The sequence below is a fragment of the Pinus tabuliformis genome, chromosome 3_2 (genome assembly GCF_031772625.1).
Source record: "Pinus tabuliformis cultivar Carrire ecotype Pingquan chromosome 3_2, CPIR1, whole genome shotgun sequence".
In the NCBI taxonomy this organism is placed as follows: Eukaryota; Viridiplantae; Streptophyta; class Pinopsida; order Pinales; family Pinaceae; genus Pinus; species Pinus tabuliformis.
In genome coordinates, this window is record NC_142302.1 from 368,296,896 (window position 1) to 368,368,984 (window position 72,089).

The following is a 72,089-nucleotide window of genomic DNA, read 5'->3' on the forward strand; positions in this document are numbered from 1 at the left end:
ATCCATCAAGAGCTATACAAGACAAAGGAACCACTGGAATATGTAGTGTTGATTGAGTTTGTCCCCAGCCCATATGGTGTTACTTATTCTCCCTCGTGCGTATGGGCTCGCACGAGATCATCAAATAAACTGGCCCCCTCAGCCCATTTTTGGAGTCCTATCAATCATCACACCTCAACATGCAACCAATGCATCAGCTATACCATCATAGTATCATAGAAAATAATCCACATGCCAAGTCTTGCATGTCGTCATGTAACATTCATCATTGTTAATCACGACATTATGAATAATAACGAACTGCATGCTCATGCATGTCATAAATTTGTACGCAACTATCACATGCTTCACCTCATGAAATAACATTATAAGTTATAACATCAACATATTTGCATCAAAGACATATCATGACTTCACATAATAAATGAACCACATAACAAGAAACCTCATATTATAGCATCGTAATTCCTATGCCACGTTATGCATATCATATCCATCATGAGTATTCAACATTAAATACCTATCATCACGTAGTAAATGAATATGTCAATATACCTTGACATAACATCATAATGCCTATGCATATCATCATCATCATAAGGATACATCATCACTATCGTAACAATCATATAAATATGAACCACATGTACATGATCACCCTCATACCATCATATCATGGAACATCATCAATATGAGAAACATGTCAATACTTCTCAAATATAGAATAATACTCTATAAACATTCTTATCATGATTCATCAGAAAAATCAATTTCAGTTACTTTACAAACACTCAACTATGAACTAAGATTATTCAACATCCATCTAGGATTTATGTTATCTCATTAGTGTTATTAGTGTTATGTTTTCATCAAAATACCAATTACTTTTTCAATAATCCTTTCCACTTCTTTCACTAGGGAGTTGACCATTTACACCATAGGTATAATCATCTAAGTACATCGTTAAATTTCACATGAGCCTCATCATCTTGAGTCTTAATCTCTCGTCATATATTCTTGCTTCCCCAAGGAAATTCTGGTGAAATTAAGATATTACTAGTTATACAATCATTATTTAAATTATCTATCTCAAAATTAAAATCCCTTGGTTTTACATCCATTTACCCTTTAGCTTACCGATTCTAATACCGCTATAGGCAATTGGATATAAACACTAGGTCATCATGATTTAATTTTATATCATGCTTAATTTACTTGCATGAGGGTTTGTTGATCCATGTTGACTTATACATACATCACTTAACAATTATCATTTTCATCCACAAAAATATTTTCTTATCTCATCAAGTTCCTATCTCAATACCACTTGATTGCTTTATCGTAAATTTACCCTTATTCAAGTTGGACGAGAGACTCTTCCTCATTAAATAGTATCTTTATTTTAGATTTTGAAACAGTTGGAAACACTATTACCATCATTGTCCATGAAAAATTTAAATGTGTGGTGTTATGTCGAAACAACCTCTTTTAACGCTATGGGAACAAAACTTGATAAGTTTCTCTATGTGAAGTCCTACTCATGAATAAATGAGTGCAAATCAGTCAAGTACAACCTGTGTTAATTGACACTCACTTCTCAAAAAGGTTTTAAGATAATAGAGGTTGGTTGCATTAATCCTACGACACCATAAATAGCGTGTAGGAATATTCTACGCATTTTTTTTTACGGATTAATTGTAACTCAGTCGGATTATGTAATGATGGAAGGTGTCCAGCTAACTTGACCTAATATAATACAGAAAAGACGATAATGGTTGGTTGTATTGCTCACTATGTATCTAGAGACAACATCGCTAGTATGAGATATCTCTATCTAGCCACCGTGCAACCAGGTTCCTTCAGTTATCAATCATAAGAGAATTTTCTATTGTGGAATGAGCTGTTCAGTGTATAAAATGTACTCACGGCCAGTAATTTTTTTATTTTTATTTTTTAAAGAAAGAAGCCACAATATCTAGACTCAGAAAAAAAATAAAAAAAATAAATAAATAAATAAATTTTAATACCCATAAGTCTAAAAATTGGGTTTCTATTTTGAAAACAATTAATGCGGTATCCAAACTTGATAATGACCCATTATTTTTAATGCTATGTTTTATGCTTTAGCTAACCTTATGACCCTGGCAATCTGAAGATAAACTGTTCATCCTCATTTCTGATGTTTTCATGTCGATAACTGTAACTTATTGTACTAGTAAAAAAAAATGTCAGTAAGGGCATATAGCTAGATATAGGTCAAGGATCTTTTCTTTCAAGAAAATATGAGTAAAGAATCTGATGGCGTTGATTTTGAGATCGCAAAACTCAGGGATCAAACTCAAAATTTGGCAGACTTGGATTACTCAATGTGCATTCCTTTCGGAGGTATTTTCCCAGTTATTGGTTGTGGTATATTTCTGTTGCAAATATTTCACGGAAGATCTAACCGATTTGAATGGAAGAAAATACATGCAACTTGAGAATGAAATATCAGCAATAAATTCATTCTAATGAAAATCAGACACTTAATCAAAAAAAACTATTCCAAATCTGTATGATTTTGCCACTGAGACTAAAATATACCATCATGTGGTTTATATATATATATTGCAATTTGTTTACTTAATGCATAAAATCACGATCCAGTGCACAAGACCACAGATGAGATATAATAAACCTCCATACCAGGCAAAAATTGCATTACACTCTAAAATTTCATGTCATCATTCATCACAAAAAAATACGTAACAAAATTGGGCCAATATCTCAGTGGAAATAGTATGAAATACACAAACATTGTGCACGTGTAAGGTAGGCATATTGCAGAGGAGCACATGACTAATAACTTGGGGGAACTGCTACAGCAACGAAAATCTTCCATCTCTAGAATTGAAACAAATGTTGCTAATATATTTTAGGATAGTTTAACTACACTGCCATGCGAACATTTAGTGATAATCGACCAAATTGTGAACAAAACATGACCTCTAACAACAAAACTAAACTGTAAATAATGACAACATAGGAAACAAAAATATCCATGCACGTTAAATTCTATCGATACTTGTGTGGAAAGCGTGAATAGAAACCCATCTCATTCATGCCGCGAAATTAAAACCGAAATTATAAAACAACGATGGACTGTACCCTGTATAATAAATCTGAGTAATCATAAAGAAACCGTTGCACAGATTAAAAATCCATCAAGAATTGTGATAAAAAAAACACAGATCGCTTGTACCAGGTAATATTAATTGTCACAGCCCAGCGATATTTTTTTTCGTTAAATCATTTAGATCGAAGTTTCCTACATTAAAATGTCTATAGGCCCTATGAATTGAACCATGCTCTGATACCATATGTAACAGCCCCGAAATAAGAACACATAATTAATTAGATTAATTAGGCGATTTATAATCAACAAGAAATTTATCAACTAGTTCATATCAATTTCAAAAATATATGGGTAGAGAGACAACTTACCTGTGGAACGCTAGTTGAATGCTAGTTGAATTCTACTACCTACAACAAAGTCTTAGGGACGACTCTCCACCCAACCGTAGGCTCAGTTGCACAAAATCTTGCTACAACTCGCCACCCCCGAGCCCTCAATCAACGTACTACTGCTAGAGTATCCTTTGTCTCACAACACTATCCTCCCAAGAGTATGGATGATGGAATCATGGAATGATGGAATGCCTCTCATCTTCCTCCTCATCTATTAAATAGAGAAAACATTGTAAGGGGAACCACATGCACACACTCCTTGTGTCAACATGCAACTTTACTGCTTTCTTGTTTTATTCTTTTGTATTTTCTTTTTTTGATAGCTTTACTAATTTTTACTCCTTTCTTGTTTTATTTTTTTTTGTTTTTAGCTTTACTGATTTTTACTATTTTTCTGTTTATTCTTATTTATATTTATTTAGAGCATGTACTTAATTTATTAATTTAATATTATTTATTATTTATTATTGATTTACTATTACATCTATTTATTTGTTGTTTATTATTTATTTAATATTATATTATATTATCTATTATTTATTATTAAGGGACATTACAATGCTCCACAATGCTACATATTCATTAATCAAGAACACCAAACGCTAAAACAACTCATAAATTATTAAATACAAACATGCCTATCATAATGAAGTAGAATATTATACATGTGTGGGTCTAACAAACACAAAGGAGTAATTTTTTTTTATCACAAGTCAATCTCTTAACATCAAAGCAAGGGCCTTATCTTTTGTTAAGTATCTTAGATATGAAAATCGTATCACACACAAAAATATAGAACAATAGAATAACAAATCCCTTTAGTCGGTTATGTAAAAATACTCTTGAGGTAGGAAAATGCCCTATAATTGATCCTTTTATCTAAGGAATCTACTACCATTAACTTAACTCTTAAGGTTGGATGACCTCTCAATTTGGATACATTAACATCTACATATCCTATAAGTAGGACCTCCTCTTTATTCTTAGATAACAAGCGAACCATAATTGTAATAGCCTCCTACTTACCTAGTAGACTTTCTCTAATGAGGCCCCATGACATTTATTCAATACCAACTAACATAGTGGGATTTATTTAATAATAAAAAATATAGTGGACCTATTCCATCTTATATTGAATGACCTCCACTATTATCATTGTAATTTTCCTTTGGGCCCCCATTACATCCTTATGGAGGACCCAACACTCCACCATCTTAGAGAAGTATTACCCCGAGTTCTTATTGGTAGGAGGTACAACTAAAAGTGAAGTATCCATGGCTGATTTTTGATTGCAATGGAAACAAAAGTCACTGAACTAGGGTTCCATCCACAAGTGCTACACACCATGTTCATGTAGTCAAAATTCATGGCAATAAAATAAATTCCCATATATAGTACCTAAAGCCTTAACAAAATAGAAAACTTCCCATGTGTAATTGAAAAATGAAATACTAAAATAATATAAAAAGGTCATCCATGAACCCTAGTCCCATGTCAAAGAGTCCATATTTTCTTGCCACTAAATATGCTCTAGCTAAGAATGGTTATCTAAATTCCTAACATGAACATATGGATCCAAATATATATAGATGGATCCATACCAAAAATATGTGAACATAAGTGTAAAGGTTGGATATGGATCTAGAATGAACATTGCCACTAAAGAAATAAAAAAACTAAAATGAAATAAAAAAGCTAAAATGTTGTATTCATAACTATTTATATTTTATATTTTCTATATGCGACATGTTATGCTTATTTAATAATAAGCCATATAATAAATCTGAACTCTAATAAATCTATGTAAAAATAAAATAAAAAATTTAACTATAGTTGAATATATATATACGGAAGCAATAAAGGGAATCGGCTTAGAATGCAATATTCGTTTGCTTAGGATAAGGTTTGTCCGATGTCGTCCTGGCTATGCCAACTTAAGTCATTTTGCAACTCGCCTGACCTGGATATGGTATTAGGCAGGTGAGTCGAGATTTGTGCTCAAGAGATGGCATCTTGTGTTTTATCCGTAAACGAAGTGTCGACTTAAAATTGCTTGTTATTGTGAAAGTGATAGCCTGCGGCTGAAAGCTTATATTTTTGCATTGCATTGAACATTTCTGGATTTTATGTATTTTGAATTATACTATATTAAAATTTATGTTTTTTGCGCACACTAGAAACATGTAACATTTTAATCGTTATAATTTATTTATTTTATATGAAGCTGTGAAAATTTATTATAAATTAGCGGTTAGATTTTAGCTTACATATGCTTTTTTATTTTCTGTATATTTAATTATAACAGCCAATCAAAAATACTTTCCAATATTATTTCAAAATGTTTTTCAGTGTTTGAAAAGAAATTTTACCTTTCAATATTAATGCATATGAAACTAATAATTTATTATTTTTCCTTACGACCTATATAATAATAATAGAAAACAGAAGTAATATTACACATACTATAAAAAAACAAAAGTAATATTACACATACTATTTTAGTTACAGTTAAGAATTGTTTTGTGCAATCAGTTACCTAATGTTTAATTGTTAAAATGTTTGATGTTTCATTTTCTCTATACATGGATTGTTGTATCACATAAAATCTAATAGTACTAGTACTGCGTTACAGTTAAAATTTATCTGTTGAAAGTTTAAAGGTTGAAGCTCATTTTCTAAGTACTATAGAAGAGATAAGCTCAATGGAAGAACTACATGATGTCACTTTGCTTTCATGGTAACCTACTACACAGAACAAATTCAAATCCGCGGAACGTACACAGTTAAATTTTTTAAATTAAGTATATTTTTAATTTAATTATCAATTTATAAAAAAATTAATTTAATATTGATTATTTCATTATTAATATTACTTACTTTGTTATTAAATATATATTAATTTATTTTGTTGTAAGTTTTTATTATTTAGTAGTGAGACAATACATAGATATCAAAATGTGAATGCTAACCCAAGTTTATTGACCATTGCTATCACCATATTATTACAAAGAAGTAAAAAAAGAGACAAAATAATAGTTCAAAGTTTAACTCCGGAAAAGCCTTAAAGGCACATAAAGCAAGTAAGAAACTAGTGAACATACTTAGTAGTGAGAGGTAATTAATTGATGCTAGATTCTCGGGCGGAGTCGATGGACAGGGAGGAAGGCCATATGGGCAGTTGGCATGTTGATCAAAGTGAGCTAAATGGGTTTCCAACTTATCAACCTTTTATGTCAGCAAGTTTTGTCCCAGCCAAACCACAATAATTCTTTCTCTGACATAACATTGAAAATAATGCAGATGATGGAGGATAGCTATGAGAATTTCATGTTCCTCCCTTCTCGCCCTGTCATAAGCTTCCACCCTATCCAGCACACATTGGAACATGTCACTAAGGGTTGCAATGCTAATTGACTGGCCAAGAACTGAATAGATCGAGGTACCAACACTCTCTAACCTGCTAAGCACAACATACATGTCCCCTCCTCCGCCCTCGCCCCAAACACCATGACCACTAGGCGAAGAGCGTGTCCCTCCTATTCCACCGCCTCCTTAAGACGACGCCCCGGCCATCCTGCGAGCAGCTCTCCCATCCCACTTGAGTCGTGCAACAAAGTGACCCCTCCGCCAAACCTTCACCAACCTACTAGAGTCACCCCCATTAGTCAAAACTCTAGGCTTTGGAGAATGAGCCCAAGAACTCATAGGAGGATGCATGATGCAACCACAAAAGGACGACCCCATGTTCTAACCCACTACTCCTGGCACACCCTTCCACCACGTTAATCGCGAGCAAAGGTCTGCCTCCACACACTTGATTATTGGAGGTACTACACACCCAGGACCTTAATTACTATCACATGCAGACACTTAGTTAGAGCATTCACTGACATGCAAGGCTTCAACATTCGAATCTTCACTAGATTGGCACCTTCGACTGTCCATGCATGCATGGTACTACATGCAAGATCCTTTCTGCATGATTTACTCCCTAATTTGGTCCTCCTTTCACTCCGCAACTGGCTAGTTCTCTCCAGAACTTGTTGTAGGTGTCAAGTCCTCTCATTATTCACCACTATGGCGCATTACCTTGGGATCTTCACCCAGTGATGCGTATTAGTTGACTCTCATGTAGTATATCATGAGCATTGTAACCTATTTTCTGTTAATCAATAATTTTTTTTGTTCTTTTAATTTTTTTTAGTGTTTTTGCTCTGCAAAGCTATGTGTTCAACCTTTACTAGCTAGATTCATCTGTGCGGGTTTTCTAACACATTTACATGGTATCAAAGCCCATGGGTTGCTAGATAAAAGACACACCAATACTTTATTTTGTAGGTATTACAACTTGGAGATCAAAAATCGATAGAAAAATGGAGTTTCCCAAATCATCAATCCTAACACCGTATAACTATCATGAATGGAAAGACAAAATGGCTCAATACCTTTGTTAGAAAGGGTTGTACAAGATTACCATGGCTGCAGAAGTGGAACCCACTTTGGCTATAGAGAAATCCAAGTACCTCAACCTCATGGATGAGGCCCACGGATCCATATGCATGTGCATCTGCCGAGAGTTGCAGTTTCATCTATCTGCCTGCAATACTCCCAATGAGATTTGGAAAATGGTTGAAGAAATCTATAGGAAACAGGATGAGATGAAAGGACATCTGCTCAAAGTGGAGTTGCTTTCATTAGATCCACGGAACTATGACAGAATTCAAGACTTCTTCACCAAATATAATGATCTATTGCTACAACTCAAGGGTTGTGGAATTGACAAATCCAAGGAGGAGAGTCTCCAAGTTATTTCTATTATGTCAAAGCTCGGACTAGAATACTCCATCCTTGTGTCTACATTTCATTCAGTAAGGCTCACAACATGTAAATACTACACTATGCCTTCTCTCAAAGAGTACATGGAGTCCCTCGCTTTTGAGAAAGATAAACTCATTGGCATGAGGAAAATAAAACCTCCAAAAGCACATGAACTATTTGTGCGTGATGGCAGCGACAATAAAAATCACAGATCTAATTCAAATAAGAAAAATCAGTAGCAAAATGATAAGGGAAAAGCACATTCCCATCCAAAGAAGGAAGGGTACACTAAGCCCTTCAATGACTCCTCTGACTCTAGAAATGAGAAAGGGAAGAAAGGAGACAAATGCACCTACTGTAACCGAGGATTCCATCCGGAATCTTGTTGCATGAAGAAACAAATTGACCAAATGGAAGAAATCTTTCAGAAGCACAACCTTGGGGACCACATCCCTTAGGGTGCCCAGAAGAAAACTAAGGATCTGCCACACGGGAAAGGTAACAATTTTCATGTTTTAGCTGCAATTAACTCTTCCCCTGATGCATGGATTATAGACTCTGGTGCATCACATCATATGGCTACTGCAAAGGTAGTCTATTCCTATTTGGATGCATGCAAAGGACCTCCCATCCTCATGGGAGATGACTCACCTTTGAGGTCACTGGAAAAGGTATAGTGGAACTTTTACACGGAAGCTTTGAAGATGTGCTTCATGTTCCATAACTTTCGGTAAACCTGTTTTCAGTTTATTAGATCACTCATTCTGACCCCAGAAAGAGGGTGGAATTCACTCCAGATGCAGTGAACATATATGACCTACATAGCGGCTCCAAAATTGCAACTAGTGAGGTAAACAATGGAGCTAGACTTTATACATTTTCTGAATTTATTGAATCTGAATCCTCCTTATTGCTTACACATGGTGATGATAGTAGTAGGCTTTGGCACGAGAGGTTTGGTCACTTAAATTATAGGTATATGAAGCAGCTAAGAAAGCATGAGATGATGGAAGGCTTGCCAAATATTAGTTTCTCCAAAGGAGTTTGTGAAGGGTGTGTCCTTGGCAAACATCTTAGAGAAATGTTTGATGCTGACAAGACTCACAGAGCATCCTCTCCTCTAGATCTGATCCATAGTGATCTCATGGGGCCTTTTCCTCATTCTTCCATCAACAAAGAAAATTATGTGCTTACATTTATTGATGATTTCTCATGGTATACTTGGGCGTATCTTCTCAAGGCCAAATCTAAAGTTTTTGCACATTTTGAAGATTTCAAAGCACTATTTGAGACACAATCAGAGAGAAAGATCAAAGCCCTCCGTACAAACAATGGGGGGGAATATGTTAACACAACACTTCAAAAGATTTTTCTTGAGTCCGACATACAGTTGCAGCACACAGTTCCATACACTCCGTAGCAGAGCGGAGTTGTTGAGAGAAGGAAACGATCTCCCAAAGAGATGGCTTCCAGCATGCTGCATGCTAAGTCACTACCTCATAATTTATGGGCTGAAGCACTTAATTGTGCTAACTACATCCAGAACAGATCTCCTCATAGATCTGTCAAGGATCATACCCCCTTTGAGGCTTGGAGCGGTACTAAACTGGAGGTCACCCACTTCCGTGTTTTCGGCTCCTGAGCATGGGCTAGGAACCCCTATGAAAAGAGGAAAGCTCTTGATCCAAAAAATATTGAGTGCATCTTTGTTGGATACCCTGATGGTGTTAAGGGATACCGACTCCTGATTTCCTCTACGGACAAGCTCATCATTGAGCGAAGTGTCCAATTTGAGGAAAGTCTCTCACATGCACCTCAATTGCTGCATGCAAACACCTTTTATGTACTTCATGACCGAGCTGACGACTCAGTACACTCAGATGCATATACAAAGCATGTAGATGCCGAGGTAGAGTATGCAGATGCAGAGACAGAGTCTTCAGATACAAATCCAGTGCATGAATATGATGATCCACATCCAAGCCCAAATCGAGCTTCCAGCAGTGAATCAACTTCTCCTTTCATAAATCAGATAACAAGGAGCTTAAGTGAGATATATGCACAAGACCACCCAGCTGCTAGAAATGGTCTTGTGGGGGATAATTTTGATTCGCGAAGGACTAGCACAGAGTTTATTGAGCCTCCTCCTGCCCTCACTTCCACTGAACCAATGCCATCCCAGCATTGTCATTTGGTTCAGTCTTCTGATCCGTAGTCTTATGTTGAGGTTGCTAGGCATCCCTCTTGGGATTTCGCCATGGAGGATGAGTACAACTCCCTCCTCGATAACCAGACCTGGTATCTGGTCCCCCTTCCTTCAAGAAGGAAACTTGTCTAATGCAAATGGGTCTATAGGACCAAGAGTGCTGCAGATGGGCAAATCACGAGATAGAAAGCCATGCTAGTAGCCAAAGGCTTCCAGCAAGTGCATGGCATTGATTATGATGAGACCTTTGCTCCAGTAGGAAAGATGGATTCCATACACCTTACACTTTTTGTTGCGGCTACCCAGGGGTGGGAAGTAGATCAGATGGATGTGAAGAATGTCTTTCTGCACGGAGACCTATCCAATGTGATCTACATGGAGCAGCGACATGGCTTCATTCAAGATTCATCTTTGGTCTGCAGACTGAAGAAGTCTCTCTACGGCCTTAAGCAGGTCACGAGAGCTTGGTATGCGAAGATGGATTCTTTTCTCTTATCACAAAACTTCAAAAGACGTAAGTCTAATCCGAATGTTTACATGCTCAGGACACATGACTCTCTTCTTATCTTAGTTTTGTATGTGGATGATCTCCTGATTATCGACAACTCGGATTTAGCCATTGCTGTAGTCAAGAGAACATTGCATGATAGGTTCTTGATGATGGACATGGGTCCATTACACTTCTTTCTTGGTCTTAAGATTAGCTAGGATACCACACGCATCAAACTCTCTTAGGCTAAGTACGCATGGGATCTCCTTAAGAGATTTCACATGATTGACTGCAAGCTAGCACGAACTCCCTTTTTGCCTAGGGTCCACCTTGAGGATGGAGGTGACACTCCATTAGTTGACAGTACTCTCTACCGACAGCTAGTGGGGAGCTTATTGTACCTCACCCACTCCAGACCAGATCTCTCATATGCAGTAGGGACAGCTTCCAGATACAAGCAAAGGTTGCATGAGCTACACTGGAAATGTGGCAAGTACATCCTTCGATATGTGCAGGGCACCATCACCTTCGGGATTCACTATGCAATAGGCACTGTACTAAATCTCCTTGGCTTCATAGATTCTGATTGGGTGGGCGACAACATTGATCGCAAGTCCACCTTTGGATATTCACTCAGTCTAGGGTCTCGCCCTATTTGTTGGTCGATCAAGAAGCAGGTTGCTATTGCTCTATGTTTAGCTAAGGCTGAGTACAGAGGAGTAGTCAACATCACCATTCAGGCCCTGTGGCTACAACACTTCCTCACTGAGTTGGGCGTCGAGTTCCACTATCCCACTGTCATCTGCTGTGACAACCAGAGCACTCTAAAATTTTGCAGGGATCTAGTACAGTGGGAGCAGACGAAGCACATAGAGATCCATATGCACTGCATCAGAGACTTAGTACATGATCGGGTCATTGATTTGCAGTTTTGTCCTTCTGCAGAATAGACTACAGACATCTTCACCAAGACATTCATTCAACAGAAGTTTCACTCTCTGCGCAATCGTCTTGGAGTGAAGGACAAAGTTGCTTAGAAACTGTCTTTTCTTTCTCTTTTCTTTTGATTACATTGTATTTTGAGGGGGGGTTTTCCCACGTGGTTTTCCCTCTTTCCTCAATTTTAGTACAAGTTGCACTATATTTTGGGTCACCTTTGGCCTTAGTTGCCAAGGCCCATTTTCTATTTTTCCCCATAGCGATGTTCACGGGGGGTGTTGGAGGTGCTACACACCTAGGACCTTCATTACTAGCACATGCACACACCTAGTTAGAGAATTCACTGATATGCAAGGCTTCAACATTGGAATCTTCACGAGATTGGCGCCTTTGACTGTCCATGCATGCATGGGACTACATGCAAGATCTTTGCTGCATGATTTACTCTATTTGCTCCTCCTTTCACTCCCCAACTGGCTAGTTCCCTCTGAAACTTGTTGTAGGTGTCGAGTCTTCTCATTGATCACCACTATGGCGCATTACATTGACATCTTCACCCAGTGATGCTTATTAGTTGACTCTCATGTAGTATATCATGAAAATTGCAACATATTTTCTGTCAATCAATAATTCTTTTTGTTCTTTCAATTTTCTTTAGTGTTTTTGCTCTGCAAAGCTGTGTGTTCAACCTTTACTAGCTAGATTCATTTGTGCAAGTTTTCTAACACATTTATATTGATACCCAACAAAAACCACCTCTACAAAGTGGGTAGCTAACAACTACAATTGGCTTCCACCCTAGGGAGTTTCCCACATCTACAACTGCATTGACATAGAAAATACAGGAGGTCAGAGTCACAAATCTCATGACAATACCCCAATCAATCCCGAGAACCTTGAGAGCCCAACCTAGACCATGCTTCACTGAGGGCTCAGACCACCAAACCTTTGAGAAAATTCCCGAAACAAAAGAGATGGACCCAATTCAACAGACAATCACCAACGAAATCAACCCCTAAAAAGCGACCAACCCAGATCCCCTCTACCTCCTATGTTACCCAAATTCCACCCCGAAATCCCCAAAAAAAAGGCAAACACCACCCGGAATGAAAAAAAGACGAGAATGAAGAGAATGAACATAAGTCTCACAGCAAATGAATATAAGTCTCACAGCAAATGAATGTCCCCAGCATCAATTCTACCACATAAAACCTTTAAACCTTTAAGCTCCACTCTCAAGAACTTCACTAAACTAAAGACCTAAACCAACCACCCTTTAAAACCATTCCTCAAGCGGGCGACCCGAATACAGAAAAGGACCCGTGAACAAACTTGGAGCGTTTAGATGGGGAACCCGAACAGAGGAAAGGACCCCGTGAACGAACTTGAAGAGTTTAGATGGGGAACCTAGTTGGTGGAGCTGCGGCATCGGAATCCCAACCACTCCAAGAAAACCCCAGAGCCAGAAGATCCAGCCAATATGCAGCCACTTAAACCAAAATCATGCGGCTCCCACACAACTAACCCCTATAAATTTTATTAATCCCTCGGTGCCCCCATTAAACGCTCTACCTTTACCAGCAGGACAGGTCAAACGAAATTTCAGACACTTCAAAGAGTGTTTAGTCTTATCTCTTGTATGCAGGGAGATTGAATGCGTTGTCTTCCCTTTGCCGGCTAAAGATTTTCATTATCAAAGATATATTAATTATTTTAATAATAACCGAACAATTTCTTAAAATATGGTTGACAAAAAAACCTTTAATGATGGGCAAACAAATTTAAACTTCAATTTGAACTTAGAGATGTAGATTAGTATTTATACCCGCTAAAGATGCTAAATGTCTTACAGATCTCAAAACATTATATTTTGGCATTAATGGAATGTTTGATATAAGGCGGTCGATCAAGTAATTTTGAATATTTATGTAAATTCATAGCCCTGCCATAAGTATAAGATCACAATTTGTTATTGCAATCAAACTAAAATATCAGATGATCTTAATAAGATTAAGAAGGAATATGATCTCAGTAGCTGTAGAATAGATGAACTAATCTTTTAAGATATTTAAATCTCTTTAGGACTGGCTACTCAAACTATATTATATGTCTGCTAGTCATCTTGGAATTCATATTACTAAAAAAAAATACCATATCCCGGTATCCAAGCTATCCAAGCTGTGAATAAAAATTAAAACTTGTAAAGAAGCAAAGTTGTTTGCTACACCTAGCGGCCCTTCGTCATTTTCGTCCAATGATGTCGCAGCCACTTTGAAAACGAGCAAATATTTCCTGAGTTGAAACACACAAAAATTAATACACTAGTAAATAACAAATAAACCAAAGAAAAACAAAGAGCTATTCTAAAGTTGTATGCGGAACCCAATCCCTGATATTCGAAGAAATCTAATGGACAAATGGATGAAAGTCTAAGCAAACATTGCATCATACAACCGTAAACCCTACCTAGTTGCTAGAAGGTACAATACCTTCTCCCAGAGCCACTATGTTTGTAATCTATTTTTGTACTATAGACATTTTCAGAAATATTTATTCCAAATACTCGTTGTTTCCGTCGTGGGCATTAAAATTTCTGAATAAATCACGTTATACGATACTGTGCAGTTTTTTTAGCAATCTCCTACGACTGCTAGATTAAAACATACATTATTTTTTGAGATTTGTTCTTAGTGGTATGTCGGAATCCATGAAACAAATCAGATCACCGCCAGTCTCTATATTTGTTCTCTCGTGTTACGCGTGTAGAGTGCAGGATCTACATCTTTTCATGAAAAGTGCACAGCTTATTCATGCTGACAGGAAACAGAACGAATCAGCCGCAGTCAATGCTCTCACTTACAATAACCTCTATTATTTCTCTCGTGCTTCGCCTACATGAAAGTGCTCATGAAAAAAGCGAAATCTTACATGACACAAATCAAATCGACCCCAGTCGACCTCACATACATGTCCCTTACTCCTTATATTTGTTCTCTCGTGCAGCGCGTGCAACTGCATACTCCACTTCTACGCCTGTTCATGAAAAGCGCGTTCTGTAACGAGGACACAGGTTCGGCCGATCATTAAATTTGGAATGAGAAATTTTTTCAAGAAATCCAATTTTAAAAGTAATTTTTTGAATTTTGGGCCACTCAAAAATTCGGTCTAATTTTTCATTGTTTACGAGCAAAATTGTAGTCTTGTTAGTCTACGGCCCTGAGGGTAAAATCTTATTTAAAAACGATACAAAGAATTTCAGGACGGGGAACATAGTCGATACAGCGACCAGAAAGAAAAAGACAAGTAAATATGCATCTTGCCAGTTGAATTAAAATAACTTATATAAATTAAATGGTAAAGAAAAGCAAATACGCATGGCATAGGTTGAATTAAAATGAATAAAGGAAATAGTTGCAAAATACTTAGTTTTATTTATAAAACAAAATTATATAAGTTAAAAGAAAATTATGTTATAATGTATTATATTTTTTCTAGTAGAAAAAAATAGAACACTCGTTTATTAAATAGGAATGTTTTACCTATTCGTAACAATATTTCTTATATATGATGTTTAGAACAAGCATCAAAGATCTATAGGGGGAGTCAAAAAATCTTTTTCCTGTGAGAGAGGAAAATATTGTAAAAATAAGAGACGCGGAACATTGACACCAAAACGGAGAAAAGCCCTAAGCTTATTCAAAATCCGAAAGGCAAAAAATAAGACACCACCAGACAAAGCTTATAGTTGAAACATCCCATGCTTTGAGACCACTCCACAATGGAGAACCTCGAAGAACATATACCCACGAAACATGGGGACCATGCGCATTGAAAGTACATCCTCTTCAGAGTTTTGCTCACATTAGATATGTTGGAGAGACGTCAAAAAAGGTAGACTTCAGCTCTGTGATTAGCAGAGTTGCAAACTAAAGGGACCTCGAAAACATGCCGACTTTGAATCCATCGGATCACCAAGAGGGAATCTCCCGCAATTAGTATATGCTCTAAATCTAGCCATGTGGAGTATTTGAGGGCACCACATAATGCAAGAAGCTCACTCCCACAGTTGTCCCCAACACTAGCGGACCAATAGAATCTATAGAGAACAGAAGGGTCCAGTTTGAGTAACGCACCAGAACCACAATCTCCGCCGCTGGAGGCACCATCAAAGTAGCAGATCCTGAATCTTCCATGCAAATTAACAAACTAAATGGATATGGATGTCGCTTTATGGTACAAGGAACCAATATCCATTAATAATGTCACAATCCAGAGAGAAGCAAACATAGAATAGATGGAATGACTTCAGAAATCAACTTGATCTTTGTTTCGAGATATCCAAATGCCCCACAAGACAGATAAAGGGATCGCTCTATAAACAATAGCTTGGAGAGACCACTAGTCAATGAACGCTAGAATGGAGGATAGGTGAGTATGGTTATTGATACCAACGATGAGAGGGACCTCAGTTCAAATAGCAGCGACAAAGGGGTAATGGATAAATAAATGGAACTTGTCCTGAGAATGAGTCCGGCATAGAATACATCTCCGAGGCCCCACAAACCTTTATTTCAGCAATTGGTCCCAGGTGAGGATACGGTTGTATAAACCCAACTAGGAGAAGCATTTAGTGTTTAAAGGGACTTCCCAGAGCCAAAAATTTGTGGTGCAGCCCGCAAGAGAAGAGTGTGGATACTCGAAGAAATGTAATACACTTCCTTGGCCACAATGTGCCCATTCAGAATCTTCCCACCTCAAACGAACTAATGAGGACAATGAGAGAATGAAATGCTAGCATGTGTGAAAACAATTCAGAAAGATTCCCATTCAGCATCCAAGACATCGCGAATACCGATCTATCTAGCATGAGGCCAAATTGGAGCGGGAAAAGGAGAGGGAATATCCATTCTGAGGCTGGCGAGATTATGAAATACCAGCTGGTTGAGAATATGACTCAAGGGCATTGATAATACATGGCAACCCAACATATCTTTAATGGCATTGGTGCCAACAAGAATTTGTTGTCCATCGCCCACAAACCACTTAAGATTATTGTACAGCCACTTAACAAGATGTTTGTGACTACGCCAGATACATGATGTGTTGAGATTCGATCGTTAACCCGTTCCTCTAGGCTCTGCAAGTGTATATATTTAGTGAATAAAATTGTGTGCCAAATGCCCCTTTTCCTTAAATCCCTCCACACTTTCATAGTCAAGAGTGAAATCATGAATCTTCTGGGATCCAAGATGCGGCAACTGCCCAACTTATAAGGCGTGGAAATTGTACTAAGACCCACAAGGTTATGTTTTTTCTGAGGGCACGGAGTAGACCAAATGAAATTAGCAACAATGGAGTCGAGTTTATGAATAATGGTCTGGGGAATATAAAAGAGATGCATCCAAAAAAACGGATAAGACTTGCAACATCGCCTTGCTTATGATGACCCTGTCCCGGAGGGACAACCATTTATGGTCCCATAGAGTAAGCATGTTCTAGAATTAACAGACAATCTAGGCCTTATGAAGAATTTTTTAGTTTGCGGATTTTAAGAAACATCCCAAGTATTTAAATCCTTCAGTGAGAGAGCGGATGGAAATTTCAAAAAAAATTCGAAAGTTCATTTATCTTGACCATATTTCCATCCTTCTTGATGAGTTCTGTTTTGGAGCTGTTGATATGCGTCCCAAAGGCGTTTCCAAATTTCATAAAAAAACCCAACAATGCCCATTCCGAAATATTTACAGCACCAATACAAAGAATGTTGTCCACAAAATTGATAGGAAAATAAGAAAAGAACAAAAAATAAAAACATACAAACACCACATAACACAATGACGTAGTTAAAATTTGTTATATTTTTTTTTATGGACATCATACACTTAAAAAATGCAAAAATTAACATATCATGTGCATGAAAAATGTAGACTACTAAACCTATATAAGGTGTAAAAAATCATCAAAGAATATAAATATTATACCACAAAATATTTACGCTTAAAGGGGTCCTCCTATTTGAATTGGGGACTTTAATCATTTTGCTAATTAATTATTTTGACCAAATGACCTAAATTGAAAATTGCCACTCAATCAACTAATAAAAATTTAAGTCATAACTTCCTTGCATATCTAAATCATGTGTTTAAACCTTGTTTAAAATTATTTTTTACCAAATTGTGATTAAAATTTATCACACCTCTTATTAATAACCATGTATGATAATTAGTGATACAAATTTGAAAACAAAATTTATAAAACATAAATTAAGTTCTTGGAAGTATGACTCTCCACATTTTGAAATGCATAACTCCATGAACCATTTATATTCAAGACCCCCTAAAATATTTGTAACACTTTTGATGGCCCTCATACCTAAACAAATTTTATAAAACATAAGTTGGATTATTCCATGCATATCTCTTCAAATTCTAAAATGTTTACTTCCATTAACAATTTGTATTCATGGTCTCATCAAATGTTTGTAATGCTCTTTATGACGTGCCCACCTACTCAACAACAAATGACATGCTAATGCACGCACTTGTCGGTTTCTGTTTCCTAGTAATTAAGGCGCCATCAAGCTCATGTGTCACACGCTCAAATACAAACATGGAGACATGCGCTTTTTCTTCTTGGTAATTAAAGTGTCATGGATGTCACATGCTCCTATTCATATCAACTTTAGGAATAGGTATTTAGCTTTCTCATTTTATGTTGTAATAGTCTACTATATTATCTCATTTTGTGACTATTATCATTTGTATTGTGGCCGATGTATAGAATGCCCATGGAAGATTGATGCCAGATTATTATCAAAGGGTCATCTGATTGGACTTTGCTAATTTGTTGACAATATCTTCCTTAGAAGGCACCATCCATCCACTAGGGCGCAAATGAAACTCTACATGCATGGACAGGTAATTAGGGTTTTTTTAGTGTATGCCTCTTGAGATGGTTATAAAACATCACTCCTTCGGTTTACATTTTACAGTTGAAAGAATTTCAGTGGTAATTCCATTTATACCTGTAGATGTTTTTACATGTATCTTTCAACTAGTCTGGTGACTCAGAAGAATGATGTATATAGTTTTGAAGTGTTTTGATTAGAAATCATATGTGAGATAAACGCCTTCGATTCTACCCATTGAGGAAATATTAGTCTCAATGTGGGTAAAGATTTTATTTTTAATATTCATCTAAGATCGATCAAATCTTTGACAAGATGTCGAGAAGTACATGAGATCCTGCACTACTTATGCCATTACCAAACTGACCATCAGGAAGCAAGGCCTCTATACTCCGCTACCTACCCCTAGTTGACCTTTGGAACCCATCTCCATTGATTACATGTGAGGCCTTCCTTCTACTAAGCATGGCAATGAATGTGACTTTGTGGTCATCGACAGATTCTCAAAGATGGGCATTATGGTGGTGTGCAAGAAGAATATCATAGCAAAAGCCACTACTAAACTCTTCTTTGAACGAGTGTGGGTACACTTTGGGATCCCATTGTCTATCATCTCATATCAGGACAATAGGTTCCTAAGTACATTTTGGTCAAGTATCTGGTCGATGCTCGACACCAAGCTCACTAAGTCAACAACTTTCCATCCCCAAACTGATGGCGAGACAAAGGTCGTCAACAGGATGATCATACACATTTTGTCCATGTACAACTCAAAGCATCTACACACATGGGATGAGAGCCTACCCTATGTTCAAAACAACTATAACCACGCTCTCCACAGCTCGACCGACCACAACGCTTTTTAGTGGGGCTTTGGATTCCATCCATTATGTCCCATTAATGTGGCCATACCATTTGCAGCTACTCACGTAGATTCAGCTGATGTCCAGTGAGAAGTCAATAAGGAAAATAGCTTCATTGAGAACATCCAACATATCCAACAGCATGTCCATGACATTATGGAGAAATCAAAAGCCAAGTACAAGAAGTGACATGATCACCATCGGGTGCCACACAAGTTTCAGTTGGGGTACAAAGTCTGGTTGCATTTGCAGAAGGAATGCCTTACCGAAGCCTATCGGAAACTCAGACCACTCCGATATGGTCCTTACAAAATTACCAAGGCTATGGTAGACAATGCATTTGAGCTGTGCATTCCCCCGTTTCTTGGTGTGCACCTAGTGTTCAATGTGGACTACCTTGAATCGTACTCCTCACCATTGCTGGACACATGAGATATTGCATAATAGCTCACACCTACAGAGTTAAATCCAGATTGCATGGAAAAAGCCATAACTGATCAGATCATGGACACGTAGGTCAAGAAAACCCGAAAGCAAAGGATCTAACAATATCGAGTTGTCAAAGTACGCCAACGCCTTCATAAGGGCTAGTGGTGGACCATGGACCAAGTTCAGCAGAAGCTTTCGCATCTCATGGAGGAACTCAACTCGAAGTGGACCATTTCTTCCTAGGGGGGAGGAATGATCTAGGTAGATATTGATGGCCACCCGCTTATTCCGCTTGGAGCCCACCATTGCTTCTTTCAATTTTTTAGTTTCCTTATTTGTAACATAATTTACTATTTTTGGCAGTTTTTCAGCTCCTCAACTTCCACAACAGTTTTGAGGCCCTAAACAACATCTTTTGGGAAAATTCAGACTAACATGGGTCACTGACAAATGTTGGTAATTCAAAAGTTGTAGTCCTCGAATAAATATTTCTAATGAGGTAATGTGTGCATCAAACGGAGATCGTATGCCAAAGTTATGACCCCGTGAAGATGATGTACCAAACGGCCCATAGTTTTGCTGCTTCATGTCCTAGGGTTAGGTTTTTGGATGTTTAGGGTTTTCCATTGTTTCCCAATAATAAATAGGCATTTGAGCCTCATTGTAACACAATTCAGAAGCATGTAGCCACCACATCTGTTCTGAGAGATAAGCTAACATCGCCCAGGCTAGTCTTATTTCCATTTTGTTTGTAAGCATATTTCAGTATTTGATATTAATGAAATGAAGTGTTATTTCTACTCCATCTCTGTATTTATAGTTATATCTGTAATTTGTTGTGTTCATGTTTAAATCCAGATCATTTTTACTAATAATTAAATTTGCAGGTGAGAGATTATGGGGGATCAATGAAAAACCTAGAAATTATAGACAATAAGATGGAAGGAAAATATGATATGAAATAAATAATTGTTATTGCCAAAGTAGCCCTTAGTTTTCTTTTAGTGTAAACCTTTTGAGATTGTTATAAAACATCACTGCTTCAGTTTACATTTACAGTTGAAAAAATTGCAGCAAAAATTCCATTTATACCTGCAGATGTTTTTACAGGTCTCTTTCCACTCGTCTTGTGACTCAAATGAATGATATATATAGTTTTGGAGTGTTTTTATTATAAATAATATATGGGAGAAAAAACTTCGATAGGGATCTACCCATTGAGGAAAGATTATTCTCAATGTAGGTAAAGATTTTACTTTTAATTCATCATCCAAATTATAGACACGAACATGGAAGGAAAGTATCACATGAATTCAATCACTATCATTGCCAAAGTGGCCCTTAGATGTCTTGAGAGTTCATACTTTAGGCCCAACATCAACAAGGTAGTAGGCGAGTTGAAAGAGACTTTCATGTTTCATGATTAAATAAAAAACTTGTAAAATATTTCAGTTTTTTCAATGAACAATTTTGCCAATTTTTTTCAAAATTGCCAATTTTGTTCAAATATGGGTTCAAACATAAATAAATTTAGACGAGGCATAATATAACAGTCTACTAAGTGAGTGGTGGTGAATGTAAGGTTGCATATAAGGAAACCTATGGCATCATTAGAAATGATATTAACCACTATGAAATTTTAAACGTTAGAAATATTCATGGTGTGATACCGAGACCATTGAACTCACTTTGTTGTCCGTGTTCGAGGTCTCGAGCTCGTATATTTTCCATAATACAACACTAGAAAAGAAAAAGCATAGTTTTACACTAACTCTAATAAATAATGTTCTTGTTTTTCAACGAAAAATCGAATTTGTTGTGAGTTTCCATGGTTATAATATGGTGTCGTTCCTCGTCATAATTCAAGTTCAGACAAACTTTATAAATTTTTTTAAAAATTGAGTTTGAATGAGTTGGAAATGTCATAATTTACTGTAATAGTTTCTTATAATAATTTTGCAAATTGAGATTAGTTTTAAGGATTTTTAATTTAATTTATAAATAAGTTATTTTAAATAGATAATAAGATTAACTTTATCTACTAAATGCATCTCTAAGTTTAAAATCTAAATATTATATTATATAGTTGATTTATAAGTCTAATTTAATTTTTTATTTTTGTGATATCTTAATGTTCATTAAAAAACACTAAAACATTTTACAACCTTTTTCATGTTGTTATAAAGCATCAATCCATACATGATAATTTCTAAATCTATAATCAATGGCTATGAGCTATGATAATATGAAATGCCTATGATGAGAAGGCCTAGGATGAGAACAATTTCATTTCTTAATGATGAGAACATAAATAGTCTAACATTTAATCCTCTTCACATGTGTGGTTTTTCTTTGTTTTTTAGTCCTTATTTTTTTTGCTCATGTAAAATCACTAACTTGTATTTGAGTGAAAATCACCCAACCAATATCAAATCTCATCCAACACTTAACGTCACTAACTTGTATTTTAGGAAAAATCACCCAACCAATATTAAACCTCATCCAATGCTAATTGTTAATTCATATAAAACTTTAAACCATAATGAATTGAATCACGGTTGGTTGAACCGATTTGGCACCATGTATTACTAGTTTAAAGTTTTATGTTTTAAGCTTTTAGTTTAAAGTATCCTTTAAGATTTAATGTTTTGGTATTAGTTTTTTTTAGGTTTTGTTTTACATTTTAGCATGGATATTTTAGGTTTACCATTTAATTTAGTTATCTTCTAGATTTTTAGTATTCCTAAACATTATTTAATGTTAAGATTAATATTAATATTAGTATTAATTTTTAATAATTAATATTGAAATTTAATAATAATATTGATATTAATATTATATTTATTTATAAAGTTAATATTAATATTATAAACTCTTCAAAGTCATAATATAACATTCAAATATTAATAATATTTTAACATTAAATATTATTAATATTAATAAGTTAAAACATTAATATTAAAAAATATCATCATAATTAATAACAATAATAAAAATAATATTATTAATAATATTGTTATTATAATATTATTAATAAAGAATAATATTATTGATAATATAATTAATATAATAATATCCATAACTTTCCCATAATAATGTTATTAATGTTAGTTATTTTTCAAAATTATTAAAATAATATTAATATTTAATATTCTTAACACTCCTTGCGATAGGTCACTGGTTCAAATCCTCGTAGGTGCTTACCTACCAAAAAAAAAGAACATAATAATATTAAAATGATTTAATTAATAATATCAAATTATGAAACACGTTAACATTGTAAAATTGACATTAGTTTTAATAAGTAATATTAATAATATTTATTGTGTAATAATTATTAATAAAAATTTAGATCTAAAAAGTACGTACTAATAATGATATTATTAGTCATAACTATATTGTCCAACTAGGATCAACGAAGGTTAGAATGGCCGTCATCAAGCTCTCTATTGGTGAATAATGTTCAACCATGACAAGCCTATGTCAACTATGGTCAACCATAATCATCTTTAAATATTATTAATATTAATATAAATCATTATATAACATAAATATTAATCATTTAAAACATTAATATTGATATCTATCATCATCAACAATTATTATTATTATTATTATTATTAGTATTAGTATTATTATTTTCAAATTAATATTAAGCAAAGTCTTTTGGTCGAAATCACACAAGAGAAATTTTTGGCCGATGTGTTTCGAATCAAAAAGTGTGGTTCATCATGAGGATGAGATGAAGAGGTAGACCATGGCAATGCCTTGAATAGAGAGCAATGTAGAGACATAAATTCAAGTAACGGCTATATTTGAATAATAATCTTTAAATTATGATATTAATTTATTAATATATCAAAAACAAACATTATTAAGTAATAAATGGTTAGTTTTTGAAAAATAATATTTAAATGATGATATTATTTTATTAATTTATTAAAAATATTAATAGGTAACAGCTAGCTAGTTTTTGAAAAATAATATTTAAATTATTATATTAGTTTATTAATTTATTAGAAACAAATATTAATTAGTAGCCACTATACTAAATAGCTAGTGTTTGAGAAATACTATTTAAATTAATTAAAAAAAAAAAAGTCAAACTCTAAAGGAGGATAGTAAAAAATTATAAAAATGAGTCAAGACCTTAATGGAGACAAGATCATTTGATAAATAAAATAATTAATGGAAACAAAATAAACTAAATTAAAAATAATTAATGGAAAAATAAATAAAATAAAGAAAATATATACGCAAGTCAAAAGATATATATATATATATATATATATATATATATATATATATCCAAAGAAAAGAAATCAGTAAATAAATAGGGTTAACAAAAAAAATATGGGGCTTAGGCCCATTAAACAAATAACAAAAATACTAAAAGGAGTTCAGAACGAAAAGGATGATAAAATATATAAAAAAACACGAAGGATCAAGAAAATAAACTCCAATGAAGAATAAATCAACAAAAAATACTATAAAAAGGACGTCAATACCTACATAGATAAACAAACAAACAAAATAAATCCCAAAAAGAAGCCTAAAAAACTGGGAGGACACAAGAGGGACCCAACTTCTACTAATATTCCAAACATCATCTCTATTCAAATTATTGGGTCGTTTTTAAATTTCTAGGACTTCCCTCAATTTACGATGATGGAAATGACTAACCCTAGTAACAAGTTGGGTCTTCTCAATGCAGATGTGATGCTTAGATTTATCTGCATGCTCTGCCAACGTAGAGGAGTGGGTCCTTCCATTCTTGATGTCAGTGGGATGCTCACGAATTCTTTGATTAATTGAGCGATGAGTCCCACCAATGTAGGGAGTCCCACAAGAGCATGGGATAACGCAAACACCCTTCATATTCTTGGGGTCCACTAGGTCTTTTACAGATCTAAGGGAGCTCCGGATGGTATGTAAAGGCCTAAAGGTTGAATCCACCTTATGCTTCCTTAGGATCCTCACAATCTTCTGAGTGGTCCCTTGGATAAAAGGATGATGAACACCGGAAAATCGATCCGTGCTATCTTTCTTAGCACTAGGAACTTTTTCGACTCTGAGGAGAGTCTTAGAACATTGGTGTCTACTGTACCCATTATTAAATAAAACACTTACGAGATGTGCTTTCTCTTCATTGAGATGGTTGTTATAAGAAACTCTTAAAGCTCTAGTCATTGTGGTGTTGTTTCATGCCAAGTATTTGAGCTCGGAATTGATGAGAATTAGCATGAAGATATTGTTCCGTATGGTTTTTCTTATGAAATACCTTATGACAAAAGGAGCCATCATCATAACTTGAGAGGAGGATGTCAAGGAAGGGCAGAACGCCAGTACATTCAAATTCCATGGTGAACTTTATAGAACTATATTGATTGTTAAGATGGAGGAAAAATAGTTCCAACTTTTCTTTACCATGGGACAAGATGACACAAGTGTCATCCACAAACCTCTTCCACATCTTCGGCAGAAGATGAGAAGAAGCTAAGGTTTTAGATTCAAAATCCTCCATGAATATATTAGCTACCACACGGGAGAGGGGGGAAGCCATGGCGACACTACAAGTTTGCTCATGGAATTCCCCATCGAATGAAAAGAAAGTAGAAGTAAGACAAATACCAACTAAATATGCCGTATCAGGATATATGATGTGCTTGATGACTTCAATGGCCTCGTTGATAGGGATATTAGTGTAGAGGGAGACCACATCGAAGCTCACAAGCTTGTCATCTCGATTAAGCTTGAAACTCTTTAAGTCATTAACAAATGATGTAGAGTCCTTGATGAAGGATTTTGTATGGCCAACAAGGGGCTTAAGCTTCTAGCTAAATATTTAGCAAGAAGATAAGTTGGCCCTCCTATCGTGTTGACAATGGGTCTCAGAGGAGCCCGTCCTTATGAATCTTTGGAAAACCATAGATTATGGTGGTAAGAGGGCAAATTACAATAAGATTATGACTGAATGAGTTGGCCGGGCTACTATCCTTTATAGCAAGAGAGACACTTTTGGAAATCTTCTTGAGGGGATCCTTGTTGAGTTTCCTCTAGCTCCCACTATTATGGAGGTGGTCCAACATCTTTGGATGGTAATCATCTTTATCAACAATAACCACAACACCACCTTTGTCGGCTTTGAGAAAAACAATATTATTATTATTGTTTAACTATTTGAAAGCATCAAACTGAGTTGTGTTGATGTTGTTCTTGGGGGGCTTTGCCTTTCTAAGGACAACCGCACAATCTTGGCGAATGATATCTTTAGTGACATCCGGTAAGTCTCTAATACCATATTCAATGTCAGAGATGATATCATTGACTGAGATCTTTCTAGGAGCAAGAGTAAAATTTAAACCTTTCTCCAAATGACTAAAGATAGCGGGATCAAAAGAAAAACTAGAGAGATTGACAACCCTATTACTGAAGAGGAAATAAAATTAGAACAAACAATATTATCCAAACCTAGAGGCTTATCCAAACAATTACTTATTGGTTCGAAAAGCATCAACCAAAAGTTTCTCTTATGTGATTTCTACCAAAAGACTTTGGTTAATTCATTATGGATCATAGAAGCTTGAATATAAAAATAATATTATTAATAATATCATTAATATTGTTTGTCTAGAAAAATAATATTATTAATCATAATAAATTTTTAAAATGGTTAGCATTTAATGTTATTAATTTAATAACATTAATTTTGTTAATAACGTTTAAATTATAATATCAACATTAATAATATTTAATTAACAATATCAATATTATTAAACACATTAACATTGTTGATATAAATAGATTTAATATTAATATTAATAAATAAATAATAAAGTAATTAATAAACATTTAAATATAAAAGTTCTATCCTAATAATTATATTATTCATATTAATTATGATATTTAAAAAAATATTAATGATAGTATTAATGATATTAACATTAACATTTTTAATATCAATATCGCTCATTGTCACCCTTTCTCATCCCTTTCAACCGAGGAAACCTATTTCTCTACCCATCCCTAATGGTCAAATATGGTAAACCAAGTTGTGTATGGTTGAACGTGGTCAACCATTGTAAAAATGGACAACCATATTCTATCATAGAAAATTATGGTCAATCATGCCCAAATATATCAAACGACATCGAATCATGTTCAGCCATGGAAAACCTTGGTCAACCATGGTCATTCATGGTCATCTATGGTCAGCCATAGTCACAACCATAGTCACAATATTGTGTTCATCTTTGGTCAACCATAGTCATAACCATGGTCATCCTTGGTCAACCAAAGCAAGCCTAGAACATTCCAAGGTCTACCTTGGTTGAATATGGTCAACCATGGTTGGATATGGTTAGTCATGGACAAGTATGATTAATCAATGTCAAACATGATCAACCATGTTCAACCATGATCGACCGTCATCAACCATGGGACAAGCAATATCGCAATGTGACAAGCAAGGTTGTCGTGTGAGAAGCATCAAGCAACATGACAATCATTGTCACAATGATACATAACATTGCAATTTATTCAATGTCATATTGCGACATTGAATAAATTATGGTTTAATATTTTCGTTTATAATATTTAGTTTGGGATTTAGGGTTTATAGTCTTAAGGTTTGTAATCATATAGTTTATAATATCAATCCTAGTGTTTATAATCTCTTATAATATTAAATGGTTGGGTTTATTGGTTCCATGGGTTTATAATATTAATAATCCCTTTGGTTTGTTAATCCCTTGAGTTTAAAATATTAATTCTTAGGGTTTATTAATTCAACTATGTTTATTTTAGTATTTTTAATATTTATGTTAGGGTTTTTATACCTTGGGTTTATAATATTAGTGCCTTGGGTTTAATATTATTCCCTTACATTCATGATCCCTTGCGGTTTTAGTATTATTCTCTTGGGTTTATTATTCCTTTGGGTTTATAATATCAATTGCTTGGGTTTGCTATTCCTAGGCCAACCAGGGTCAACCATGGCCCAACATGGAATTGTGATAAGGATTGTCTCAATATGAAAATCAATGATGGTCAATCATATTTATTTTCGTGTTTATAATATTTATATTAGGGTTTATATATGTTGGGTTTAATATTATTCCATTTAGTTTATAATCCCTTGGGGTTTTAGTATTAATCCATTAGGTTTATTATTCCTTTGGATCTATAATATCCATCCCTTAGGTTTATTATTCCCTTGGGTTTATAATATCAATCATGGTCAACCATTGTCAATCATAGCCAACCATCGTTGAATGTCACATTGTGACAAGGATTGTCTCACCATGAAAATAAACCATCTTTATTTTAGTGTTCGTAATATTTATATTTGTGTTTACCAATGTTCGTGTTTATAATATTAGTCCCTTGAGTTGAATATTATTCCCTTGGGTTCATAGTCCCTTGGGGTTTTAGTATTAATGGCTTGGGTTTATGTTTCTCTTGGGTTCATAGTATCAATCCCTTGGGTTTATAATATCAATCATGATCAACCATGGTCAACCATAAGCAACCATGGTCAACTCTAGTCAATCATGGTTCGATCTCGCATTATGACACAAATTGTCTCCACCTAGGGTTTATATACCTTGGGTTTATAATATTAGTCCCTTGGTTTTAATATTATTCGCTTAGGTTCATAATCCCTTGGGATTCTGGTATTAATCCCTTGGGTTTATAATATCAATCGCTTGGGTTTATTATTCCACAGTCAACCATAGTTTATTATGATGTGAACCGTGGTCAACCATGGTCCAATAAGGAATTGTGATAAGCATTGTATAAATATGACAATCAATGAAGGTCAATCATGTTTATTTTAGTGTCTATAATATTTATCTTAGGGTTTATATACGTTGGGTTTATAATATTAGTCGCTTCAGTTTAATATTATTCCCTTGGGGTTTTAGTATTAATCCACTGGGTTTATTATTACTTTGGGTTTATATTATCAATCCCTTGGGTATACTATTCCCTTAGGTATTCCCTTAGGTTTATAATATCAATTAGGGTCAACCATTGTCAATCATAGCCAACCATGGTTGAATGTCACATTGTGACAAGGATTGTCTCACCATGAAAATAAACCATGTTTATTTTAGTGTTTCTAATATTTATATTTGGGTTTACCAATGTTAGGTTTATAATATTAGTCCCTTGGTTTGAATATTATTCCCTTGGGTTCATAGTCCCTTGGGGTTTTAGTATTAATCCCTTCGGTTTATGTTTCCCTTGGGTTCATAATATCAATCCATTGGGTTTATAATATCAATCATGGTCAACCATGGTCAATTGTGGTCAATTATGGTTCGATCTCCCATTATGACAAAAATTGTCTCCAAATAGGGTTTATATACCTTCGTTTTATAATATTAGTCCATTGGGTTTAATATTGTTCCTTTGGGTTTATAATATCAATCGCTTGGGTTTATTATTCCCTAGTCAACCATGGTTCGTTATGATGTCAACCATGGCCCAACATGGAATTGTGATAAGGATTTTCTCAATATGACAATCAATGATGGTCAATCATGTTTATTTTAGTGTTTATAATATTTATCTTATGGTTTATATACATTGGGTTTATAATATTAGTCCCTCGCGTTGGGTTTATAATATCAATTGCTTGGGTTTATTATTCCTTTAGGTTTATAATATCAATCATGGTCAATCATAGCCAACCATGGTCCACCATGGTTGAATGTGGCATTGTGAAAATGATTGTCTCACCATGAAAATAAACCATGTTTATTTTAGTGGTTATAATATTTATATTAGAGTTTACCAATGTTGGGTTTATAATATTAGTCCCTTGGGTCTAATATTATTCCCTTGGGGTTTTAGTATTAATGCCTTGCGTTTATGTTTCCCTTGGGTTCATAATCCCTTGGGGTTTTAGTATTAATGCCTTGGGTTTATGTTTCCCTTAGGTTCATAATATCAATCCCTCAGGTTTATTATTAAATTGGGTTTATAATATCAACCACGGTCAACCATGGTCAACCATAACCAACCATGGTCAATTCTCATCAATCATGGTCCCATCGCGCATTATGACAAAATTTGTCTCCATATAAAAGTCATTCACAATTATGGACTACCATGGTCAAACATGGTGAGCCATGGTAGATGATGGTCAACCATGTTTTATAGAATGAAACATGGTCAACCATTGTCAATCACGAAACATGATTGAGAGTCACCGTGTGACAAAAATTGTCTAGATATGAAAATCAACCATGATCAACCATGGTCCAATGTCGCATTGTGACAAAAATGGTCTTGATATGAAAATTAACAATGGTCAACCATGGTCCAACATGGCATTGTGATAAGTATCGTCTAAATATGAAAATAAACCATGGTCAATCATATTTACTTTAGGGTTTATAAAATTTATGTTAAGGTTTATATAACTTAACTTTATAATATTAATCCCTTAGGTTTAATCTTATTCTCTTGAGCTCATAATCTCTTAGTCGTCAGATATATATTTTAGTTCATCTAATCTCTTAAACATCACATATATATTTTAGTTCATCTAACCAGTAATGCCTTCTATTCATTTTTTCCTTAATTTTCATATTTAAAGGAACTAGCAATGCCCTCTTCCTTTCAAAATCTCTCTCCGTTTGAAAACTCAAATCTATTCCTCATCAAATTTGTCCTCTTTCCGTATTCAAATTATTTCATTTACTGTTTTTCGGACCTTCCAAGCATTCAAAACCAGACATAAATTCAAAGCATTTATTTTTCCAAATTAATACTTATCATCCAATTGATTTCCTTCTGCCTCCATGTGATCCTCACTATCTATTTTGGGTTCACACAAGTATTATCCTCAGCATTGTAACTCGATTAAAACATGAACTACATGATTAATGGTTCAAGCTAGATCGAATTTCCTGGAAATATCCAGCGTACGAATCGAACTCTCTAAGCTCTCTTATTTTTAACCTAGATTCAGGTGAATTTCGTAAATAGACTCATTTTAATAGCTTAGTTTATGCAGTTGTGCTTATCAATGGCAAATGGTTTGTTCTCATCATCTCTCAGAAAAAAAATAATGTTATCTAATAATGAGTTTGTAAGAGAAACTTATATGTTTCTGAAAGAAATATTCGAAAGTTTGTATTCTGGGATCCCTGATAAAGAGCTGGAACAGATTTTGCAAACTTCTTTCAATATAGAACTATGGAGAGGAGATTCTTTATGGTTTAACAAAAAAATTTCCTGCTAGTATAAAAAAAAAGCAGTACATAAGAAAACAAGGGTTGTCGATTTCAGTAAGTTTTTGCTTTGTTTAGTCATAACAGAAATTTCAGTACAACCGAGTTATGAGCGTACAACAACCAGTTAGAACTCCAACAAATTGCTCAATAAGACAAGACCTGCAACTCTTTTTGGAGTTTGCAACATCAGCGTCACCACTCTCATTAAATTCATTATCATGTTCATCTTCTTCATCATAATTGAACGAATTGTTGTTGAAATTGTAATTTCAACTGTAGTGACAGCTGAACAGCAGCGGGATATTTTACTTCAGCAAAAACAGTCAGTTTCTTTTTTCCCTGCGATGCGATCAGATCGCAGATCGCAAGTATCGCCCTGCGCACGTTATGCCCCTGTCTTTTGCATTGCGATATGTTTTTGTGATGCGATAATTATCGCATATCGCAGATCGCACTAATGTGTGTGTGCTCCATTTTTTTTGTGTTCCGCCAAATGCGATTTCGCGATGCGATCAAATCGCAAATCGCAAATCGCACCAACATAATAATGTTCCATTTTTTCCTTCCGCAGTTTGTGATTCTGCGATGCGATCCAATTGAAGTCAATGGTTGAAGTACAGGCCAGCAACAAATGAATTTGACGTGAAGTAAAAGTTTCTTTACCGCCAGTTTTGTCAGTAAAACAGTAAATGTAATTTACTGTGGGTTGGTAAGTTTTGGTAAAGATTTTAATTTTATTTCAGCGGGAGTATGGGCACAAGTAAAAGTTGGTAAAACCATTTAATTTTATTGTTTCTTTTACGGAAGCATGGCAAGTGAAAATGGATGTAAGTTTTTTTTGTTTTGTTGTCATATATATGTAATGTTTTTTTGTTGACTATGTAATTGTAAAGAGAGGCACAACAGTGCATATGTATAGTTCTGAATATGCAAAAAAAAAGGGAACACGCAGCAACGTGAGAAAAATAAATGTATGTAATTCTTCACAGCAGTGTGTTAATTTAAAAAGCTGAGACAGAGTATTTCTCAGGAGAGACAGTGAGTGTTTATTGGAAACTGGAACTGAAGTGTTCCTGGTGTAATCCCTCTGTGAGAGAGGAAGAACCATATTTTGTAACAGCAGTTTTTATTAATGAATAGAAATCTATGGTGTGTGAAATATCTGTCTGCTCAGAATTTTTTTTAAAAGCTTCCGTTGTGTTAAAGATCCTGTGGAGGAAACAGAGCATTTTTCTCTGTTCTGTGATTTTGTTTTTAAAATTTTAGCAGAAAAATTCCCAACAAGTGGTATCAGAGCTGGTCCAGGCTCTTTGAAGGTGTCAAAGAAGCTGAAGGAAGGTTCCTTTTGTTGCAGCAAATTCTCGAGTAGTGTGAAGACTCAGTCAAGAAGGGATCCAATATTTCTCAATTTTTTTTGTGTTGTTGCTGAAGAAACAATGAGTTATTTTAAATACACAATCAGGTATTTGAAGCATAGTTTAGAGTGCAAGAATGGCCAGCACCAGTACCAGCACTAGCATGGGTATTTTTAATACTCAGCTCCCACAGTTTAATGGGAAAAACTATGACTATTGGGCAATAACCATGAGAGCCCTGTTTGCCTCACAAGACTTATGGGAAATAGTTGAAGATGGTTTTAAAGAGCCAGCAGATGAAAATGAGTTTAATAATTTAACTCAGACAGAGAAAGATCTATTGAAAAGCTACAAGAAGAAGGATTCAAAAGCCCTTGTATTTTTGTATCAAGAGGTGGACCAGAGTGTGTTTCCAAGGATAGCAGTAGCCAAGACATCCAAAGAAGCATGGAAAAATCTCAAGACAGCCTATCAAGGCATGGAGAAAGTGAAGACAACAAAACTACAGTTGCTGAGGAGAGATTTTGAGAACCTGTGCATGAAGGAGTCAGATAATATTGACTCATTCTTCACACATTTGATTGGTCTGGTCACACAAATAAGGACTCATGGAGAAGTTCTTGAAGATAGGAGGATTGTGGAGAAACTGTTGAGGATCTTACCCTCAAAGTTTGATGTGATTGTCACCACCATAGCAGAGACAAAGGATATCTCAAACTTTTCAGTTGATGAACTTCATGCATCACTGATAACACATGAGCAAAGGTTGAGTAGAAATGAAAACTCATCTCTAGAGCAAGCCTTCAAGACCCAGATGTCCTTTGGAAGAGGAAGAGGTCAAGGCAGAGGAAACAAGAGAGGAAGAGGCAGAAGCCAAAACAGAGGTGGAAGAAACAGCCCAACAAATGTTCAAGGAAGAGGCAACAATCCAAATCAGAACCAAGGACAAGGCAACAACCAACAAAGTGGACAACATCATGCTCAAGGACAAAGGTATGAAAAATCCAATGTCCAATGTTATTATTGTAAAAAATATGGGCATTATGCCAATGAATGTAGGAAGAAGCAGCATGATGTGAATAATAGATCTAGTGCAAATATCACTAAAGAAAATATCAGCCAAGATAATGTATTGTTAGCTTGTAATTTGGCTAAAACAAACAGTGAAAACATATGGTTTCTAGACTCAGGTTGCAGCAACCATATGACAGGAAACATAGCTTTGTTTTCTGCTTTAGATCAAAGTGTGAAGTCACAAGTCACAATTGGGACTGATAGTAAAGTTTCTGTTATGGGTAAAGGAGAAGTTAAAATATTTACAAAGAAAGGCGAAAAGAAAACCATAGCAGATGTCTATTATGTTCCAAGAATGAGATGTAACCTCTTAAGTATTGGACAACTTTTTCATAAGGGTTACAATGTCTTCTTTCTAAATGATGTATGCACCATCATGGATAGAGCACCCAACAAAAGATGCATTGCTGAAGTGAAGATGACGAGGAACAGGATGTTCCCTCTCAGAATAAGGGCAGATTTGAAAAACAAAGAAGAAATTACAGCAGCTACCCAAGAGGCTTTCCAAAGCCAACCAAAAGATGAAAATTGGTTGTGGCATTTGAGATTTGGACATCTCAACTTTGGAGGTCTTAACTTGCTGAGCTAGAAAAGGAATGGTAAAGGGATTACCATTGATAGAGAAACTGGACAGCCTTTGTGAAGGTTGTATATTGGGAAAACAACATAGAGAAAGTTTTCCATCAGGGAAAAGCATAAGGGCAAAAGCACCCTTAGAGATTGTCCACTCAGACTTATGTGGACCGATGCAAACTCCATCACTTGCAGGCAGCCTCTATATTTTAACATTCATTGATGATATTACAAGAAAGACTTGGGCTTATTTCTTGAAGAACAAAAGTGAAGTGTTTGAAAAATTTCAAAATTTCAAAGCACTTGTAGAAAATCAAAGTGGGCTGCGTATCAAAGTTCTAAGAACTGACAGAGGAGGTGAGTATATCTCCAAGGAATTCCTACGGTTTTGTAGAGAAAATGGAATTCACAAGCAATTTACAGCAAGGTACACCCCGCAGCAAAATGGAGTTGCCGAAAGGAAGAATAGAACAATCATGGATATGGCGAGGAGGATGTTGAAGGCAAAGCATTTGCCAAATGATTATTGGGTTGAAGATGTACATTGTGCAGTGTATATTTTGAATAGGTGTCCTACAAAAGTAGTGAGGAACAAAGTGCTGGAAGAAGCATGGAGTGGGAGAAGGCAAGGAGTCACCCACATGAAAGTTTTTGGATGTGTGGCTTATGCGCACATTCCCGATCAACTAAGGAGGAAGTTGGACAGCAAAGGGGAGAAATGTATCTTCATTGGGTATACAGTGAGGAATCCAAAGCTTACAGGTTGTATATCCCATCCACCAAGAAGTTTTTTGTGAGCAGAGATGTTCAGTTCATTGAGGAGGAAGCTTGGGATGGAAGCATAAAGAAAACAGTTAATGTTAAAAACTATTTGCCTCATGATGAAGATGATGAGGACATGACTGAAATGCATCCCCAAACAGCAGCGCCAACACAAGGACAGCAAGGGACACCCTTGAGGAGAAATGAAAGTGCTTCTCCAAGCACACCACAAGGAGGAAATTCAAGTGCTTCTTCAAGCACTTGCACACCGAGTGAAAGAGGTAAGAAATTCAGAAATTTAAGTGATATTTATGATGAAGGTATGAATTCCTTGTTCGCTTTGTATTGTCATTTTGATGACCCTATTTATTTCGAAGATAAAATTAAAGATAAGAAATGGATAGAAACTATGGATGAGGAGATCAATGCCATAGAAAGAAACAAGACATGGGATTTGGTTGAGCTACCAAAAGGTAAAGAGGTCATTGGAGTTAAGTGGGTTTACAAGACCAAAAACAATGCTTAAGGCAAGATAGAAAGGCACAAGGCAATACTTGTTATCAAGGGATACAAGCAGCAGTATGGGAGAGAGTATGAGGAGACTTTTGCACCGGTTGCAAGAATGGAAACCGTGAGAGCAGTGTTGTCCATAGCAGCACAAAACAAGTGGAAAGTTTACCAAATGGACGTGAAGTCAACATTCCTAAATGGAGTGTTAAAAGAAGAGGTTTACATTGAACAACCTCCAGGCTATGAAAAGAAAGGCCAAGAGCACAAAGTGTGTAGATTGAAGAAAGCTCTTTATGGGCTAAATCAAGCACCAAGAGTGTGGTACAGTAGGATAGATTCCTATCTACTGGAAAATGAATTTGCAAAGTGTGAGGGAGAACCCACTGTTTACATCAAAGAAACGGATGGTAAAATTTTAATTGTAGTGTTATATGTTGATGATGTGATTTTTACAGGTAATGATGATTACCTCATTAAAAATTTCAAATCAGTCATGAAAGAAGAATTTGAGATGACTGACATGGGTTTGCTGAGATACTTCTTAGGCATAGAAGTAGATCAAAATAAAAATGGAATTTTTATTTCGCAGGCAAAATATCTAAATGAAGTGTTGGGTAGATTTAACATGCAGGATAGCAAGGCAGCAATCACTCCCACAGTAATGGGATTAAAACTCAGCAAAGAGGACAGCAGCAAGGATTTTGATCCTAGCGTGTACAAGAGCATAGTTGGCAGCCTTATGTATTTAACTGCAACTAGGCCGGACATAATGTTTGTTGTTAGTTTAATTTCCAGATTCATGGAGAAGCCAAAAGAAGCACATTGGCAAGCAGCAAAAAGAATTCTGAGGTATGTCAAAGGTACAAAAAGATTTGGCATTTTATATACCTTTTTAGAAAGTTCAGATTTAGTTGGATACACCGATAGCAATTGGGCTGGAAGTGTAGATGATCGGAAAAGCACATCCAGTTATCTCTTTCACATGAGTTCAGGAAAAATTTCATGGGCTTCTAAGAAACAACCCATTGTGGTGTTGTCTACAGCAGAGGCAGAATACATGGCAGCTACAGCAGCAGCGTGTCAAGCGGTTTGGATGAGAAGGATGCTAAGAAGTCTATGCCAAGAGCAGGCAACAACAACGGTGATTTTTTACGACAATAGTTCAGCTATTGCGTTGTCCAAGAATTCTGTGTTTCACAAACGAACGAAACACATTGATACAAGGTTCCTTAAAACATTGCAGGACTCAGGAGCAGGTTGCGGATATTCTGACTAAGCCTTTGGACCAGAAATGTTTTGAGTTTTTAAGGAAACGTCTGGGTATGATTGATAACCCAGCAGTTGAAATTAAAGGGGAGTGTTGAAATTGTAATTTCAACTATAGTGACAGCTGAACAGCAGCGGGATATTTTACTTCAGCAAAAACAGTCAGTTTCTTTTTTCCCTGCGATGCGATCAAATCACAGATCAAAGATCGCAAGTATCGCCCTGCGCGCGTTATGCCCTTGTATTTTGCATTGCGATATGTTTTTGTGATGCGATAATTATCGCATATCGCAGATTACACTAATGTGTGTGTGCTCCATTTTTTTTTGTGTTCCGCCAAATGCGATTTTGCGATGCGATCATATCGCAAATCACAAATCACACCAACATAATAATGTTCCATTTTTTCCTTCCGCAGTTTGCGATTCTGCGATGCGATCCAATTGAAGTCAATGGTTGAAGTACAGGCCAACAGCAAATGAATTTGACGTGAAGTAAAAGTTTCTTTACCGCCAGTTTTGTCAGTAAAACAGTAAATGTAATTTACTGTGGGTTGGTAAGTTTTGGTAAAGATTTTAATTTTATTTCAGCGGGAGTATGGGCACAAGTAAAAGTTGGTAAAACCATTTAATTTTATTGTTTCTTTTACGAAAGCATGGAAAGTGAAAACGGATGTAAGTTTTTTTTGTTTTGTTGTCATATATATGTAATGTTTTTTTGTTGACTATGTAATTGTAAAGAGAGGCACAACAGTGCGTATGTATAGTTCTGAATATGCAAAAAAAAAGGGGAACACGCAGCAGCGTGAGAAAAATCAATGTATGTAATTCTTCACAGCAGTGTGTTAATTTAAAAAAGCTGAGACAGAGTATTTCTCAGGAGAGACAGTGAGTGTTTATTGGAAACTGGAACTGAAGTGTTCCTGGTGTAATCCCTCTGTGAGAGAGGAAGAACCATATTTTGTAACAACGGTTTTTATTAATGAATAGAAATCTGTGGTGTGTGGAAACTCTGTCCGCTGCAAAAAAAAATTTAGCCTTCCACTGTGTTAAAGATCCTGTGGAGGAAACAGAGCATTGTTCTCTGTTCTGTGATTTTGTTTTTGGAATTTTAGCAGAAAAATTCCCAACAATTGTTTTCCAAGGAAGTGGGATTCTCTATTGATATGGCTATGATAGTCTCTTCTTTCATAAAAGAAGACAACTTTGCAGGGATAATTACCACAACAGGTTATGAACTTACCATCCTTAAATCAATCAGCCGTTATCACTAAAACAATTACAGATGCAAAATTCATTGCAGTCATGAAACTGGACTCTGTGAAATGTCGACATATTGCCCACAGAGAAGTTTAGAGGATAGGGTATGTCCCACAAAAACAGTGAACACAAACTGTGCAGATAGATGATAAACTCACATTCAATGCAATCTCAACTGAAGATACAATGTCCTACCGAAGGGAGATGAGCTTGACAAGACTTCTATTTGGGTTGTCTAAGACCTTAGAAAAATTAATGTCTCGGACTAAGTATCTGGAATATTTATCCAGATGTGCCTGTATAGCAATTCTAATACCAATCATAACCCAACAGCCGCACCCAAACTATTTTTCAAATGATTCAACCCTTTGCCAGAATTCTAGGTCAACAAAGTTATCTAACCTGCACTGTCGAAGCTGTCCTCCTCCTACTTCTCCTTTCTTCATAATAAGCAAATCCCATTACTTTTTTGATTGCAGTTCGTATGATATATAAAATCTGTAGAAAAAATATCTTACCTCTTACCTCCTGGGCAGGCTCGTGCAAGCTTCTATATTCATTTTTCAGAAAGTCCCTAGTTTTGAAGAGCTGTTGATGCTTAAGAACTCTCATAAAATGTGAATCCCTTTTCTGATGTGAGGTATGTGATTCTGATTCCTTTTCTACAAATCGCCATTGATATGAAGGCACGAATGGCAAACAAACCTGTCCATGTGAACACCTATAATTGCTAGACACTGTTACAACTAGTGGAATGATTATACGCAAAGGCTGAAGATTACTTATGGAATGATGTACCAAAACTGATAATGTCTAGCCTTTGATGCATATATATTGAAGGAAGCCACCCCTGCGCTTGTAGAACTCCTTCAATCGAAATTTTTGGGTGTTTGGTATTCTCGATGTGCCCGCTTGATAAAGAGATACCGCGTCTTATATTTTAAATGTCTGAAGAGAAGACTATATTGCTCTCAGTTTCAAAGAAATCCAAACACTGTTAGTTGCAGCTAATGGCGAAAAAGGTCCACCATATTTGAGGAAGGCAGTATAGAGGTTACCGATGTTGAAATTATAATTTGCAAATGCCGCATTTATTTCCAGCAAAACTGGCAGACTTTCCCGCTCCGCTTTTGTTGATCAGTGGTATTCCTTGGAGGGGCAACGATTACATCCAGCGGCTGACACGTGCCCAGAGGCACTGTTTCAAAACCACCATTTCGCCGACCTCTGGGGGATTGCAGTCAACCGTCCGATTAAATCAACGGGCCTACGACATATGAACCTTGCGTGAAGTAATTTTTTGGTTGACCGTCAGGTTTGTCAGTAAAAGGACAAGAAATTAATTTTTCACCATGCTGAAGTAATAAATGAATTTATTACGATAGGTAAGTGTTGGTAAAGTCTTTAAGTTTTTTTTATTCACGGGTGTATTGTTATGTTTTAGTTTTTAGTTGTTCATTGCATATGTAATGTAGCGCAGCAGAGGGAATGTTTTTTTTGAGTGTTGACTATGTATTGTGAAATGCACAGCAGTGCGAAGTGAAGAAAAATGAACAGGGCAGCGTAAAATCAAAATTTTTGCATGGGTAATTTCTGTTGGTTGAAAATGCAATGAAATGCATATCCGCAGCAACGAATGTAATTTTTTGTTTTATTGTTGAAATGCAATCTCCAGCAGTGAGAATGAATGTAAGGTGTGAAGGAGAATAGTTTTACTGCAGTGAATGTAAAGAAAATATTTACACACACAGTAGTGTAAAATTTTCAGAAAATACAGAGTAATTTGTTTTGTGGAAGTTCTTTGTGAATCCCTCTGTTAGAGGAAGAAATTTGTAACTACAGTGGTTTGATTAATGAATACAGAGTGTTTATTTTGGTGTGTGAAACTCTGATTCTTCATCTCCAGAAAACAATTTTTTTTTTTTTTCGCTTCCCTGTGCTAAAACACAGTATTATTTTCTGGGCAAAAACAGAACATTGTTTCTCTGTTCTTTTGTTTGAAATTACCAGAAATTTCCAACAACCGAGCTGTCTCAACCGACAAACCGATAACCTGAAAACAATCTGGAAACTCCATCGGTACCTCAAGATCAAGACTGGTTGGTTGAAAAAGAATGGAAAAGTTATTCCATCAAAGCACATGTATATCTCATAACAACCTTTTATAGTCGATATGAATTTACATTGCATGAGCTGTCATCTGAAAGAGAGGAGGTAATCTACTCTTCTATGTTTTAGTTTTTTTTTTGTTGGTGGCTGAAATTCAATAATTCATTTGTTCACTTACTAGCTTGGATATCTAAAATAATTTGATTATTGACTTAATTCAAAGAATTTTAATAATCAATACTATTTTAAAATATTGCATTGGCTAGAATTTTAAAATTTGTTGTGCTATTATATTGAAAAGTGATAAAAACGCAATCATATAGTATAATAACGTAAAATAATTATATAGAAGATAACTCTTTTATCTAGTTATATGTGTATTATTACATTTCTAATTCTATATTTAATTAATATTTTAAAAGGTGTTATTATTTTATTTCTAATTATTATAAAATCCATTTTTAATATAGGTTTCAAAGCTTTTTTTAATATCTAATGTCCTTCTTATATTTCTTCCTTTTCTATTATAAAGATGAATATACTCATTGTTGTTATTGAAAACATCATAATGTTTCTTGGTAAATCACTTATAGTTGAAAAATGGAAAGATATGTAAAGTTTTGTGGTGAAAAGCAATATTAGAAGAAAAGAGAGAGTTGAAAAAATCAATCTTTGTGTTGGAAAATTCATAGTTTTCTCCAATCCATATTTGATCTTACAAGAAAATAATTTTGTCTTTCTTTAGAGCACATGTTTCAAGCACATTTTCATATTTTTTTGTCCAATTTTCTTACTTTGAATCCATGGAAATTGTGCATCATAAGCTATTAGTATTGTCCACCTTCACAGTTACTATTAGCTTTTACATTTCTCAAAAATACACAACAAGCATGATTTTCCAAAACCAATTATCTATAAACTACAAAATTTCATCCCTTTCTTAATTATAACTTTATTCCCATAAATGGAAATTTATTGGAGGTTGGATCCATAGAAATTGTTAGGTCACTATAATACTAGTCCATATCCCAAATTATTATTGTTGTGCCCCCTCCAGTCCCCATATTGTTATTTATTTTCCTCATACTAGCCCACTGTTGTTATTGGTGTGCCTTTATATTATTATGTGTTAGCATTATTAGAAATGCGTTGTCCTTGATGGCAACCTACTTGTTGAACATTGCCAACATGATGATTTGACAAGTTAGTACACATGTGACAGAGTTTGGACAAAGGCATAGCATTCAAGAGACACAAGAATGATGAAGTTGATGTTTTAAGAAATACACTCGGATTCTATGATGTAAAGCCACGTACACACGCAAGTATGGAGGAGAGAAAGCACGTACAATTTCTGAACCATGGTAGCCTAAATACTAAGGATATTTAACATGGTATTAGCCCATAGTAATGAGTGTCTCAACATATATTTGATCCCGTCCACGAATACCATCGACATTACTAAGGAATTGACCCGTGGTATTGGATAAGGCCTAAGCTATATACCGAGATGAAGATCAAAATGTTTAGTGTGCAAGTAATGTGCTACTCATGAATTGTTTGATCTCAAATAAGGGAGTACAAGGAATGTGATGTGGGATCAGATGTTTTAGATCTCAAATGATTACATGATTTACTTATGGATTGATTTGTTATATTAATGTTCTAACGTATGTTTGTTACTAGGTTTACCGATATTTTGGTTTGACTAAAGTTTTGTTATGCACCAAATAAATGAGCCAATAATTAGAGATCTATAGGCAAGTTTGTCTCAGAAAACATGTGTAGATACGTGGGTCTGCCTCTAGGTAATTGTGTGTTTATTTTAAAGTATGGACAGATCTGTATGCGAATATTCTTCTTGAAAGGCAGGAACATAGACATAAGTGGCCTATAAGGGTCACGTACATATGCTAGGGTTTTGCTCAATATGATGTTTGATGAGTCTTGTTATGTTTACTACTCTTTGTCGACAAACTCTTTCATAATGATCTGTGTTTGACAATGTTCATTGATGTTGAAGTGATTAAGTTATGAAATGTTGAATAGTAATGATGCTTCTAAGAGATGATCTGCATTTGGTTCAGAGATCTGTGACAAGGTCACTATGTGCTTCATTGATTGGATTTAGTAGTGTAGTGATTTAGTTTCATGATTTACATGGGTTATCTAAAGAGAAAATGTGTATGCCTTATAATAGTAGCATATATATCGTGACATAAGATTGACCAGGGTTTACACTAACATGTTCTGGTTTCTGTGATGAATAGTAAGTGATTTCACATTTTGGTTAAGAGTATACAATGATTTGAGATGATATAGCTCCTTTGGTTGTTTAAGGTTTGGTAATTGGCTTATTTAATGATTTGATGATTAAGTTGGTTAAGTGATTTGATGCACTCATTGGTTTCAGTTTGTTATCTGGGTTAAATGATGGTAGTGGGATGAGTTTGAAAATTTGATGAAAGGTGGCCTACAGGTTGTGATGTTTTATGTCAAGAGGTTTTAGTATGAAGTATTATGAAATATGGTCCACACAAGTGCTAAGGGTTGGAGTCTTTAGTAAGGAATTAAAAACTTTCTTCGAGTGGTAGCCGGTACATCTAATTAGGGGGTTGGAGCTCCCTATTGGGTAATGCAAGGCCTGTGGAATTAGTATGGGGTGTGCAGCCTGGAATTTTGGGTAATATTAGGGTAAAAGACTCCGCAGGAAGTGCGGAGTGCGGAACGCGAACTATAGTAGGTTGAGTTAAGGGGTAGTCTGCCCAAAAATAATGTAAATAAATAGTATTAGAGTTTGCTCACGGAGGGATCGTGGACCAAGGGAGAGCATAGATAGAGCATGGCTCTATGAAGGAAAAGTAGTTCTTCGAAAACATGGAATGTAATGGGTCCTAAAAGGCAATAGCTTGAAAGCGTCTATAAGTCCGAGTCGAGGGAGTAAGGTAGAAGGTAGAGGCTCTGCAGCTGTGTGCACAGAGGCCTGGAAAGTCCACAGCTGTGTGCGTGGACCCCTGTAGCCGAGTGCGCAGGGTGGATCTGGATGTATTGTTGAAGATTGATAATAAAGATAAGTTTCTCCTGAATTCTGTGTTGGGTGCGACTTTACTCTTTTATGATAACTGAACTATTATGATTTCTGCATTTGCTATGGTTGAATACATGTGAACTAGATTAATCTTGACGCGCGAAGTAACCAAAAGTAATAAATGTTTGCTTAAAGACCATTTTAACTATATCAAACTAGTAATAAGTGATTCAATCTGTAATAAACACGATAACGGTATTCCGATCTGCACAGATCTAGCGTAGCACGAGGCTGCAGAACAACGTGCAAGCCACAAACCACATCCAAGACATCCCTAGGGTGTGAAAACCTGGTTCCAGCACCCTCCCTCGCTACCTCGGGTGATACCCCAACCCGCGCTTCACAGGCTATTGCCGAAAGGGCTGGTAGCTGCGGGATTTGTTTGGCTAAATAGTTCTTCAGAACTTGGGTCAAGCCCATATAAGCCAACAAATAGTTCTGTTGCCAGGACTGAGATTTGCCTAAGGGGTGTCTGGTGTGAAAGGCGAGGACGCTAGAGAAAAGAGCGACGAAAGATCAGGATGGCGAGTGCCATCAAGTTACCAGTATTCAAAGGAGCAGGGAGTGAATATCCAGAAAAGTTTTCGTTTGTATTGAATTTAGTATGGAATGTGCAATAGATCACAGATGATAATATCAAGAAAGGCGTCTTAGTCAGCACACTGCAGGACCGAGTGCTAACATGCTATATGAAGTATTCAAGCATCAACCCAACGGTGGGGATAGTGGACATCCACACGAAATTAAAAAAGGAGTTTAGCCAGCCAAAATTGGAATCGTAGTCGGTCGTGGGATTCAAAGAGATGACAATGATGCTTGGTGAGACCCCGTGGGATATGGATCAAAGGTTAAAAAGCACTATTCGTGAGGCCAACATGACCCTGACGGATGCACAACACCGCGCTTGGTTCATCGCATCACTAACGTCATATCTGAAATCGGCTTTGTCATAGCAGAGGATCTCAACCGAAGCAGAGGCGCTGGAGGTAGCAATACGGCTGCACAAAACCCTGGTACAGGGCCCAAGTTTGCAAGTTCAGCAAATCCAAGTGCAGGTCCAAAATTTTTGTTTAGAAATAGAGAAGTTAAAACAAGACCAGGCACTAGAAGTTCAGGAAGAAGTTTGGTGCATCGAGTGTAGGGGCCAAGGACATGATACAGACCATTGTCCAGTCACAGTGAATTTTGTGGTAACAGGGTGGCCAACAACCTTGAAACCAGAGGTATAGATCGGGCCGAGTGTGATTTCCCCACTTTGGTGCGCGATTTGCTAGGTAGGGGGAAAGCATGCGATAGACAACTGCTACCTATTACCAAACGTAGGACAACCTCCTAAACACTTATTTTGTAACTTTTTCAGGTGAATGGGTCACGAGGAAAGAGATTGCCGCATGTTGATGGATTGATCCCCTACGTATAGGATGCGAATAGAAACACACGAACAGGACCCGGCTGCACCATTCATGCATAGGGGATTCCCGATACGCGAACGAGGGCATGGAGGATGGGGGCCCTGATGGGGCCGTGAATAGTTGATCTATTATAATTGTGGTGGATAGGGACATTACGCGAGGGATTGTATGAATCCTACTAGAGCCTGTTGTCCGTCATGCTACCAATTTGATCACAATGCAATTAATTGCCCCACATTTCTCGCGCAATTAAGGGAGAAAGGAGTGCTCCTAGCTAGTCTCGCTCAGAACGTCTATATGATGAAGGCTGAACCCCGCACTGAAGGCCTCAACATAAACATGATGTTCAGAAGTAGTGCAGCTACTGGGGAAGATAAGGGGAAGAAACTAGAAGAGGATACATGGGTTTGTAAGGCTCCCACAAAACAACCAGAATTTTATTTGGCACAAGCAAAGGAAACCTTTTGGAGGTTAAGAAAAATTTTGCAAAAGTATCGACTTCGGGTAGTAAGGAGCAACCGGACCTACAACAGGATAATGCCTTGGTAACTGCCTTTTTAGAAACCTGTATGAAGCTCCTGCAGGATGCCAATGCGGTGAAAGCGGTACAAGAATTAATAGCTAGATGCGCGGGGGTAGACGAACCGTGCATAATCTGGAAATTGGGCAAACACGTCTTACGCACCGGACGGGAGATGCGGCTGACTGCCCAGATTGGCGATTACGAGATGGACCAGGTCATCTTAGATCTGGGTTCTGACGTGAATGTCCTAACAAAATAGAGCTGGGAACACATGGGTAGGCCTACACTATAATGGTCCCCGATCCAATTGCGATTAACAAACCAACAAAAGGTCCTGCCAATGGGAAGATTGCAAGGGGTTGTTGTAGATATTAACAGTGCCCGCACGCACACTAATTTTGAAGTCATAGAAATCATGGACGACAGTAACCCCTATCCGGCACTACTAGGAATAGACTGGGCAATAGACATGAATGAAATCATCAACCTCAAAAAGAAAAAAATAATGTTCAAAAGAATGCACTTTGAGTAGTCATTCCTTTGGATCCAGCTGAAGGTGCTCGCTATACTGAACCAGTGCATGACGATGATAGTGACAGGGAACTAGACAACATCTACCAGCTCACCACGCGAAATGGGGTTTGAGTGAACCCAACTATGGATGGACGACTCTCATGGGACCATGATAGCTCTTGCACATAAAATTCAGATGAAGTGGTTGAACGATGGCAAAATCGACTGCACAAAGTAACCACATTGAATTGTAATAGAATGGTGGCAGTGGGAGCTATCGCTTCATTCACAAAATTCGCCACAGAACCAGTTGTCTCGATGAAATCAAAACTCGGTGTGCCGAAGGTATTTGCATCCCGAAAAGCTAGGACATTGAAGAAAAAGGTAGGCGCAGCTAAGCATAAACTAAGGCATGGAGGTCACGGACACACGTTAATACTAGTAGCTAGAAAAACAAAGAAGAGCAACCTGTAGCAACACGAATCGCCAGAAGCTACCCATACGATCCACGAAAACCCAAGGGATGGCATACATTATGGCACTGCGTTAACACAACTTGCTTGGAGGCTATGGGTACTGTGACCTAGATGGCTTTGCATTAGGCAATGGAAGAAAAACCAGAAGAAGACACGTAGCTACCGGCCCCGCACTGACAGCACCCTTAAGGTACGATCTGGAGATCGAAGCCTGCTAGAAAGGACTAAATTCAATAGAATATCACGCCACAATGCTTAGAGAAGCTCATCCATTTTTCACCTAAGACGACTCAGACCCTTGTGAAATATGGCTAGAACTAACCTAGAGGGGACCAGTCTATCAAGATAGCACACACATCCGTGGCGCAAAACCCTGGCTGACCAAGCACTCGGACGATGCCCACAGCACAAGGAGGTAGGGATAGTACGAATCTGCACCGATGGTCCGGACACCTGACTATTCGTTAAGGTCATGGTCTCAGCACCCCAAGCAGCTGAAAGAGGGCGCTGGACTATAAACAAGTCTGCAGGGAGTCGATCTGGCATACCAAGTTCTGCCGACATTACCCTGTCTCCTCGATCGCAATAGTGAGTGATGGGTTGTGCTACCACACAACCCAGTCAAAAGATATTCATTAGCACTCCTTTCCATATCAAAGACATAGGGTGCGATAGGAAGGAGCGGGCGACGAATCATTAAGATGAAAGTTCCAAGGTGGATTCATTAAGATGACTTGAGGGAACGCTAGTACGATACTGAAACACAAAGGAATGACGTTGTTCAAAGTGACGGTCTTAATTTATGACTGCGGGAGTATACGGGCACATTGGCTCTATATACCAGAATCAATCAGTGTACATCCGGCCACAAATCAACCCATGCATCCTATGGCCAGAATCTGAGCACGATTAGCTAAAGAAATGCAGTTGAATTAGGAAGAGTTAGTAGGCGCGAGCCAAGAACATTAGGTTCCAAAATCCACATGAACACCACGAAGGCATAAGATGAAGCAGAAGACCTGCGCAGTTCGAGCCTCACCACAGCTCACCAAGCAAGTTGTAGCCGATAAGGGAAAAGTCGTTTCGACAAACGATGAGGAAGATGACGAGGCTCTTCAGGAGCTCCTCGACTAGATCAATGAGGACGAGGTAGATGTATTCCAAATTCTGTAATTTCCCCCATATCTGTCTCCATGGACGGGGTCAACAAAGATACCAAAGGATTTAGACGGAGTGAAAGCCGAACATCAAATTGCACTTCCTCTAGATGATATAAAGATTGAAGGTTCGTCATGGGGACGTGTTTCGACCCTCAAATTTGAAGATTGGAATTTGGCTGACAGCAAGAAGTTCCTTGAATTGGCCGCAGTCAAATTGTTACCACAGGTGTGGCTGCTGGGTATAGAGAGGGTCGGGATCCTCCACCTTTGATGGCTACCTCACTACCACCCCACGACTATTACAGCCTTTATGATCCAACAACTTCTAGGTCTTGTACATGATAGATTCTTATGGTTGGAAGAGCTGATTCTCATCACAACTAGCTTAATCCACCGCATAGTGCACCTACCATTGCAAGGAGATGACCCCGCTAATGCCACAGGAACTAGCAGTGAGGTTGGCCTCGCTGAAAAAATGAAGACGTGGTACAAGCTGGCGAAAGGAAATCACAAATATGTCATAGCTAGCATCAACAACCGGGTCATCAAAGTGGCTACACAACTCCTCGGGGGAAAACTCATGGGGAAGTGTCATGTAGACGAGGTACCCGCCTTTATCATTGAGCTGGCCAGGTAGTCTGCCCAAGGGGTGTAGTTTAATGGGGCACAATTCTTATGCACAGAGTTCTTGACCAATTGTCGAGAAGCACAGGACAAAGGTAGGACATTTCATTATGCTTGGTTGCTTCTATCAATATTTCTGGTAACAAGCGCACTGCCAGTGGATAGCCAGTTCCCTAGCATTACAGATGACCTACCTTAGGTTGTATGGTTTATGGCGCTATGCTCAACAAGGGATGTGACAAGGGTTTTTGCAATTCGAGCATTTTGGACTTCCATTGTAGAACAAATACGTATCTGGATTGGACCACAATTCCATTATCGCAACGAACGAACCAATATATGGGGTTTTGGAAAAATGGCCTCTCGAATGGCACGCTCTGGACAAGGCCATCCTAGACCAACTCGCTGCCAAATAGCAAGAGAAGGAACAATAGTAGTGATTCCAACATCTGGTAGAAAAGGCACGACAGGAACAACAACTCGCTTCGCAACAAGCGGTTTCCTAGAACCCGCCAGCCGAAGAGACTTCGGTGGCGCAAGAATTGTTACCAACACAGGAGATAGACACTCAGGCTCCTGGAGAACAAGTCAAATGGTCGCAGTGGGAGGACCCGCCAAGTATCAGGAAAATGTCCAAAGTAATAATAGGGGTGGAGAATGAATTCACAACAAGCCCTACATTTCCTGCTCTACTTATAGAATAGACAAATGTGTTGGGGGAAATCTGGAAGTAGTTGGAAACATTGCAGACACAATCTCAGGGGAAGGTTCACCTTGCCAACAACACAGGTATGACTGAGACGCTGATGAGTGTGCCCTCACTAAACATTATAACAATGTCAGCCACTTCTATTACAAGACCCGGTGATGAGGGTAGTTGGGATCAAGATCTGGCCGCCCTACCTAGTACCATACTTTTTCAATTATAGGAGGGGCTCATTAGTGAACTCCGCATTAGGGAAGGTCATGCCCTCCAAACTTTACGGGAAAAAAGCTGAGATCGAATAGGTCAATCTTCAGCACGCTGTCTGGGTCGAGTGTTATAGCAACATCCAACAAGCTACCATAGAAGCGTACCGCACAATTCTGAGGGTAGCTATCCCTGAGGATCTTCCAACCCTGACCAAAGTTCAACACATGGTCACAGAAGTCCGCACAGTCCAGGAAGAGGCCGCAAAAGCATAAGGAGACCTTGCCCTATAGATTGCGGAGCTTTGGCTCCAGGCACAACAACCTCGGCCCGATGATGAACATCATCGCGTGGAAATTCAAGAAGGCATGGAAACCATGTGAAGCACAGTCTAATAATGTTTAAGACTTTTGGATCAATCTATTGGCCTACTTACATCTCTACAGGAGGACCCCACCATTCAGTGCGTCGAAGCTGAGGTACACACATTGCAGCAGGCCTATGATACAGCTCGCGGTGACACAGAGATGGTCACTATCACACAACGGCTAGCTAAGATGAGGGAAGCTCAGGCTCTCAAGGCCCAAATGGACATTACACGGCAAAAATAGGTAGAACTTAAAGACCACATTCAGCCATGGATCGATGAAGCTTTTACTATTTATACAATGATGGAGGGCAAGATAGCATAGATGCAGAAAGTCTATGATTCTGAGCAAGCGAACCCATTAAACACAGATACATCAGCGACCCGCGTGGCACTGGTACAATGAACCACTGCATAATTTGTTGAAGAGACATGCATGGCACAAAAATTGTTAAACGACCTTCGTGCAAAGATGGATGCACCAGCTAAGTGACCTGGGACGAGTTACGATGATTGTGTTGGGGGACTGTTGGGTAGCGCAAGCCCCGTGGAATGATTATGGGGTGTGAAGCCTAGAATTTTGGGTAATATTAGGGTAAAAGACTCCATGGAAAGTGCAAAGCATGAACTATAGTAGGTTGAGTCAAAGGGTAGTCCGCCCAAAAATAATGTAAAGAAATAGTAATAAAGTCAGCTCGCAGAGGGATCGCGGGCCAAGGGAAAGTATAAATAGAGCATGGCTCTATGAAGGAAAAGTAGTTCTTTGAAAAGATGGAATGTAATGGGTCCTAAAAGGCAATAACTTGAAAGCGTCTGTAAGTCTGAGTCAAGGGAGTAAGGTAGAAGGTAGAGGCTCTACAGCTGTGTGCGTAGGGGTCTGGAAAGTTCGCAACTGTGTGCACGGACCCCTGTAGCTGAGTGCTCAGGGTGGATCTAGATGTATTGTTGAAGATTGATAATAAAGATAAGTTTCTCCTAAATTTTGTGTTGGGTGTGACTTTACTCTTTTATGATAACTGAACTGTTATGATTTCTGCATTTGTTATGGTTGAATACAAGTGAACTGGATTAATCTTGATGCGCGAAGTAACCAAAAGTAATAAATGTTTGCCTAAAGACCGTTTCAACTAGATCAAACCAGTAATAAGTGATTCAATCTATAATAAACACGATAAGGGCATTCCGATCTGCACGGATATAGTGTAGCGCGAGGCTGCAGAATAGTGCGCGAGCCCCAAACCGCATCCAAGACATTCCCAGGGTGTGGAAACCTGGTTTCAGCACCCTCTCCTACTACCTTGGGTGAGACCTCAATCTACGCTTCGCTGGCTATTGCCAAAATGGCCGGTAGCTGCAACATTTGTTTAGTTAAATAATTCTTCCGAACCTGGGTCAAGCCCATATAAGCCAACACTCCCTTCCGGTGGGTGTTGGTAAATGAGATCATGGGATTAGAGTTCCCCTCTAGTGTGTTGGAGAATGAGAAAAGGTCATAGACTTCCACACGTTGGTGGTTTCATTTTGGTATGCGTGTGCTCGAGTATAGGGTTGCAAGATGACAATAGTGGTTTTTTTCAACATTGGGCTTCCACCTAAAAGTAATGGTGTTCATGTGTCTTGATGTATTTGTTATTGTGATGGTTCATTGTGTTATTACTCCACGTGGTTATTGTTTAATTAATTTATAAAGAAGTATTGATTCACTCGTTCAAGTTAAACAAATGATGAATTAGTTGAAAAGTTAGTAAATTGAACATATGCTACTAATCTGCATCATAATCACATACATACATTAGGTCACTGAAGTAAAATTACATACAAAAATATGAATTAGAAATTGAAAGGTTATAGTGAGTTTTAAAATATTGATTCATCCCCCATCCTCTTAGGATTTTTCCCAACAATTGGTATCAGAGCAGGTCCCTTAGAAGAAGCTTGATTGCTTGAAGGGGATCCATCAAGATGATTGGAAAGAAGAAGATAGCTCTAAGGAGGTATTCAACAAACTATTACAGTGACATATGAGACGCAGTTAGAGATGTCAACAAATATACACGTTTAGGAGAACCCCTCTTTCTATTGATCAACAATAAAGAAGACGGTAACAAAGAATCATTAGGTATGGGTATTTATTCTAATTGTGGTCCATTTCCCCATCTATTCAATAATGACAGTGATGATTATAGTGAAGCATATGAACTTGCACTCACGGGTAAATGTGAAAGTAATAACTCTAAAGAAAAAGAAGATCCAAAAATGTTCGCTCTATAAGCTCAATATCAAGGAAAGACATAAACATTGGACAATGAAGGCATACCTATACTAAGTAATGCTAACTATCACCAATGGAAAGAAAATATGAAATCTAATCTAACGAACCATGATGTTTGGTATTTAGTATGCAAAGGCTACACCAAAATTCATCCATGAGATGAGGAAGTGAAAAAGAACAGTAAGGCACTAAGCGATATGATTAATAGCATATATGATTCAACATTAAATAGGGTTATGTATTATGCAACTGAATAGAAAGTGTGGGGCAATATACAAGAAATCCATGAATAAAATCTAAAGAAAGGTGTGTCATCAGGAAAACTAGTAGGTAATCCTATCTATAACAATGTTTAAAATAATGGACATGAAAAAAACAACCTTTTTTATGTTAGATGGTGTTGCTGATTCAGAAGAACACATATTAGAAGAAATTTTTGATCTTAGAAAAAAACTTGATCTTGCTTTAAAAGGGGTTGTTAATCTTAAAGATAAGTTGTAGGTGTATGATAACAAGGATCATATTAAATGAGTAAATGTTGTCATGGAATCTAAACAATATTGTGAAGGTATTGAAGGTGGGATCCTCTCTCTAAGAGAAGATCTTGAAAAATTATATGAGCGGAATGAAGAACTACTTCAAGAATTTGAAGAACAAGAAAATGGGTTGAAGGAAGAGATTCTCAAATTAAAGGAGCAAGTGGAAGAAGGAAAAAGGGTTGAAGAAAATATGATGAACTAGTATCTAGAAAAGGAAAATCAGCATCAAAGAATGAAGGTTGAGGTAAACATTATAAAAGGAAAATTAGAAGAAAAAGTAAATATTTGATATTTCGAGAGAGTACTAATATTTTGGATAATATTTTTTGTAGTCAAATATCTCTGAGCACCAAATCTGATCTTGGTTTTCATTAAATTGTTGAAGGAGAATCTAGTTCACAATTCGATTTAACGAATTTAAAGAGATAAGAATTCAACCTGATCAACAACAAAGGAAAATGAATCTTCAAAGAAAGTTATTTATTCCTAACTATAGAAATGTTAATCGATTCTCTCCTCTTATCAATAATGTTGAAGGTTTTGTATGTCATAATTACAGACATGTTGCATCCAATTGCACCAGTAGATTGTCTCAATCATAAGAAAATAATCGCTTCAGAGAAATATCATCAGCTTCTAGTGAGTGAGGCTTCTTTAAGGGATATTGTTTTGCTTGCAATATATTTGGTAACAAATCTAATGATTTCAATAGAGGGAATAAGAAACGTAAATATTATGATTGCTCTACTCCTATAAGATGTTATGCTTGTAACAAATTTCTGCATGTAGCAAAAGAATGCAGGAAAAAATATATGGGTAGCCTCAGAAAACATGTGAAGCAATCAGATAAGGATATTGATGTCAGAAGACCTAAAAAGGATGGATCCACCAAAATTTCTCATAGTAAGTAGAAAGAAGAAGAACATATAAGGCGTGGTCTTACTCTCTTCTCATTTGAAGAAGAAGATGAATGGTACATAGATAGTGGATTTTCTCATCACATGACTCGAGGTAAGAGTAAGATGGAGTCTCTAAAGAAAAACCAATATGGCAAGGCTATTCTTGGAAATAATTCTCCAGCAAACTTTTTGGGAAAGGGTAGAACTAGAATTAATAAACATAGAGGAGTAGTTGATAGTTATTAGTTCAAGGGCTAAAGAAGAATATTCTATGTCTAGGTAAAATGTCAGATAAAGCAAATGTAATTGTGTGTAGATCAACCAAATGTAGACTTATCAATGAAGAATTTGGAAATGTCATAGCAAGAGGATGTAGAAACCAAGACAAATGATATGTTCTTAAAGAACTGAATTCTCGCAGATACAAGGAGGATTTAGATTCAGAGTAAAATAAGATGGTTCCCATTATAGTCCATTATTCTTAAAAGAATACTTCTAATAATGGCTACGGAAGTGATGTAATGTACATGACCTCATAAGAGCAAAAAATGACTATCGAGTCCTCAAGATCAGTGATGTGTAATCTCAGTGGGCGTAATACATATGTTGCCTTGATGATGACTCCCATGGTTGTTTTTGATATTCATGTTGTTTACATTACTGATAGTGCATCTAATGTTGTAATAGTGAACATGTATAAAGAGAATAGGCTGAGGGGGAGTTGTGGTTATGAAATTTCAACATTTTACGTTCTGTAATCGGATATTATAAAGGATAGTCAAGTATATATGCTAGTTTTGATACATACAGTCGTGTATGTTTTCCTATGGTGAAGAAACATTAATACAGACTCAGGGAAAGGCTATGATATGCTTCAGACATTTTTTATTTGGCTTTCTTGTTCTCATGTTGATAGTTATAGTCTGCGGATACTACTTAGAAGTGGTATTGGCTAAATGATGATTTATTAATTGCTGCAACATGACATTGATACTTTAATGGGTTTACTAATTGATGAAGATGCTTTAATGACCTAACTGATGGATGCATTTATGTGATCAGATATGACACTGAGCAGTTGGCACATGTTCATGGGGAGCATTCTCTATGCTTCCAATAGTACATTGTTGGCATTATGATTTCTTTAGTATTCCTTGTTGCATAATGGTGTTCATGATAAGTATATTGGTGATGCTACTAAAGACACGCATATTGTTGTAGTTTCAAATGCTAATAATATGTTTCTCTTTTCATTTTTCATAAGTTCTTTATGGTGAAATATGGATGATGCTTATATTTTGATTGAAGAAATGCATATAAAATTTTGATAATGTTTCTGATCAAATTTGTGATCCATATATATGAGGATACATCTTGTTGATATACAATCAAGGAGACATGTTTATTTCACATTCTTATGATTAAGATGATGATTCCATGCATATTGTAGATAAGGATCTTATGAATGATTAGTTACGTTGCATGTTGATGATATAGTTCTTATTGCATGAAGAAAATGGGCCAAGAGAATGATGTTACTATAGGTTTCATGAAGACATGGTTATTAATATACTACTGCTACATCGATTTGATGATACTTGAAAAAATGACATATTTTGATGATGTTGAAGAATGATGCTACATTATCCTATCCTAATTTATTATATGCTTGGTTCTCACATATGTTGATTGATGCATGAAAAGATATGTTGCTATGCTGCAAAAGATCCATATGCCTTTGATGAATTTGAATTGAGGCTCTTCCTACTAAGGGAAAGATCAAGTTGATATTGATGAGGTCAAGAGGATGAGCTGATAGCAGATATCTATGAAAAACCTTAGGTTTCATACTTGGTCATATGTTCATGATATTATAGCCACATTATCTTATCTTGGAAATTGATGATGAAAATGTGCATATTGTTTTTTATGTTGTTACTAAGAGATTCTTATGGTGCAGATCTAATATGGTGTTTGATGATTTTTGATGACTATAATGGTCTAATTAAGGTCTTTGGACTTGGTTATAAATTCCATATATGTCTCTTGATGTTAAGGTCATGTAAAGACCTATGTTATAAATCATTTTAAAATTCAGACATGTATGGAATATTGTGGTCAAGTCATGTAATCCCATCATTTTGGGCATATGATGTAATACCTAGCCCCAATGTATTGGGTGATCATTGTAAACATGAGTCATTCGTAATAGGAAAGTTAATGTCTTGTTGAGTCATAGAGTCATGTACTTCTTTTTATATATTTAGAAAATTCAGCATGTACTCAGGGGGAGCATGGTCAATATTGAGTGTTCATACTGAGCAGATTAGTTCTACAACGCTCATGTCAACAAAGGAAGAGAAGCCTTCATTCAACATTAGTCATCCCTATTCCCTTGATGTCAAAGGGGTTAAAAAGGTTAGTGTTTGGAGAATTCTTGGTGAATTCACATATATATTGATGTGTTTACAGGTATCTACATGTTGTTTTAACCAAACACCAATGTGGTGGTTTCCATCAAGTCCAAAGGGGGAGATTGTTGGCATTATGAAAAATGTGTTGTCCTTGATGGCCACATACTTGATGAATATTATCAACATGATGATTTTACAAGCTAGTACGATGTGACAGGGAGTTTGGACAAAGGCATAGCAGTCTAAAGACATAAGAATGATGAAGGTGATGTTTTGAGAAATACACGTGGGATCTGTGAAGCAAAGCCACGTACACAAACGAGTATGGAGAAGAGAAAGCATGTATAATTTTTGCACGATGGTATCCTAAATACCAGAGACCTTTACCATGTTATTGGCCCATACTAATCAGCACAATTACCAATATTTGATCCCATCCAAGAATACCATTGGAATTACTAAGGATTTGACCCATGGTATTGGATGAGGCCTAGGATATATAAGAAGATGAAGATCAAAGTGTTTAGTGTGCAAGTAATGGGTTATTGAGGAATTGTTTGATCTCAAATAATGATGCACAAGGAATGTGATGTGGGATCAAATCTTTTAGATCTAAAATGAATACATGATTTTGAGAAAATATTCTAGTGATAATCACATCAAAATTCATTTGTCGATGCATTTCGAACCAACAAGTGTGGTTCATCGTCACAACAAGATGAAGATCGAGATCATGGCAACAAGTTAAATAGAGAGATTGATCATACAACGACTATAAAGAAATGGCTATTTTTGACCAAAGGAAACAAATACATCTGACTCGGTAACAACTATAATTGAGTCATCCAAATGACAGGGGAAAGTTAGCTAATTAGCTAATTAATTAATTAACTAGTTAATCTTTTAGATCTATTCAATTTTATATTAGATCTATATATAACTAAATATATCAGCTTGTAATATATATATATATATATATATATATATATATATATATATATATATATATATATATATATATATATATATATATATATATATATATATATATATATATATATATATATATATATATATATAGATATTGAACATAAAATAAGAAACTAATAAATAATTTATTATATATGTTTGTTACTAGGTTTGTTGAGATTTTTGTTTGACTGAAGTTTTTTTTTACAGTGAAAGAATGAGTCAATAATTACATATATGTACACAATTTTGTCTTAGAAAAATCACGTACATACGTGGGTTTGCCTCTAGGTAATCGCACATTGATTTTGTAAAATGGACTGATCTGTATGCGAGGATTCTTCTTGAAAGGTGCGTACATATGCAAAAGTGTCTTATAAGGGTCACGTACATATGCTAGGGTTTTTCTAAATATGATGTCTGATAAATCTTGTTATGTTTACAACTACTTGTTGATGAAGTCTTTCATGATGATCTATGTTTGACAGTGTTGGTTGAGATGTTATGAAGTGCTGAATAGTAATGATGGTGCTATGAGATGATCTATATTTGGTTCATAGATTTGTGACAAGGTTAATATGTGTTTTAGTGTGGAATATCTCTCTGTTACTATAAGATTGTTTTTTCTCTAATTGTGGGAAAATCCATTAAAAATACGGGAAAGATGATGTAAATGAATATTTGTTACTAAATAAATAAATACAACATAAGTACTTGGGAATGAGACACCTAGAAACGAGAGTCTTTCCAAAACAAAAGAATATAATCTCATAGGTAAATGAGATTGGTTAATTCTTTCATTATATGGAATCTAGATAAAATTCTAGATAAGCTTAATGGATGGGAGGGAAATATCCATTAAGTTGATTAGTTAGAGAAAGATGATAATCTTGGAAAAACCATAAAAGCACTATCGGAGAAAAATGACGGATTTTATGGAAAATCCTAGGCAAGTGGATAAAAATGGTCCACAAAAGTGGGACACCACTAAAAGGAAATTTTATCATGAAAGGCAAGTATTAAATACTTGATGAAGCAATCAACACAGGGGACATTGATTACTAGAAAGGAGTACTCAACTCAAGTGTGAACTGAGGAGAACAGTTCTAGGCTGGGTGGTGGGATGGTGTGAACATCGAAGTACTCCCTTCATGATTCATTTCAATCTTATTTACGTGGTCGGAGATTTTATTCAAACTTATTTGGTACCTAATATGCTAGACTAAAATACTTAATATTTTGCATGGAATTAATGTTCAAGGGTGTTTTGGGAGTGTTAGTTGCTGGGAGTACTAGAAAAACTATATTTAGTAGAATGTTGTTTCACTTTATATGCATGCAAAAAGCATGTGGCTGACATGGTGAAATAGTAGTTCTAATTAAATACTAATGGTTGAGAGCTTTAATTAGAGGAAACTCGAGGAAACTGAGGAGGCTATAAGCCTAAATGATTATGGATAGAACTAGTACACTTTTGATAGAATTCTTCGTAAAGTATGATTCACAAATATTCTAGAAAAAAAAAGAAAAGATATTTGTATGAGCATATACAACTAAGATATAAATAGTGATATATAGGATTATCTATTAAATGCGAACAACTTGATTTGACTTTATAAATCCAATGTTCATGGGAAATAGAGTCGGATCTAAATAGTTAACACATGATGACTGAGAAGAAATTTGTTCATAAAAATAAATACAAAATTGGGTATTTATCCAAGGGAAGTATAACAATTTGAGAACTAGGTGATAACAGTCCCTTCAGAATAAATAAAAATCATGGGAAATGAACGATACCTTATATACATATACATATATATAGTAGAAGACAAGAACGCTACTTGGAAATAATGAAATTCAACTACAACTAAAAAAATATAATGGATTCAAGTACAACCACATGATTCAACAATAAATCATGAATATATACACATAGAACAATTGGTAAGACAACAACTGAGCGTATCAAAAATGCTAGGTGATCTTTTATATACAAAACATTGTAACATAAAGATACATGCAAACCTTAGTAATTCTTTAAAACAATACAGAGGATGTGGAAGTATAGTATTAAACTAAGGATGTGGTACAAGAAAATGTATTGGCTATTACCTCATAGTAGGGAGCAACAAGAGAAACACATTCTATATAGGTGAGATAAAATCTTAGAACAAAATTAGGGAGAAATACTACAAGTACAATGGTTAAAATTAGTATTATTAAAAAACAATGTAAATAATGCATAAAAGTTTAACAATAGTAAACTAATATATGTATCCCCTTGTCAATGTGTCCATCATGATTAATAAACTTATAATTGTTGCGACCATTGAATGAACTTGGAATGGTCATAAACATTCAAAATGAGAAATCCCTAAATATAATGGAGTGCAACTATCTTGTTCAATAACGCATGCAGGAATTAATACTAAATAAAATGTTCAGGCTAAAAATCCAGTTGGTATTATTAACTTCAAATAAACCACTAATACAGAGAAATGAAAATAAATTCTAACTCAGGGAACAACACACCAAATTACGGATGCACATCTCAAACTGTCATTGTCATCCTTAGCCAAAGATGTCACAAATTAAATAACTATAGTGAAACAGTATCAAAGACTTGGTCTTCAATAAAGTCTACAGGATAGACATTATGCACTCAGGGGGTCTTTGTATTTAGTAAATTGAAACCATCGTAATTAATAAATTACAACCATTGATTATAGCATCCACTGAATGTGACAATACACCATTCATAGATTCTACGAGTCGAGAATGTGATGGAAGTAAAAACCCACACCGAGTCATGAAACCAGAAACTTCTATAACATGCCTATATTACCTTTCAGGAAACATGGTGAAAGTAATTATGCTTGAAATCCCCATCGAGTTATAGTAACCAACATAGGATGCCACAAATGTTGGAATCATTAGTCAAGGGAACCCATGGGTGGTAAAGAGTTTGTAAATATTGGAAATCACCATATGAATAGAGTGTACCTGAAAAATGAAGAAGGAAGGCACCCATGTAAGTAATACCAAGTTTACAACTCTAAATTAGCACTGGAAATATAGATATTTCACTTAATGAGATACAAATTACCTGTCAAGAAAAAGATTAACTTCATTGTTGTGTTTGAGTGTCTACAACAAGAGTAAATAAATTAGGAAGATTTTTTAGAAACAAAAAGAAACCAAGAAATGAAACCTAAGAACCAGCAACATGAAAAGATAAGAAAGACAAGTTGAAAATGGAAGCCTTAATACACCTCTGGCTGAATGAAATTTTCTCAGGGTGTTAATAGTTCTCATACCCATTGGAGAGGTAAATGAGGGTGTCGGTCTCTATTTCGGTGCTCTTCCACCATTCCATGGTATGATTTGAGAACCTTGCCAAATAATTCAACCACTGTCACACATAAAATACATCAGGTAAGCATGCCCAAAGTAATACTCAAATTAACAACCTCGTAGGCAAGTATGCATCCTATGTAGTAGAAGGTTCCTCAGTGGTAATGATACCATGCCAATAGGAAATCACCATGAGAACCTTCGTCGAAATTTTGGTGAGAGGGGTTAATGCCCATAAACTTGGAAACCACAACAGAAAAATATACATAACTATAGTAATCAATAAGAGAAAATATGTGAACGACGTAATCACAATATGGATATAAACAATAAGAAATATTAAACAGGTCAGATTACTTGAATCATTACCATTCTTTGTGTCTGTAAACCGGTTGGGATTGATTTCTTTAAGAAAGGTTGCAGTGTGCATCACTTACAAAGAATTTGATAAAAGGAATATTTCAATCTAAACCTCACCAAATTCACATTCAGGAGAAATATGGAGTGCAACGCTACACAAATGCTGATGTCATAGGCCATGGATAACCTGTTGTAGTGGCTATAACCACCCTCCAAAATTTTTGTCTGCACCTAATTTCAGAGCCTCCCTTGAGAGTTTCACTTGATGAATGCACACACTTGGTTTCACTTGGTGAGCCCGTGTGAGTCTTTTCATCCACCTTTGTTGTTCATCTCATCCAAGTTTTTTCATGTTGGTATCAAAGTCATGCTTGCGACCTTGTTCTAGTCATGCTCAAGGTCTTTGCTTTATGTGTACATGTTGTGTTCGCTATGCAAGAATTTCTCGCACTCACACACAGAGTCACCTTCACTATCACATAAGCATTGTCATGGTCGATCAATAGTCAATCACAAGTGTTGCGCTTGTTGCTCACGTCGTCGGTCAGTCATGTTGAGCATGTGTGTCTAGATGGTTTGGGTCATCTCGTCGTCAAGTCATGTTGGTGTGTGTTTGGAAGATAACATGTGAATCTTTCACTCATTCACACACTTAGTCATTTTTCCAAAGATTCAGTGACTAGACTCCCTTGTGACAACTCGACCATCGCACTGCCATCGACTTAATAGACAATCACCCAGAACAGTGTAGAAGCATCAAGCAAGTCATTTGAAGTTGCACTGCTTGCAAAGATATCATTCAACCTTGAAGCTGGTCGATCAGATGATTTGTCCCAGCATCCACCCTCAGACTCATTCCCATGAAAATTTGGTAGAAGTTGCAGACCTTTCTCACTCCGCTAGCTGAGAAAATTATGGAGATAGGCCAGACATATGCATAGTTCCTGTCCCTCTCTCCCTTAGAAAATTGCGCAGTTTTTCCAGCCAGTCCTCCTGTCCAGTGTTGCGGGAGAGCACCTCCTTGATCCTGCTCCCAATCTGCGCTCCAGTAAAAAAAAATTATGCCCCATGCCTATTTCTGGAGCGAAGCAAGGAGCGTCACTCTAGGAGCAGTTTTTATAACCTGGGAGCAGTTAGGGAGTGATCGCTCCCGACCACTCCTGGAGCGATGAAAATGACCGCGAGGAAAAAAAAAATTGGGCAAAAATAAAAATCAGTTTTTTTTGAAATAAAAGGAGGGAGGGAGGGAGGGAGGGTTTCATTTCATCATTGTGAGAGTGAGAGTGAGATTGAGATTGAGAGAGGGAGATTGAGAGCGGGTGAGAGTGAGGAGCAAGGAGAGAGTGAGAGAGAGCAAGGAGAGAACAAGAGAGAGCAAGGAGAGAGTGAGGAGCAAGGAGAGAGCAAGAGGGAGAAAGGAGCAAGGAGCAAGAGAATGAGAGAGCAAGAGAAAGCAAGGAGAAAGGGCAGATTGGACGCCAAAGAGGTAGGCTCCAAAATGTTGAATAGAGTGTCTAGCAATTCTTTTTTTTAATTTTATTAAATTATTCCTAAATAGATAAATAATTTTTTTTGTATTTCCTATTCCCATTCCCATTCCATTTTTTAAAATTTTCCATATTCAAAACTTCAAATTTCAAACATCATGGTTATATTTCTTGGCATTTTCTTCTTCTTGGTTTGTTTTTTGGTTATTATGGTGCTAGAGAGTAGAAAAAGGAGGGTTGAAAATGAAAATGAAGAAGGGGATGCAGAAGGGGGACATAGTGGATTTGATGAAAACCCTAGTGAGGAGGATCTAGAGGAGAGTGAACATGACTCAGCTCAAAAAATTAAACAAGACCAAACCCCATTATGGAAATATGTTAACAGGCCTGAAGCAAGGAAAGGGGGTGGAACCACTAAATTTCATTGTCCCCATTCTAACAATAATACACAGGTTCATACACCCATGCCAGAAAACACCTCTCCGGGAAAATGCCATGGGATGGAGATAAACAAATAGGAATCAAAACTTGTACAAGTGTGTCAGTAGCAGATAGAGCCAAATACATAAGGGAAGAGGAGGAAGCCGAATACAAATCTAGAAAATCAAAGGGTTTCTTTGAACCAAGATCACAATCACATGCACAAAGAACTCGTTAAAGATCCTCCCAAGGTAGTGGATATGGAGGCACAGGGTCACCGGGTTTAAGGCATAGAACCATATCAGATTTCCTTGATGATGGGTGTAGGAATGATGTGGATTCAAAAGCTTACAGGTTTCTCTATGCATGTGGGATACCATTCAATGTTCTTCACTCACCTTATTGGCACAAAATTGTTTCTGCGATAAATGATGCCCCTAAAGGATACAAGAGCCTTGGGTATGACAAGGCAAGAACCATTGGACTTGATCATGAAAAAGCAAAAATATCACATTCTTTGAATAGAATGACAAGTTCTTGGACTGACCATGCGGTGTCCATTGTATCTAATGGATGGAAAAATGTAAAAGGAAAGCCATTGATAAATGTTATTGTTTTGTCTGTTAGTGGTGCCATATTTCTTTCAGCATATGATTACTCAGACAAGTTCGAGACCGCCATCAACATTGCAGAACCATTACTTGAAACAATTGACCGTATTGGGCCATACAATGTCATCCAAGTCATCACTGATAATGCTCCTAATTGTAAGGCGTCGGGAGCAATTATTGAGGATAAATACCCCAACATATTTTGGTTTGGGTGTTTGATTCACACAGTGAACCTTTTGATGCATGATATTGTTAAGAATGAAAACGAACAATACAAATGGATTGGTGATTTGTACAAGAAAGGAAAACAAATGATAAAATTTATTACAAATCATAGCAGTACCCATGGCCTTTTCTGCAGTCACTCAAGATTGGAGTTGTTGAAGATTGCGAGGACTAGATTCGGTAGCTATTACCTCACCTTCAGGAGCCTTTTGAAGGTAAGAGAGTCATTGGCTAGCATGGTATCAAGTCCACACTGGCAGGTACTAAAGGAAAGGGCTACAAATGTAGCTGACAGGCAAGGTTTTGAACAGGTGGAGGAGGCCACTCTTGATGCTATGTTTTGGGCACGTGTGAGGCAAGTATTGGATTTCACCAAGCCCATTTATCACATGATTCAGTTTGTAGATACAGATAAACAAGTGATTGGCGAGGTGTATGAGCAGATGGATACCATGTTGGGGCCAATAAAAGATATTGTCCATAACAATGATCCCAACTTGTACAAACTGATTCACGATTATGTGTGTGTACGGTGGGATAAACTTAATGTTCCACTACATTGCTTGGCATATATCCTTAACCCAAAATACTACTCTACATCTTGGTTGTGCCAACTTGCACCAGCGGGTGTGGTTAGGGCGAAACCCCATATAGATGAAGAGGCATCTACAGGATATTTGAAAGCATTAGAAAAGTTGATACCTGAAAAGGAGGAATGTGCTAGTGTGCATCTTGAAATAGGCAGATACTTCAGTTGCATTGGTTTGTTTGGTACCTTTCATGCAATGGAAGATAGAGACATATTTGATGCTGTCACATGGTGGGAATCATATGGTGGCCATGGACTTTTGCCAGAATTGGCAAAAGAAGTTCTCTCACAGGTTGTAAATACTTCTTCTACAGAGAGGTGTTGGAGCACCTACAACTTCATACATAATGTGAAAAGAAATAGAATCAATGAAAACCGGGCAGAAAGCTTGGTTTATGTGCACTACAACTTGAGGTTGTTGGGTCATTACTGTGATTAGGCTTATGACGATCAAACATATAAAATTTGGGACAACCACGCAGAGGTTGATAATTTGGAGGATGGCACTATACATCTTGGAGAACTATAAGTGGAACTTATAAGAGAGGAAGATGAAGCAACAACCATGCCACCTCCACCATCCAGTAGTAGTGCTCAAGTTCTGAGTCTTGTTCCTTTGCTGTCACCACCTCCATCTACACCCTCACGTGGAGGGCATGTGCCTTCTAGTTCTGGTCGTTGGTCTATGCGGGAGACTCCTAGAAGACCACCACGACCTGCTCATACATTAGACACTTCTCGTGGCAAGGGCCACATGTAGTAGTAGATAATAGATTTACAGTTTACTTCTGCTGCGAAGCTCCCAACCAGTTCCTCCAAAATACTACTTAATTTTTGCCTGTTGATACTCCATGTAGCCCGACTTGTTCCTTTAGAAAATTGTGAAAATTTTGCTGTCAAGCCCCAACTGCCCACTCGTCTCGGAAAATGCATAGATTCTATGTGCCTTTCCTTCCTACAGCCCAGACTGTCCCTCCCAAAATTTGCACAATTTTTCCTTCCAGCTGAGCCAAACCTCACGGACAGTCACTATCGAATCAGATTACCCATCTTTATCACCTAGTGACTCTTGTGCAGTTTTCATCAGTAGTACTTGAAGCCATCATCCTACCTCGTAACCTTGATTCTTCTCCCAGTCACCTGCATATGAAATGATCATGTGTCATGGGACTAGGATATTTTTGGATTTGATGTCATCTCATCGTGGGTGATTGCAGATACAGGTATGTTAACAAACATTGTGCGACAACGAATGGGATGAACGAAGGGAGCACATGCAAAAGGATAGGTCCACCAATAGACGAATGAAAGATGCATGCAACGAGATTTGCTCGCGAATAGATGATCATGCAAATATGTGTTCGTGGATGGATGGACGAGGAAACATGCAAGATGTGCTCACAGACGGATGAACCAACAAACATGCACCTTTCGCGAGAAGACGAACCTGTCAAGCCTTCTAACATAGAAGAAAGGAGAATTGTGCCAAAGCTACATCAAGCGAACCAACCACCATCATGGAATAAGTGCACATTTGCATGTAGAGGTGAATCTGTGACACACCATGAAGACATCCATCACCCAGTAACACTGCAGGTTGACATCTACTCCAGCAGCATCATGAATGTACCACCACTGTCATGTCGAGTGATGTCATGAGTCATGTCGCCCACATCACTACAATGGGCCATGTTTTCAAACAATGTAATGTAACATGGAAATGCAAGAGACCCACATGTTATACAAAGAGTCATGTAAAGTCGAAAAGTCATGGAAGTCAAACAACCATGAGGGTAGTCGAACACCCACAAGAGTCAGTCTCTCCCTTGGCTATAAATACCCCCTCATTTGTACATGTAAATAACTTTTCACCTCAGCTCCTCCCACATAGCCAAGAGAGTATATAATCTTTTCTTTGAGGAGTAAGTAGTGGCTCCAATGCCCCTCTCATGGGGTTAGTGATTTATGGTGTAACGATGTGTCTTGGACTTTTCACTTAATTTAGAATCCTAGTAATAGGCCAACACGTTTTCACACATGTATTGTAATTGTTATAAGACAAATATTTAACACTTGTGATGCATGTTTCTTTAACTTTTGTTTCACAGTTGAACTAGTTCACTTGTTGTAATTCATAATTTGTTAATGAAGATGTGTTGTATATGTTGTTAAGGTTGTCTCTCTTATGTAGACTGCTCTCCCAAACATTAGACATACCTTTCACATAAAACTTGCAATAACAACTGTTGCACTCGTGCAGACTAACTCACTAAGAATTATACGTGTTATCTTCCCTTGTGTGTTTTGACTACCGCATCTGTGTGGACTATTCTGTCGGAAGCTATGCACGTCCTATTGTGTTGTGTGTTCCTAGAAGAGTTGGGACTTCTCCCAACCAACTTGGCACTCACTCCCACCCTCTCCCTCTACAGTGAAAAAACCATTGACACAAGGGACACTTACAATCACTAGGCACGTGAACCTAACTTCTCGCAAGACAAAGCAGACCACTGTCTTATGCTGACAAGCAAGAGTTTAGGAAAGTATTTAATATATTGGAAACTAGGCCATCGTACTAGATGGGACTCCCACAACAAATGGTGTGAGGTCTAGTTGGGACTTCATACTGGGGAGATCCCTTGATGTTGGCGGGTCTAGGACTGTCAACATTTTTGTGCTAGAAGGATGTCCAGATGACAAGTCTAGCCCGTACATCTGGGTTGAGTCTCTTACACATGAATAATACATGATTCATGCTCCTGGGGTCTTTCTCTCATTTCTCCCTTAATTAGTTATCAATCCCCGATGAGCTCCTCGATCACTTGTCCTTGTTAAACTTTGATGGTGAGGACAAAACATCCGTAATAGAGCACATTTCTAATTTTCTCCATTTCTGTTAATCTCATGAAATCGATAGTGATGAGATTGTTTGTATACTCTTCTTCCTCACCCTTGATGGTCGTGCTAGTCAGTGGTGTAATACCCTGCCACCTACTTCCATCCATTCCCTTTTCGCTTTCCTTAAGGAGCTCCATCAAGCCTTCGAGGAGTGTGACCACCAAGATGTCTATAAAAGAATCTCTTGTTTAAGAATGAAGCCCGGTGAATTAGTTGATGACCTTTCTACCCGATTCCTTCACCTATGTCATGAAATTCCTGAGCAGTTTGTGCAGCTTGACTTCATGATCCGAGAGCTGAAACACTTGGTTCATTTATCCTGAAATGGTGAACTTTCTAATTTCCCTTCTTCCTCAACTCTTGTGGATCATGACACACTTGATGTCTCAAAGGGGGTTCCCCCTCACAACAACTGCAAAACTAAGAAATTTGCACAGTGGGTACCCCCTCGCAGCAGTTACAAAGCTGAGAAATCCCTGCAGCATGTTCCCAACACATCTGCTCATCTGTCTCTTGCCCCAATGGAGGAAATTCCATAATGGTTCAGAAAGCCTATGGTGAAATCTCATCCCTCCATTCTGCAAGACATCACCATTCATCACCCAAGTCTTGAGTCTCTTCTGCATCTCTACCATCCTCCATCATCTAGAAGCCATGACACCTTGCACCATGACTTGCTTGAGTGATCTGCTTCACAAGGTAGTTGTGTGCACTCTCTTGATCCTCGAGTTGTTGTCTCAAGTTGCAGTCATGTGCAAGACAGGCTCATTATACAAATGGAGGAGTAGGATGGTGAAGTCATAATAAATTCCTCTCAAAATAGTAAGCCTCCATTATTGATCGATTCTCAATCCGCAAATCTTGGTAAAACATCATGCACAATCAATTATTTCGATCAACCTCCAATCTTGGGCTGTCATCAATCCCACGCTTTTGTATGTTGTGATGAATGCTCAAGAACATCATATGATCTACTGTCATCTCATCTACACCGTAACTCAGATATGGAATACACACCAATCAAAGAAAACATCCATATCGAAGCTTCCTCTCCACCTCACTTGCCTCTATGTCTTATCATTCACAACACATCAACATGCGTCGGAGACACTCCACGTTCTCTTGCTTCCTCATCTTATGAGATATCTTCTTGATCAACACAAGGAAATGAGGTTGTGCATGATACAAATAGTCTCAAGACATAGGACTCTTCCCACTCGTCATCATCTTGTGTGTTTCATGAAAACAACTCATCAAGTCAGCTTGCTAACATTTTTGATGAAGCTTGTGACAAAGATGGTTGTCATCCTGAGATTAGTTTTGAAATCAGTAAGAGTATCCATCCTCAAGCCATGCATGATCTGGTTCAAAAATGTAATTTTTCAATTCTGGAAAGTTTTGGGACATGCGAGGGAGTTGAGGCACTTCAACATTTGTTGATGGTTATGTCAAGACCTCGAGACTCTGGTAAGCCCACCAAACAAATCAGCTCTTGTTTCTCACACACAATCCATATGTCTCCATGGTTGCACTTGAAATGGATCCCTGTGTAAAGAATATTTACTATTCTCGGTGTGATATTTCAAAATTTCAGATTTTTGCTAATGATCCAATCCACGAGTCCGTTACAACATGTTTGTCTTCATGCACCTCTCCTACGTCTAATTCAGGCTAGGAGTGTATGTCCCTCATTCAATCATGGGATAACAAAGTTGATCATCTCAAAGACTATCGTTATCCAGAAACATACATATCATATTTTCTCCATCGTAATCATCTCCCTGGTATTTTTGCAAATTTCACAAGTCAAATCTTCCCACTCATCACATCAACAATCTCCCTGTGTGATGACGAACACACAACCTATTGCAGGAATCAAGTTACTCTCATTTCGCCATACCCCAAATAGTTTCACAGATTCATAGTGGTCGCATCCTTTCTACATTTCTGTCATTACCATGATGCCTGTGCACTTTTTCATGAGTAGCAGGTGGTTGTTCTACCATATCTAGTGGACAACAAACTTGGTTACCTCATTCAAAGTGTTCGCACGATTGTTCAAAAATTTTCTTTGTTCATGTCAAACTACGAATCTTCCATCTTGACTGACTGGTCTGGTTTTTCTTCTATCTTGGGTGGATGTCATGTAGTTTATCATTTTCCTTAACATTACATCCAATGATAGTCACTTCGTACGCTATGATTTTCATCATGTAACATATTTATTCTTATATTTATGTCAAGCAAGTGATGCACCTTGGCTTGCACTGATGGCTATGGTAGGTCCTCACTATGTTGACATGACTGATGAAAATGACCAGATCTATCTATCCATATCGGACTCTCATCGTGATCCAATCTCTAGAATCAAGAATTCTTCTCAAAGATCACGAATATTTCAAAACAACCATCACAAATTTTATGATCCAATTGCTAAATGGATGGAACAATCTTACTTGGTGAGTCATGTTGCAAGTAACAAGCTTTAGTCCTCCCTCACACTCGCTGAGAAACTTGGTGCAAAACAAAACACACTCGCAAGAGGCCTTCGAGGTTTGTTGAAAAATGGTAGTCATAGAAGAGGTAAGCCTGTGTGTTGGGTAGTTGTGACACATTCTTCCGCCCACAAGTAAGACCTTCTCTCTTCTGTGCAAGTTTTTCAAGTTTTTTCATTTTCTGTTGCACACTATTTTCTAGCTGTTTTAATTGCTCGTATCTTTTTGACTACAGGTCAGGTACACCTACGATGGTTTCATTGGAAATTTCATTTCACGTAACCTCGACTGTTTAACATAGGATTAGGGGTAGTGTTTTTTTTTCTCTTGTCTTTGCATTCTGGTTTGCATGTTTGTTTGCTTGCTGACTTGGTTGCTTTGCTTACTATTTTTGTTTTCATTTGTTTAGTTTTCTTAACACCTTAATATTTTTGTTTGTATAAATAAGTGTTGCCAACTACTATGTTCTAGATTTTGAATAGAGTATGTGGCTGAAATTTGAAGAGACTTGTGATATTGTAGCACTGGCCAGTCTTGTGTCTGTCCTCTCTATGCCTAGTTGTAACCTTCTGTTGATGAAGTTTCAACATAAATTATGAACCATTTCCAAGGGATGTTTTGGTCCAACCATGAACTCTGTCCACACTGGGAAGCCCCATGCATGTACTTCACCTTCTTCTTTATGTGTTGAAGCTCATCCAGCTAGTAGAAACGGAGGAGGGGAAAATCTAAATGAGAAAACCTATGTGAGAGGTCTTACATGCTTCTCTAAAGGAACAACCACTTTTTCTATCAATAAGTCAGGATCCCTCTTCCACCCCAAAAATAAATAAGTTCCTATATATATTCCTCTTGAAAAATACAAAGGTGAAAGAAGATAAAGGCTTCATGCGTAGAGAAGTGAAGCATGCAAATCCACCAGGGTACTGACCAGGCTTGCTAGTAGTGGAGCAATGTGTGTGTTCCTGTGTGACTCCATCGAGGTACTATTCAGGCCTACTAGTAGTAGAGAAACACGGAAGATGAAAACTTATGCCTTTAAAATTTTCAACTCGCGACCTGAACTACCCTTCCAGGTTTCGAAACAATGTGATCAAGCTGAACTTTTGATTGTGTTTAATTGATTTGGCAAAAGGTGAACCATGTATGTCCATGGGGTAAGTGGGGAAGCTGAAGTAACCCACACAATGATTCAATACTCCCCGAGAGACCATGGTTCTATGCTATCAATGAACCAAAACAAAGAAGCTTGAGTTCTACCAGTGTGTTGCCAAGTGTTGTAGTGGCTACAACCACCCTCAAACGTTTTGGCCTGCACACAATTTTAAAGTCTCCTTTGTGAGTTTCACTTGATGACTGCACACACTCAAGTTCACTCCGTGAGATGTGCAAGTCTTTGCATCCACCTTTCTTGTTCATTTCATCCAAGTTTTTGCATGTTGGTATCGAATTCATGCTTGTGACCTTGTTCTGGTCATGCTCATGGTCTTCACTTCGTGTGTACATGTTGTGTTCGCTGTGCAAGCATATGTCACACTCACACATGGAGTCACACTCTCTGTCATAGAAGCATTGTCATGGTCTATCAATGATCAACCATAAGTGTCTCACTTGTCACTCACACCATCGGTCAGTCATGTTGAGCATGTGTGTCTAGATGGTTTTGTTCGTCTCATCATCAAGTCATGTTGGTGTGTATTTGCAAGATCACATGTGCATATTTCACTCATTCAAACACTTAGACATTTTGTTGAAGTTTCGAAGACCAAACTCGCCTCTGACAGCTAGACCATCACCCTACCATCTACTCAGTCGATTGTCACCTAGAATAGTGTAGAAGCATCAAGAAATTCATTTCAATGTGTGCTTCCCGCAAGCATATAAATTAGCCTTCAAGCTAGTCGATCGAAGGATTTGACTCGATAGCCACCCCGGGACTCATTCCCCAAAAAATTTGAACAGAAGTTGCAGACCTTGCCCGCCCCGGTAGCTGGAAAAATTGTGTAGATAGGCTGGACAGACACCTAGTGCCTATCCATGTCTCCCTCAGAAAATTGCACAGTATTTCCAGCTAGTCTTCCTGACAGTTGACTGGTTGTTCATCTAGAAAATTACGTTGTTTTCATGAGCAGGACCCCTACTGCCCAACAGTCTGCTCACCTCAGAAATTTCACAAAGATGATGAGCAGGTCAGCCTCCCAGCCTGAGTGTAGTTTCTCTCATGAGCATCCCCTGGTAGTAGACTGCCATTTCCCTCCGGGAATTACGAAGTTTTTGCTGCCAAGCACTCAGCGAGCTAACTACAAGTTCCCCTTTGGAATTGCACAGTTTCTGATGCCAGTGACCCATCTAGTTGAATGCCAGTTCCCCTTAGGAATTGCGTAGTTTATGCTGCCAGGCTCCTAGCTAGTTCCTCCAAAATCCTACACAATTTATGCCTGTTGATCCTTCATGCAGCCCAACCTGTTCCTCCGCAAAATTGCACGGATTTTGCTGTCAAGCACCAACTGCCTTCTCATTCTGAAAAATGTGCAAATTCTATGTGCCTTGTGTTCCTATAGCCTGGACTATCACTCCTAAAGTTTGTACAGTTTTGCCTTCTAGCCGAGCCAGACGTCGTGGACAGTCACTGTCGACTCAGATTGCCCATCTTCATCACTGAGTGACTATTGTACAGTTTTCATCAGCAGTAACTAGAGCCATCATCTTGCCTCATAACCTTGCTACTTCTCCTGGTCACCTTCATCTGAAATGATCATGTGTCATGGTAGACTAGGAGGTTTTTATATTTGATGTCATCTCATCATAAGTGACTATAGGTACATGTATACTAACAAACATGGCACGACGATGAATGGGATGAACGAAGGGAGCACATGCAGAAGCACAGGTCCACCTACAGACAAACGAATGATGCATGCGAAGAGATGTGATCATGAATGGATGATCATGCAAAGATGTGTTCACGAATGGATGGACGAGAAAACATGCAATATGTGCTCACATACATACGAACATGCACCTTTCGCGAGCAGACAAACCTGTCAAGCCTTCCAACATACAAGCAAGGAGACATGTGCCAAAGAAACATCAAGAAAATAAATGACCATCGAAGACTCCATGCACCTTTCCATGCATAAGTGAAGTTGTGACACACCATGAAGA